The sequence below is a fragment of the Hyla sarda genome, chromosome 1 (assembly GCF_029499605.1).
Source record: "Hyla sarda isolate aHylSar1 chromosome 1, aHylSar1.hap1, whole genome shotgun sequence".
Taxonomy (NCBI): Eukaryota; Metazoa; Chordata; class Amphibia; order Anura; family Hylidae; genus Hyla; species Hyla sarda.
Genome location: NC_079189.1, coordinates 587,733,399 through 587,805,487, shown reverse-complemented (window position 1 = coordinate 587,805,487; position 72,089 = coordinate 587,733,399). Strand labels below are relative to the sequence as shown.

The 72,089-nt window shown below is 45.2% G+C and overlaps 2 protein-coding genes across 4 annotated transcripts; one reads left to right on the top strand and one right to left on the bottom strand.

Moving 5' to 3' along the window:
* The first annotated feature begins 12,365 nt into the window (after positions 1–12,365).
* On the top strand, positions 12,366–26,782 carry RIMOC1 (RAB7A interacting MON1-CCZ1 complex subunit 1). Its single transcript, XM_056552559.1, has 6 exons — positions 12,366–12,489; positions 13,109–13,215; positions 15,503–15,643; positions 19,245–19,373; positions 22,330–22,444; positions 26,046–26,782. Exons 1-6 carry the CDS (start codon positions 12,402–12,404, stop codon positions 26,303–26,305), a joined length of 840 nt encoding a protein of 279 aa, XP_056408534.1. The 5' UTR covers positions 12,366–12,401; the 3' UTR covers positions 26,306–26,782.
* Positions 26,783–30,894: 4,112 nt separating this feature from the next.
* GPBP1 (GC-rich promoter binding protein 1) lies at positions 30,895–71,593 on the bottom strand. 3 transcript variants are annotated; one of them, XM_056545863.1, is made up of 10 exons: positions 71,409–71,593; positions 62,581–62,700; positions 61,229–61,352; positions 58,370–58,593; positions 56,893–56,959; positions 54,846–55,021; positions 38,821–38,946; positions 34,442–34,626; positions 34,148–34,250; positions 30,895–31,137 (listed from the first exon to the last, which is right to left on the bottom strand). In XM_056545863.1, exons 2-10 carry the CDS (start codon positions 62,641–62,643, stop codon positions 30,982–30,984), a joined length of 1,224 nt encoding a protein of 407 aa, XP_056401838.1. In that variant the 5' UTR covers positions 62,644–62,700; positions 71,409–71,593; the 3' UTR covers positions 30,895–30,981. The 3 variants fall into 3 exon arrangements, with proteins under 3 accessions (XP_056401838.1, XP_056401819.1, XP_056401828.1); XM_056545844.1 differs by having other exon boundaries at positions 30,895–31,143; positions 71,409–71,592; XM_056545853.1 differs by lacking the exon at positions 71,409–71,593 and adding an exon at positions 71,021–71,215 and having other exon boundaries at positions 30,895–31,143.
* Positions 71,594–72,089: the final 496 nt, after the last annotated feature.

Genomic DNA, 72,089 nt, shown 5'->3' with positions numbered 1-72,089 from the left:
TGTATGAGAAATCAGATTCCGTTTTCTAACCTTGTAAGCAAACACTGCCATCTTGTGGTAGACAGGTGAAAGTTCTTCTAGGGCAAACATAAAGTTATAGTAATACATGGAATGTCACATAGGTATAGTGGCACTGATATCTGTATACTATAAGGGTATACTCACACTACGGATTATGAACGGAAACTCTGCTCGCAGAATTCCGCGAGCGGAGATTCCATTCTGGCGGCCGCCGCCGCAATACTTCAGCGGTAGCACCGCGCGGCACTGCGCCGTCACCATTGAGGGCTATGCAGTGTTCTCGGACTTCCGCGCAGAGAATGAACCTGTTCTTTCTTTGCGATGAACAATTTCAGTGGCAAAATTGTCCGCCGCCAAAATTCCGCAGTGTGATCAGATCTCGCGGAAACCCATTCACACTGATGTTTATGTTCACAGCACGTAATTCCGTGAGCGTAATTCCGCGGGAATTGTGTAGTGTGAACATACCCTAAGGCAACGTTTACTATACAGTGTGTCTCCAGCTGTTGCAAAACTAAAGCTCCCTGCCTGCGTGGCTTACGGGGACAATACAATTTGTTGTCAGTTGTTTTACATGGGACTGCAGAGAATCCTAAAGCAGTGTTTTTTTTCCCCAAAACAACGTGCCTCCAGCTGTTGCAAGACTACAACTCCCAGCATGCCTGGACAGCCAAAGGCTGTCCAGGCATGCTGGGAGTTGTAGTTTTGCAACAGCTGGAGACATACTGTTTTGAAAACACTGCTGTAAGGGCAGAAACACCCTTACCATATTAGTATAACAGTAGAGCTAAAAGAATACATGCTGTGAAGTTGTCGTTAAAGGTTTTGCATGATCCCTAAATGTATATGAGATATTAAAGATTTATAGAAAATGTATTTATGTGCATTTCACCTTATTTATTGCATTCAATAAGTGTAAAGGGTTAACATTTCTGCATTTTGTCCGTCCCCAGATGAATGATGCTTTGGTCACAGGATCCTCCTAACCAATGGTTACCATGATTAAGGGTCCAGCTTGACCCGAAACGCGTTAGTGTTTCTGTGTGCTCCATGTGATCGCCTAAATAAAGCTCCTGTTTGACTTTATCCTGCGCTGGACATTTCTTTTATTAGTAATGGTTACAGAAGAAGTCCCTAGTTTAATCTCTCTATCCCAGGACAAGGGGTGGAGACCCAAACCTTTTGGAAGCAGTTCATGTCTGGATTTTGCTAGAGCAACATTGTAGGATGATCTCTCTGCAATACAATAATCTCTTCATTCGGCCTCCAGGAACAGAAATACAGAGAAAAAGGTTTTAATATGGGAACAGCTTCCTTGACAAAAAAAATTTAAAATAGTAGTTGGGTCACAGGGAACACCAACTTAGTTATACCACCCTGTCATGTGACGTATCGGAGAACTACAACTCCCAAATGACCTGGACAGGAATTGACCCTGATGCCTTGATACTATAATACCAGAATAAAGGCAGTGATACAAGTATAGTAGGACAGTGACACCTGTATGGGGGCAGTGACACCTGTATGGGGGCAGTGACACCTGTATGGGGGCAGTGATACAAGTATAGTAGGGCAGTGACACCTGTATGGGGGCAGTGACACCTATATGGGGGCAGTAATACCTGTATGGGGGCAGTGATACAAGTATAGTAGGGCAGTGACACCTGTATGGGGGCAGTGACACCTATATGGGGGCAGTGACACCTGTATGGGGGCAGTGATACAAGTATAGTAGGGCAGTGACACCTGTATGGGGGCAGTGACACTTATATGGGGGCAGTGATACCTGTATGGGGGCAGTAATACCTGTATGGGGGCAGTGATACAAGTATAGTAGGGCAGTGACACCTGTATGGGGGCAGTGACACCTATATGGGGGCAGTGACACCTGTATGGGGGCAGTGATACAAGTATAGTAGGGCAGTGACACCTGTATGTGGGCAGTGACACCTGTATGGGGGCAGTGCTACGTGTATGGGGGCAGTGATACAAGTATAGTAGGGCAGTGACACCTGTATGGGGGCAGCGATACGTATATGGGGGCAGTGATACCTGTATGGGGGCAGTGATGCAAGTATAGTAGGGCAGTGACACCTGTATGGGGGCAGTGATACGTGTATGGGGGCAGTAATACCTGTATGGGGGCAGTGATACAAGTATAGTAGGGTAGTGACACCTGTATGGGGGCAGTGATAACTGTATGGGGGCAGTGATACAAGTATAGTAGGGCAGTGTCACCTGTATGGGGGCAGTAATACCTGTATGGGGGCAGTGATACAAGTATAGTAGGGTAGTGACACCTGTATGTGGGCAGTGTCACCTGTATGGGGGCAGTGATACAAGTATAGTAGGGCAGTGACACCTGTATGGGGGCAGCGATACATATATGGGGGCAGTGATACCTGTATGGGGGCAGTGATACAAGTATAGTAGGGCAGTGACACCTGTATGGGGGCAGCGATACGTATATGGGGGCAGTGATACCTGTATGGGGGCAGTGATGCAAGTATAGTAGGGCAGTGACACCTGTATGGGGGCAGTGATACGTGTATGGGGGCAGTAATACCTGTATGGGGGCAGTGATGCAAGTATAGTAGGGCAGTGACACCTGTATGGGGGCAGTGATACGTGTATGGGGGCAGTAATACCTGTATGGGGGCAGTGATGCAAGTATAGTAGGGCAGTGACACCTGTATGGGGGCAGTGTTACGTGTATCGGGGTAGTAATACCTGTATGGGGGCAGTGATGCAATATAGTAGGGTAGTGACACCTGTATGGGGGCAGTGATACGTGTATGGGGGCAGTAATACCTGTATGGGGGCAGTGATACAAGTATAGTAGGGTAGTGACACCTGTATGGGGGCAGTGATAACTGTATGGGGGCAGTGATACAAGTATAGTAGGGCAGTGACACCTGTATGGGGGCAGTGACACCTGTATGGGGGCAGTGACACCTATATGGGGGCAGTGACACCTGTATGGGGGCAGTGATACAAGTATAGTAGGGCAGTGACACCTGTATGGGGGCAGTGATACGTGTATGGGGGCAGTAATACCTGTATGGGGGCAGTGATACAAGTATAGTAAGGTAGTGACACCTGTATGGGGGCAGTGATAACTGTATGGGGGCAGTGATACAAGTATAGTAGGGCAGTGACACCTGTATGGGGGCAGTGATACCTGTATGGGGGCAGTAATACCTGTATGGGGGCAGTGATACAAGTATAGTAGGGCAGTGACACCTGTATGGGGGCAGTGATACCTGTATGGGGGCAGTGATAACTGTATGGGGGCAGTGATACAAGTATAGTAGGGCAGTGACACCTGTATGGGGGCAGTGTTACGTGTATCGGGGTAGTAATACCTGTATGGGAGCAGTGACACCAGTATAGGGAAATTGAGATGCCTATGGTCAGTGATACCATTATAGGAGAGGTAATACCATTATAGAGGCAGTGATACTATATACAGTGGGGATCAAAAGTTTGGGCCCCCCAGGTAAAAATTTGTATTAATGTGCATAAAGAAGCCAAGGAAAGATGGAAAAATCTCCAAAAGGCATCAAATTACAGATTAGACATTCTTATAATATGTCAACAAAAGTTAGATTTTGAATTCAGGTCACGTCAAGGCCACCTATTTAGAGTGGGTCCCTAACGTCCCTAGCATAAAATGGCGTAGCACTTGGCGGCGACCACCATCTGTTAGTTTTTGAAATTATGCTGAGAAGCAATTAGATCATATACAAGATTGTAGATGTGCGACCATGTCTGTCTTCTACCTGAATTCACAAACGTTAGATTTTATTTCCATCATTTACACTTTCAAAATAACAGAAAACAAAAAATGGTGTCTGCAGAATCTATAGCATGCACTGCCCCCTTTGCAAAGCTGAGACCTGCCAGTGTCATGGATTGTTCTCAATCATCATCCGGGAAGACCAGGTGATGTCAATCTCAAAGGTTTTAAATGTCCAGACTCATCTGACCTTGCCCCAACAATCAGCACCATGGGTTCTTCTAAGCAGTTGTCTGGAAATCTGAAACTGAAAATAGTTGACGCTCAAAAAGATGGAGAAGTCTATAAGAAGATAGCAAAACGTTTTCAGATGTCAATATCCTCTGATCTGGAAGACCAAGAAAAACATCAGACAGAACAGCTCGCAGGATTGTGAGAAAAACTATTCAAAACCCACATTTTACTGCACAATCCCTCTAGAAAGATCTGGCAGACATAAAGTTATAGTAATACATGGAATGTCACATAGGTATAGTGGCACTGATATCTGTATACTATAAGGGTATCACTACAGATTATGATCGGTATCTCTGCTCGCTGAGAATCCATTCTGGTCGCCGCAATACTCCGGCGGTTGGACCGCGCGGCACTGCGCCGTCACCATTGAGGGCTATGCAGTGTTCTCGGACTTCCGCGCAGAGAATTAACTTGTTCTTTCTTTGCGATGAACAATTTCAGCGGCGGAATTGTCCGCCGCCGAAATTCCGCAGTGTGATCGGATCTCGCGGAAACCCATTCACACTGATGTTTATGTTCAAAGTACGTAAATCGGTTCGCGGAATTACGCTCACTGAATTCCACGGAAATTGCGTAGTGTGAACATACCCTAAGGCAACGTTTACTAAACAGTGTGTCTCCAGCTGTTGCAAAACTAAAACTCCCTGCCTGCTTGGCTTACGGTGACAATACAATGTGTTGTCAGTTGTTTTACATAGGACTGCAGAGAATCCTAAAGAAGTGTTTTTTTTCCCCAAAACAACGTGCCTCCAGCTGTTGCAAGACTACAACTCCCAGCATGCCTTGCCCCAAAAATCAGCACCATGGGTTCTTCTAAGCAGTTGTCTAGAAATCTGAAACTGAAAATAGTTGACGCTCAAAAAGATGGAGAAGGCTATAAGAAGATAGCAAAACATTTTCAGATGTCAATATCCTCTGATCTGGAAGACCAAGAAAAACATCAGACAGAACAGCTCGCAGGATTGTGAGAAAAACAATTCAAAACCCACATTTGACTGCACAATCCCTCCAGAAAGATCTGGCAGACACTGGAGTTGTGGTACACTATTCCACTACAAAGAGATACTTGTACAAATATGGTCTTCATGGAAGAGTCATCAGAAGAAAACCTCTTTGCAAATGAACATATAGACAAGCCTGTTGCATTTTGGAAACAAGTTCTGTGGACCGATGAGGTTAAAATTGAACTTTTTGGCCACAATTAGCAAAGTTACGTTTGGAGAAGAAGGGGAACAGAATTTAATGAAAAGAACCTCTGTCCAACTGTTAAGCATGGGGGTGGATCAATCATGCTTTGGGGTTGTATTGCAGCCAGTGGCACAAGGAACATCTCACGAGTAGAAGGAAAAATGGATTCAATAAAATTTCAGCAAATTTTGGATGCTAACTTGATGCCATCTGTGAAAAAGCTGAAGTTAAAGAGAGGATGGCTTCTACAAATGCATAATGATCCTAAACACACCTCGAAATCCACGGGGGATTACATCAAGAGGCGTAAACTGAAGGTTTTGCCATGGACTTCACAATCTCCTGACCTCAACATAATTGAAAATCTATGGATAGACCTTAAAAGAGCAGTGCGTGACAGACAGCCCAGAAATCTCAAAGAACTGGAAGACTTTTGTAAGGAAGAATGGGCAAAGATACCTCAAACAAGAATTGAAAGACTCTTGGCTGGCTACAAAAAGCGTTACAAGCTGTGATACTTGCCAAAGGGGGCAGTACAAGATATTAACTCTGCAGGGTGCCCAAACTTTTGCAGACGCCATTTTTTTGTTTTCTGTTATTTTGAAAGTGTAAATGATGGAAATAAAATCTAACTTTTGTTGACATATTATAAGAATGTCTACATCTGTAATTTGATGCCTTTTGGAGATTTTTCCATCTTTCCTTGGCTTCTTTATGCACATTAATACAAATTTTTACCTGGGGTGCCCAAACTTTTGATCCCCACTGTATAGGAGAGGTAATACCTTTATAGGGGCAGTGATACCAGTATAGGAGAGGTAATACCATTATAGGGGCAGTGATACCAGTATAGGAGAGGTAATACCATTATAGGGGCAGTGATACCATATAGGAGTAGTGATACCATTGGACCAATGATACCAGTACAGAGGAAACGGGCATAGCTATAGAGGTATCAGTCGTACTGGGGCCAAAGGGGGCCCCAAAGCACATCAGCCCCATAAGAGACCAGTATTATAATTGGCACATGGGGTCCTATTGCAGATTTTGCAGCAGGGCCCAGAAGCTACAAGCTACGCCTCTGAGAGGAAGTGATACCAGTACAGGACTAATGATACCAGAATAGAGGCAGTTATACCAGTTTTATAGCAGTGATACCAGTATAGGAGAAAGTGATACCAGTACAGAGGAAGTAAAACCAGTGCAGGACCAATGATACCAGTATAGAGACAGTTATACCAGTTTTACAGCAGTGATACCAGTATAGGACAAATCATACCAGTACAGAGGAAGTCATACCAGTATAGGACCAAATGACACCAGTATAGGACAAAGGATACCAGTATAGAGGCAGTTATACCAGTTTAATAGCAGTCATACCAGTACAGAACTAATGATACCAGTATATGACTAATGATACCAGTTTAATAGCAGTGATACCAGTACAGGACCAGTGATACCAGTACAGAGGAAGTCATACCAGTATAGGACCAAATGACACCAGTATAGGACAAAATAATAGCAGTATAGAGGCAGTTATACGAGTTTAATAGCAGTCATACAAGTACAGGACTAATTGTGGTGTCCTGGTACTGTATTATATACGATACCTGTGTAAGAGGTCCCCATAGCCAGAGTCCCTAGGACGTCGGGGTCCCTCTTTTGTAGATCTCCCCTTATCACCCCTCAGTTAGTCAATAAGTATATAGCAGTTTTATTTAATATTTATAAAATAAGTATAAAAATGTATATATTTAGTTATCTACCTGTACGGAGTGTAGCAGGACCTGCGGGTCACGTGATTAGGTAGGAACTCTATGGTTTTGCTTTAGGACCTTTGGAGGTTCCCGTGACGTATGCACCCACAATGCACTGTAACGGTGAGTGACAGTTGTTACGGACCAATCCAAAACAGCCGGCCCATATAAGGGACCTGCGCCATCTTGATCGCTCTCTTGGATTGCTGACTCTGGAAGAGGTAGGACCTCCGCAGCTTACAAGACTAATTACTAGGCCAAAGTCTTGGGGCCTAGGCCTCTAACATAGCGGATAGACTAAGCCATTCCCCGCTACTCATCGCAGGATCACTGGACCTCGATATTCCCCTAAATCCAGCGGATCTCTGCTATACAATTCTTCACAAGCCAAATTGGGCTTATCTGATCCCAACCGACTGTCAATGGCTGCTCAAGCCTGATGTAAAGAGACTCTGTTAGGCTGGTTTCATACTACGATTTGAACTACGGTTCCCATATACGGCTGGGAGGAGGGGTGGGTGGGGCTTAATCGCGGCGCCCGCACTCAGCCGTATTCGGGAACCGTAGTTAATGTATGTCTATGAGCCGACCGGAGTGAACCGCAGCCTCCGGTCGGCTGTTTTTTCGTCCGTATGCGGTTTCCCGACCGCAGGCAAAAACGTGGTCGACCATAGACATACATTAACTACGGTTCCCCTATACGGCTGAGTGCGGGTGCCGCGATTAAGCCCCCCCACCCCTCCTCCCAGCCGTATACGGGAACCGTAGTTCAAATCGTAGTGTGAACCCAGCCTTATCTGGACTGTTACTGTTACTTCATGCACAGAAATTCTTCAGTAAAAGTTCCTGCAAGTTTTCAGTTAACAGCGGTTGTGGACAATCCTTTATTTCTGCATCACCTATTGCTCTTGGGAAGGGTGGCAAAAGGCCTATCAAGAAACACAGTATTTAACCCTCACCCTGGCGTCACGAGTGACAAGGGTTAACAGCGCCTTTAACTATTCTGAACAGCAACACCCTAAATACCCTACACTACCACAAGACAGCGTCCTCTCACCCGCCACCACAACCTATTTATATACTTCTACTTATATTGATAAGAACTTCCATACAGTCATAGACTAACTGAGGGATGACAAGGGGATAACTACAGAAGAGGGACCCCGACGTCCTAGGGACTCTGACTATGGGGACCTCTATAAAGGTAACGTATACAATACGGTACCGGGACACCACATAATGATACCAGTATAGAGGCAGTTATACCAGTACAGGACTAATGATACCAGTATAGAGGCAGTTATACCAGTACAGGACTAATGATACCAGTATAGAGGCATTTATACCAGTACAGGACTAATGATACCAGTATAGAGGCAGTTATACCAGTACAGGACTAATGATACCAGTATAGAGGCAGTTATACCAGTACAGGACTAATGATACCAGTATAGAGGCAGTTATACGAGTACAGGCCCAATGATACCAGTATAGAGGCAGTTATAACAGTACAGGACTAATGATACCAGTATAGGACAAATGATACCAGTACAGGACTAATGATACCAGTATAGAGGCAGTTATACCAGTACAGGACTAATGATACCAGTATAGGACAAATGATACCAGTACAGGACTAATGATACCAGTATAGAGGCAGTTATACCAGTACAGGACTAATGATACCAGTATAGAGGCAGTTACACCAGTACCCCATAACTGGTATAGACCAGTATATGGAGGGTAACATTTGTTTATTTAATTCCCTATAGATTCCCTTTTGGGAATCCAAAAATAACCCTTATTTCCCATATACTACTTAACTTGTTAAAATTCAATACTTTATTTGTTTCTACACACTATTTAAAAACAAATAGCACTGTTTCCTTTTTTTTTTTGGTTTATTTTGGTAAGCTGATTTGCTTGCGCAGAAGTCTCTGCTAATTGTGATATATTTATGTTAAAGCAACCCCGTGTGCCTGCAGGTAACACTCGCTAGATTGCTAGGAACAGCAGTGCTAGACTTGTTAAAAACTCCACTCTGCCCGCTACCTCTTGATAACGCTACGTCGTAGCGAAACATGTTGAGGGGGGCAGAGTGGAGTTTTTAACAAGTCTAGCACTGCTGTTCCTAGCAATCTAGCGAGTGTTACCTGCAGGCACACGGGGTTGCTTTAACATAAATATATCACAATTAGCAGAGACTTCTGCGCAAGCAAATCAGCTTACCAAAATAAACCAAAAAAAAAAAGGAAACAGTGCTATTTGTTTTTAAATAGTGTGTAGAAACAAATAAAGTATTGAATTTTAACAAGTTAAGTAGTATATGAGTTATACCAGTACAGGACTAATGATACCAGTATAGGAAAAATGATACCAGTACAGGACTAATGATACCAGTATAGGAAAAATGATACCAGTACAGGACTAATGATACCAGTATAGGAAAAATGATACCAGTACAGGACTAATGATACCAGTATAGGAAAAATGATACCAGTACAGGACTAATGATACCAGTATAGGAAAAATGATACCAGTACAGGACTAATGATACCAGTATAGAGGCATTTATACAAGTTTAATAGCAGGGATACCAGTACAGGACCAGTGATACCAGTACAGGACTAATGATACCAGTATAGAGGCATTTATACCAGTTTAATAGCAGGGATACTAGTACAGGACTAATGATACTAGTTTAGGACTAATGATACCAGTATAGAGGCATTTATACCAGTTTAATAGCAGGAATACCAGTACAGGACTAATGATACCAGTATAGAGGCATTTTTACCAGTTTAATAGCAGGGATACCAGTACAGGACCAGTGATACCAGTACAGGACTAATGATACCAGTATAGAGGCATTTATACCAGTTTAATAGCAGGGATACCAGTATAGGACCAGTGATACCAGTACAGGACTAATGATACCAGTATAGAGGCATTTATACCAGTTTAATAGCAGGGATACCAGTACAGGACTAATGATACCAGTATAGAGGCATTTATACAAGTTTAATAGCAGGGATACCAGTACAGGACCAGTGATACCAGTACAGGACTAATGATACCAGTATAGAGGCATTTATACCAGTTTAATAGCAGGGATACTAGTACAGGACTAATGATACCAGTATAGAGGCATTTTTACCAGTTTAATAGCAGGGATACCAGTACAGGACCAGTGATACCAGTACAGGACTAATGATACCAGTATAGAGGCATTTATACCAGTTTAATAGCAGGGATACCAGTACAGGACCAGTGATACCAGTACAGGACTAATGATACCAGTATAGAGGCATTTATACCAGTTTAATAGCAGGGATACTAGTACAGGACTAATGATACCAGTACAGGACTAATGATACCAGTATAGAGGCATTTATACCAGTTTAATAGCAGGGATACTAGTACAGGACTAATGATACTAGTATAGGACTAATGATACCAGTATAGAGGCATTTATACCAGTTTAATAGCAGGAATACCAGTACAGGACTAATGATACCAGTATAGAGGCATTTTTACCAGTTTAATAGCAGGGATACCAGTACAGGACCAGTGATACCAGTACAGGACTAATGATACCAGTATAGAGGCATTTATACCAGTTTAATAGCAGGGATACCAGTACAGGACCAGTGATACCAGTACAGGACCAGTGATACCAGTACAGGACCAGGGATACCAGTACAGGACCAGGGATACCAGTACAGGACCAGGGATACCAGTACAGGACCAGGGATACCAGTACAGGACCAGGGATACCAGTACAGGACCAGGGATACCAGAACAGGACCAGTGATACCAGTACAGGACCAGGGATACCAGTACAGGACCAGTGATAACAGTACAGGACCAGTGATATCAGTACAGGACCAGTGATACCAGTACAGGACCAGGGATACCAGTACAGGACCAGGGATACCAGTACAGGACCAGTGATAACAGTACAGGACCAGTGATATCAGTACAGGACCAGTGATACCAGTACAGGACCAGGGATACCAGTACAGGACCAGGGATACCAGTACAGGACCAGGGATACCAGTACAGGACCAGTGATACCAGTTCAGGACCAGGGATACCAGTACAGGACCAGTGATAACAGTACAGGACCAGGGATACCAGTACAGGACCAGGGATACCAGTACAGGACCAGTGATAACAGTACAGGACCAGGGATACCAGTACAGGACCAGGGATACCAGTACAGGACCAGGGATACCAGTACAGGACCAGGGATACCAGTACAGGACCAGTGATACCAGTACAGGACTAGGGATACCAGTATAGGACCAGTGATACCAGTACAGAGGAAGTCATACCAGTATAGGACAAATGATACCAGTATAGAGGCATTTATTCTAGTTTAATAGCAGGGATACCAGTACAGGACTAATGATACCAGTACAGGACCAGGGATACCAGTACAGGACCAGGGATACCAGTACAGGACCAGGGATACCAGTACAGGACCAGGGATACCAGTACAGGACCAGTGATACCAGTACAGGACCAGGGATACCAGTACAGGACCAGTGGTACCAGTACAGGACCAGTGGTACCAGTACAGGACCAGTGATACCAGTACAAGACCAGTGATACCAGTACAAGACCAGTGATACCAGTACAGCACCAGGGATACCAGTACAGGACCAGTGATACCAGTACAGGACCAGTGATACCAGTACAGCACCAGGGATACCAGTACAGGACCAGTGATACCAGTACAGGACCAGTGATACCAGTACAGCACCAGGGATACCAGTACAGGACCAGTGATACCAGTTCAGGACCAGGGATACCAGTACAGGACCAGGGATACCAGTACAGGACCAGGGATACCAGTACAGGACCAGGGATACCAGTACAGGACCAGGGATACCAGTACAGGACCAGGGATACCAGTAGAGGACCAGGGATACCAGTACAGGACCAGTGATACCAGTACAGCACCAGGGATACCAGTACAGGACCAGTGATACCAGTACAGGACCAGGGATACCAGTACAGGACCCGGGATACCAGTACAGGACCAGTGATAACAGTACAGGACCAGTGATACCAGTACAGGACCAGTGATACCAGTACAGCACCAGGGATACCAGTACAGCACCAGGGATACCAGTACAGGACCAGGGATACCAGTACAGGACCAGGGATACCAGTACAGGACCAGGGATACCAGTACAGGACCAGTGATACCAGTACAGGACCAGTGATACCAGTACAGGACCAGTGATACCAGTACAGGACCAGTGATACCAGTACAGGACCAGTGTATCAATGTTTCCTGTATCCTCTACTTTGCACTTTCACTACTGGTAACCCCGCCCCCTTTCAAGTCTTGCCATGTGACCGCGACCCATGTGACCGTCCCTTTAAACATGGCGTCCTCCTGCAGCCTGGAGTGGACTGTCAGAGCCGGGAGGCTGCGGCGGAGGTGGGAGAGGCTGCAGGAGGGAGGACAAGGCGGTGAGGGCCTGGATCCGGGACCGGGGACAGAGGCTAGAAGTCCTAGCATGCGTTATTGCGCCCCCTACGGGTGGTCGGGCTCCATTTAGATGGATCGGGTTAATGTGCAGAACTGTGTTTCAATATTACAGCATTGTGTTCTTCTAGTAGGGCTGGACAAGAGCCCGTGCCCACCCCACTGCTGTGGAACTACAAGTCCCAGCATGTGTTTGTGTAACTGCAGGAGGGTATATAGAAAAGGGTTGTATAGAGCCGCATTCCCCAACCTTTGGCTCTTCAGCTGTTGCAACACTACAAATCCCAGCATGCCCTGACAGCCTTTGGCTGTCAGGGCATGCTGGGAGCTGTAGTGTTGCAAAAGATGTAATGCCACAGGTTGGAAAAAGGGGTTTGACAGGACTACCCCCCCCCCCCCCCCCCCCCCCCGCCACATCCCCAAGACAGTAGGGTGCCCTGATGCCCCTATTTTCTGGAAAGAACTGACTGCCCAGATTTAGCTTTTTATTTAAATGGAAGACCCCCCCCCCTCCCCCTTTTTTTTTTTTTTTTTTTTTTCCGTCAAAAATGTAATAATGCGTTTATGTATATTGTCATTATGATTTTTATTTTTTTGTTTTAGATGCGGTGTTATTAAAGGCTTTAGCTGCGCTGCAGAGACTGGATGAGCGGTGTCAGGAGGGGGCTCGGGGATGTGACGATTCATTGTGTTTGGCGCTTTACAGCCAGGTATTGTCAGCTTACCGGGGAACTCTGACTTTATCCAACTTGTATTAATGTGAATGATGGGACTACCCTCATTCTTTGGTTAGTTTTGATGTTTTTTTTTTCCATGCAGAAAATCTGCAGCATTTATAGCAGCGGCAAAGTGGATGATAATGTTGATGTTATTATTAATAATATTGTTGTTATTATTATTACCCTTTAAGAAGGAAGCCCATTTTGGCCTTAAGGACCAAGCCATTTTTCTTTTTTTGCGCTTTTTTTCTTCCTCCCCTTCTAAAAATCATAACCCTTTCAATTTTGTGCCTACAGCCCTATTTGAGAGCTTTTGTTATTGCGTCACCAATTTTACTTTGTAATGACATCACTTATTTTATAACGCAATCTGTGGCGAAGCAAAAACAAAATTATCAGTGAGGTGAAATTTAAAAAAATAAAAAATTCGATTTTGGATTTTTGGGGGCTTCCGTTTCTACGCAGTGCACTTTTCGGTAAAAATGACACCTCATCTTTATTCTGTAGGTCCATACGGTTACAAGGTACCCAATTTATGTAGGTTTGATTTTCTTTTACTACTTTAAAAAAAATCCCAACTACATGCACCAAAATTTGTATGTTTAAAGGGGTTATCCAGGAAAAAACTTTTTTTATATATATATCAACTGGCTCCAGAAAGTTAAACAGATTTGTAAATTACTTCTATTAAAAAAATCTTAACTTCAGAAGCTCATAAGTACTGAAAGGATTAAGGTTGTTCTTTTCTGTCTAAGTGCTCTCTGATGACACGTGTCTTGGGAACCGCCCAGTTTAGAAGAGGTTTGCTATGGGAATTTGCTTCTAAACTGGGCGGTTCCCAAGACAGGTGTCATCAGAGAGCACTTAGACAGAAAAGAACAACCTTAACTTCAGAAGCTCATAAGTACTGAAAGGATTAAGATTTTTTAATAGAAGTAATTTACAAATCTGTTTAACTTTCTGGAGCCAGTTGATATATATAAAAAAGTTTTTTCCTGGAATACCCCTTTAAGGTTGTCCTCTTCTGACCCCTATAACTTCTGACCCCCTGATTTTTCCACATACGGGGCTATATGAGGGCTCTTTTTTTTTTATTTTTTTTTTGCGCCATGGTCTGTAGTTTTTATCGGTACCTTGTTTGTTTTGATGGGACTTTTTAATGACTTTTTAGTCGTTAAGGGGTTAATAATATTATGTTATTAGTGTTGTTGGTATTGGTATTGGTATTGGTATTTTATTTATTATTATTATTATTATTGCTACTTATAATAAAAAATACATTATGGATGATGATAATCATAACTATAAACTACAAATAATAAAGAATTACTAATAATTATTACCAATAATGTATTATATATAAAAATATATTTAAGTTTCTGTAGCATGTCATTTTTTGTGTTGAAAATGCTGTGGATTTATTGCAGATAGAGATGAGCGAACTTACAGTAAATTCGATTCGTCACGAACTTCTCGGCTTGGCAGTTGATGACTTTTCCTGCATAAATTAGTTCAGCTTTCCGGTGGGCTGGAAAAGGTGGATACATTCCTAGGAAAGAGTCTCCTAGGACTGTATCCACCTTTTCCAGCCCACCGGAGCACCTGAAAGCTGAACTAATTTATGCAGGAAATGTCATCAACTGCCGAGCCGAGAAGTTCGTGACGAATCGAATTTACTGTAAGTTCGCTCATCTCTAATTGCAGACTTTCCCCATTCTGTAGTGTGAATGTAGCCTAAGGCAGTGTGGTCCTAGCGCCGATGGATTTAGGTGGCGGCTGCTGCACTTGGAATAAAACTCCGGATAGATATTCTGTAGTGTGACTGTAGTCTTAGGGCAGTGTTTTCAAAACAGGGTGCCTCCAGCTGTTGCAAAACAACTCCCAGATGTTTTATTCCAATTGCAGCAGCCGCCACCTAAATCCATCGGCGCTAGGACCACACAGACCCAGATTTCCGCCAAAACAATGAACAAGGATATGAATTTTTTTTTTTCTGCGTGTCTGGAATTTCTGAAGCGGAATTTTCTGCCAAGAAATTAGGCAGTGTGACTGCGTTAATGAGAAACCCCATTTACATGAAAATTCCGTAGGGTGAATGTAGCCTTAGGATATTGTTGTGGCAGGTTCCATGCAGAAATATGTGACTTAAAGGGGTACTCCATTGCTAGACATAAGGATAAAATGTCTGATTGCGGGGGTCCGGCCACTCTATTCACGTCTATAGGGGGGAGGGGGCAGTATTTTATTTATTGTACTATATTTCTTCTCCCCGGTGCAGGCGGTATTAGACATCACATTCTATGAAGAAAATCAGCTGGTGGATGAAGACTTCCCAGGAGATGATTCCCTGCAGAAAGTGGGAGAACTCGTGGAAATGTTATCGGAACCCGAAAATCTGGTGGGAGAAAGTCCCCAGCGGGTAATCCTTCATTTCTAATAAACTGTATATAAATCGGGGGGGGGGGGGGGGGGCTACATCCTGGTGGGCATGCTGGGAGTTCTAGTTTCACACTTAGGCGCCTTTCACACTATAAAAATTCATCCGTAATGAACGACCGTCATAAAAATTTTTGAAAATCGGCCTTTAGAAAAATCCATTAAAAAGCCATTAATAACGGCCGTTATTTTGTGACTGGTATATGAATGGAAGAAATAGCGCACGCACTATTTCTCCTGTTACTATAGCCCGTCACAAAATAACGGCCGTTATTAATCACGGGCGATAATGGGTTAAAATGGCTATTAGAAAAATCCCATTCTAGTCTATGGGATTTTTCTAACGGCCGTATAAGATTTCGTAACGGACGATTTTCAATATTTTTATGACGGACGTTCATTAACGATGAATTTTTATAGTGTGAAAGGGGCCGAATTAGAGAGCCACATTTTGGCGACCACCATTGCACAGTATAGGGTCCTATTGTGAACATGTCACTGGGGCCTCAAGCAGAAGGGATTTGTTCTTTTTGGTTTTAAATTTTTTTAATGTTTCTGCCAATGCCATAGTGTGAGGGCTTATTTTTTTGTGTGTATGTGTGTTATTTAATTTTTTTTTTTTTTTATTCCACATTTTGGACCAAAATTAGCGATTTGTGCCCTTTTTTAAATTTTGTTTTATTTTTTAATTTCTCTATTTTTTAATTGTTTGTTTTTATATAAAGGCGTGTCAGGATAAATAACATTACAGTTTTATTGAACAAGTCTTTACGAACATGGTAATGCCTATTGGACATTTATTCGGGGGGGGGGGGGGGGGGGAGAGCATGTAATTATATGGGGTTTTATTGGAAAAGGGGCTTTTTTTTTTTTTCTTTTCTTTTTTTTTACTTTTGTTAATTTATTGAAAAATATTTTGTTTTCACATTTTTTTTTTTTCATTTTTACAGGTTACACTATGCTGTAAATCTGTACTGCAGCACAGTGTACACTGACATTCTGCCTATGGCCGGACCTCACAGGCTGCCGTACAATCGGCTGGCCTCCTGCTGCCATGGCAACTACGATCGCCGTTGATGAACAGGGGGAACACCCTCCCTCTGTCAATCCCATAGATGATGTGATCACGGACTGATTACGGCATCTATGGGGTTAATGCTGGCGAGACCAGCGCCATCCCGGTCTAGGCAGCTGCAGCGGGACCACGGCTGTGATTGGTCCCGCCGGCGATCTCCTGCAGAGCATCATGCTGAGCAGGAGATCTCTAGGACGTATGCATAAGTCCTGTGGCGGGAAAGGGTTAAAGATTGTGAAGGCTGCTTTCAAAAGAGCCCCCACATCTGTCCATAGGTTGTGTGTACGATCACATCTCCATTCTATTCACTTCAGTGGGGCCGAGCTGCAATACCAGATACAAGTCATAAGCAAATGTGATGCATTGTTTATCTGTGTTTTCCAACTAGGGTTCCTCCAGCTGTTGCAAAACTACAACTTCCAGCATGCCCGGACAGCCTTTGGCTGTCCGGGTATTCTGGGAGTTGTAGTTTTGCAACAGCTGGAGGAACCCTGGTTGGAAAACACTGGCTTATCCAATGGGAGATACCACCCCCCCCCCCTTTTTTATCCTATTAAAGGAGTATTCCAAGCCAAAAGTTTTTTTTATATATCAACTGGCTCCAGAAAGTTAAACAGATTTGTAAATTACTTCTATTAAAAAATCTTAATCCTTTCAGTACTTATGAGCTTCTGAAGTTAAGGTTGTTCTTTTCTGTCTAAGTGCTCTCTCAGGAACCGCCCAGTTTAGAAAAGGTTTGCTATGGGGATTTGTTTCTAAACTGGACAGTTCCCGAGACACGTGTCATCAGAGAGCACTTAGACAGAAAAGAACAACCTTAACTTCAGAAGCTCATAAGTACTGAAAGGATTAAGAATTTTTTAATAGAAGTAATTTACAAATCTGTTTAACTTTCTGGAGCCAGTTGATATATAGAAAAGTTTTCTTTTTCCTGGATAACCCCTTTAATGACGGATATATATGTCATGGTGCCATAAAGAGTATATGGAGAAGGCTTGGGACGCGAGCCAGCTCCATACCAAGCAGCCCCCCTTCCTTCCAGCAGCAAAGGGGTGCCACTAATAGCCGTCATGGAGCAATCTCCATTGCCAGCTATTAAAGGTGTTATCCCGCTAATAAAACGGGGATAAGTGTCTGATCACAGGGGGTCCTGCTGGGACCCCCATGTGATCTCCTGAACTGAGCCAATCTCTGAGCGTTTTGGCCCCCAACTTCCAAGACGTACTATTCTCTGCAGTGATTGGCTGAGCGGACTGTCACTGACGAGAATATTATGTCTTGGAAGGGAGGAAAGGAATTGGCGACAAGAGATTGGCCCTATTCAGGAGATCACAATGGAGTCCCTGCAGTCGGATTAGACACTTATCCTCTACCCTGTGGATAAGGGATACCTTTTTATTAGCAGGATAACCTCTTTAACTGTTTAAATGCTGCTGGCCAAATTAATAGCAGCATTTAAAGGGGTACTCCGGTGGAAACCTCTATTTTTTATTTTTTTTGCACCTGCAGGAGGAAAATCCCCAATCATGTACAGAGTGATATTAATAAAGGGGTACTCCGTTGCCAGACATCTTAACCCCTTTCCAAAGGATAGAGGATGTCTGATCGCAGGGCCTCTGTGGCTGGCAATACCCAGTATGAACTTACCAGGTTATATGCATAACTAGAAATAAATTCAATTAATATAAATAAATATAACCAAAGAATAAGTTGGCCAGCACTATTAATTCCAAACTATTGTAAAAACCTGGCTTACAGGTGCAGGCTGCTGGGCTAAATATACAGCAACAGGAGAATACAGCAGCACACTGCTAGCACAAAGCTATAGATAAAACATGAGTATATAGATAAAACATGAGTATATAGATAGAACATGAAAAGCTATACAGCTGTAGTGCTAAATGAAAATATGAAACTATGAAATTATGAGGTACTTAGCTTGCAAATTTGGCGCCAAATAGCGTGGACCGTCCCACCACGGTAAGGTGACCTCATTCTGGGACGGACCCTACACTGTGAATATGCCTCTGTGTGAACAGTACAGCAGGGGGAGTGGCTACCTCCATGTTGGCTCCTGCACCCCACCCACCTCTATTAGGTGTATATAAGGTGCCTTGGATGTTTCAGACCTTGCAATGCCTGCTGTACTGTTCACACAGAGGCATATACACAGTGTAGGGTCCGTCCCAAAATGAGGTCACCTTACCGTGGTGGGACGGTCCACGCTATTTGGCGCCAAATTTGCAAGCTAAGTACCTCATAATTTCATAGTTTCATATTTTCATTTATTGCACTACAGCTGTATAGCTTTTCATGTTCTATTTATATACTCATGTTTTATCTATATACTCATGTTTCATCTATATCTTTGTGCTAGCAGTGTGCTGCTGCATTCTCCTGTTGCTGTAGATATATATATTATATATAATTTTTTTAAATTAAATTATATACATTTATTTAATTTAATTTATGTATAATATACATTTTTTTCTTTTTTTCCCCCCCCTAGAATTTGGCTCTTGACATAGAAGTTCAGGAATGCCTGCAGTGGAGGCGAGGAGCTCTGCTGTACATGTACTGCCATACAGTGGGGGAGAGGGAGAAGTGGGAGCTGAGGGATCCAAGAATATTCCGCCAGGTACTTTTCACTGAAGATCTTCGCTCAGTCCCCCTGGAGGACCCCACACATCCATTCATTACACAAAAAGGCCACTGACTTTAACTGTGTAATGCCTCCTATATCCTGTGGTGGTGCTGTAGGGAAAGTACACATTTTGTTCCCCTGCTGATGATTCCCGGGAGGACAGAGCAGAGAACCTCCTTAGTTGAGGTATTTTTTTTCTGTTCAATAGTTTTTGTTAAAGGGGTACTCCACCCCAAGACATCTTATCCCCCATCCAAAGGATCATTAGACGGCTTACATAGATCAATGTAATGCTATTGCATAACACTGATCCATGAAGTCAACGATAAAAAAACTACATCTAATGAACTATGTTCCCTGGTTTTATTGGCTTCATAATCCATTTTCCTCTAGATTACCGCCAGTGTGTGAGCGTATGTATTCCGCTAGGTAATGGTTTCTTTACTACCAAGTTGCGTGTATGACTGGTGAAAACATCAGATTTCATATATAGTCCAGATGATCTGCAGCCCCACAAAGGTTCTGTTCACTAGTGTTGGGCGCGAATATTCACATTTCGAATTTTTATCGTGAATATCGCAAATTCGCGAATATTGCGAATATATTCGAAATTACAAATATTCACTTTTTTGCGCATATCAGTTCTTTTCACTTGTGGGCCAATTAGAATGATGCAAATTACGGATCGACCGATTATCGGTTTGGCCGATATTCACGATTTTGGGCGTTATCGGTATCGTCAATTACGTATCCGATAATGCCCCGCCCACCACCGCACCGCCCCGGCCAGAGACCACCACCGCCGCTACCCCATTGCCTCCCCCATCCCTGGTTTTATAATTACCTGTTCCCGGGGCCCGGGCTACTACTGCGGCATCCTTACGCTGTGCGCTGCGCAATGACGAGTCCTCAACGCGACGTCACCGTCAGTGCGCACAGTGACAGCTCAGGAGGACGCCGCCGGAGCCAGAAGTAGCGCGGACCCCGGGAACAGGTAATTATAAAACCGGGAATGGGGGAGGCAATGGGGCAGCGGCGATCTCTGGCCGGGGCGGGCTCAGGAGGACCCCAGGACAGGCAGGGGGGGAGAAGTGGGTGGCGGCAGCGGCGGTCTCTGGCACCGCAAAAGCCGTTGCAGTTTATTGATTTAAAGCGCCTGCTTTAAATCAATGATCTGCAGCGGTGTCACCGGGGGGGGGGGATAAATAGCCGATAACTTATACCGATATTCCGGTATAAGTTATCGGCTATCGGCCCTAACCTCCACAGAGTATCGGTATCGGCCCTAAAAGATCGATATCGGTCGATCCCTAATGCAAATACACTTGTCAGAGGTTATCAACAACATCCCTAGTAGAGATGAGCGAACTTACAGTAAATTCGATTCGTCACAAACTTCTCGGCTCGGCAGTTGATGGCTTATCCTGCGTAAATTAGTTCAGCCTTCAGGTGCTCCGGTGGGCTGGAAAAGGTGGATACAGTCCTAATAAAGAGTCTCCTAGGACTCTATCCACCTTTTCCAGCCCACCGGAGCACCTGAAAGCTGAACTAATTTATGCAGGAAAAGTCATCAACTGCCGAGCCGAGAAGTTCGTGACGAATCGAATTTACTGTAAGTTCGCTCATCTCTAATCCCTAGCAACCAATAGTAAAGTTGCCCACCCCCTCACTGTTTTCTTCCTCGAATATGCGAATATAACAAATAAGCGAAATTCGCGAATATAGGACGAATATGCGTCTCTATATTCGCAAAATATCGCAAATTCGAATATGGGCAATGTTGCTCATCACTACTGTTCACACCTGTATTTGGCTCTCTTACACTATATTTCAGTGTTTCCCAACCAGGGTGGCCTCTAGCTGTTGCCAAACTACAACTCCCAGCATGCCCGGACAGCCTTCGGCTGTCCGGGCATGCTGAGAGTTGTAGTTTGGCAACAGCTAATGACTTGACAGCCATATATAACTGAATTGTGTGTGAAGCCACATCCATGTGAACATGCAAACACCCTGGGGGGAGATTTATCAAAACCTGTGCTGAGGAAAAAAATCAACCAGTTGCCCATAGCAACCAATGAGATCACTGCTTTCATTTTTAAAAGGGCCTCTGAAAAATGAAAGAAGCGATCTGATTGGTTGCTATGGGCAACTGGTCAACTTTTCTTCTAGACAGGTTTTGATAAATCTCCCTGTCATGTACCCGTGTGTAGTGTTCTGGTGGTAGTAGTCGGCCATATTGTTTCCCCTCTCAGCTTAGCCTTGAGGCAGACGTAGCTGCTAGAGATGAGCGAATTTACAGTAAATTCGATTCGTCACGAACTTCTCGGCTCGGCAGTTGATGACTTATCCTGCATAAATTAGTTCAGCTTTCAGGTGGTACGGTGGGCTGGAAAAGGTGGATACAGTCCTAGGAAAGAACAAAGTTCACAGACACTTGTCCAGCTCACCAAAACCCCTTCAATGTGCACGGATCGGTGTCCAGCCAACACCCAATAGTAGAAAAGAAGCAGTAGATCCAGCACTCTTCTAAGCAGCTTTATTGTAACACAGCACTCGGATAAAATCAGCCAATACATCAAACGCGTTTCGAGCGCATGCGCTCGAAACGCGTTTATGTATTGGCTGATTTTATCCGAGTGCTGTGTTACAATAAAGCTGCTTAGAAGAGTGCTGGATCTACTGCTTCAGTCCTAGGAAAGAGTCTCCTAGGACTGTATCCACCTTTTCCAGCCCACGGGAGCACCTGAAAGCTGAATTAATTTATGCAGGAAAAGTCATCAACTGCCGAGCCGAGAAGTTCATGACGAATCGAATTTACTGTAAATTCGCTCATCTCTAGTAGCTGCCCTATAGTGATCTTAGTTTGGTTCAGTAAAGCAGTGTCAATAAATTGGCCATTTAAGGGACCACTTGGATTTTGCTGATACTGTACCTTTTTCTTATTACCCAGTGTCTCCAAGATGGCGTCTATTACCTGCAAAAAATGCTTCATAAGCGAAGTCCTGTCCGGCTCGATGACAAAGTTTCATTCCAAGACCTAAACACAGCCATTCTGTTGGAGAAAGGTAAAAGGGCATATCCAAAGGATAGGGGATAAGATGTTAGATCGGGGGGGGGGGGGTCCCGTCGCTGTGGACCCCCGCGATCTCCAGCCCACCAGTGACTGCGTCCAAAACACGGAAACTTTGCAGCTTCCGCATTCCAGTACATAGTTGTCACGCCTCCTCCTATAGACGTGAATGGAGGGGCGTGGCGGCTGGCATCGCCAGTCATCGGGCACGGAGCGGAGTTCGCTCCGTGCACCGAATGACAGGGGTGCTGCAGCGGAGATCGCGGGGGTCCCCAGCGGTGGAAACCCCCCCCATGATTTAACATGTAATCCCCTATTCTTGTGGATAAGATGTTTTAGCGGAGTACCCCTTTAAAGAAGAAGCCTAGTGATGCCAACCCTGAAGGCCCATATACAGTCATGGCCATAAATTTGGCACCCCTGGAATTTCAGAAAATGAAGTATTTCTCACAGAAAAGGATTTCAGTAACACATGTTTTGCTATACACATGTTTATTCCCTTTGTGTGTATTGGAACTAAACCAAAAAAGGAGGGAAAAAAAGCAAATTCGACATAAAATCACACCAAACTCCAAAAATGGTCTGGACAAAATTATTGGCACCCTTTCAAAATTGTGGAAAAATAAGATTGTTTCAAGCATGTGATGCTCCTTTAAACTCACCCGGGGCAAGTAACAGGTGTGGGCAATATAAAAATCACACCTGAAAGCAGATAAAAAGGAGAGAAGTTCACCTAGTATTTGCATTGTGTGTCTGTGTGTGCCACACTAAGCATGGACAACAGAAAGAGAACTGTCTAAGGACTTGAGAACCAAAATTGTGGAAACATTTCAACAATCTCAAGGTTACAAATCCATCTCCAGAGATCTTGATAATGTTGCACACTGTGGAAAAAGGCAAATCTAGAAGTTTACAACCTATGGCACTTTAGCTAATCTCCCTGGGCGTGGACAGAAGAGAAAAATTTATGAAATGTGTCAACGCTGGATGGTGGATAAGCAGCCCCAAACAAGTTCCAAAGATATTAAAGTTGTCCTGCAGCCTCAGGGAGCAGCAGTGTCAGCGCGAACTATGTCGACATTTAAATTAAATGCTATGGCAGGAGACCCAGGAGGACCCCACTGCTGACACAGACATTAAAAAGCAAGACTTCATTTTGCCAAAATGAACTTGAGTAAGCCAAAATCCTTCTGGGAAAACGTCTTGTGGACAGATGAGACCAAGATAGAGCTTTTTGGTAAATCACATCATTCTACTGTTTACCGAAAACGGAATGAGGCCTTCAAAGAAAAGAACACAGTACCTACAGTGAAATATGGTGGAGGTTCAATTATGTTTTGGGGTTGTTTTGCTGCCTCTGGCACTGGGTGCCTTGAATGTGTGCAATGCATCATGAAATCTGAGGATTACCAATGGATTTTGGGTCGCACTGTACAGCCCAGTGTCAGAAAGCTGGATTTGCATCCGAGATCTTGGGTCTTCCAGCAGGACAATGACCCCAAACATACATCAAAAAGCCCCCAGAAATGGATGACTACAAAGCGCTGGAGAATTATGAAGTAGCCAGCAATGAGTCCAGATCTAAATCCCATTGAACACCTGTGGAGAGATCTTAAAGGGGTACTCCGGCGCTAAGACATCTTATCCCCTATCCAAAGGATAGGGGATAAGATGCCTGATCGCAGGGGTCCTGTCGCTGGGGACCCCTGTGATCTTTCACGCCGCACCCCCTTAGAATCAGCCCCCAGAGCGTACTCGCTCCGGGTCTGATTACTGGCTATCGCAAGGACTGAGCCGTGACATCACACGGGGGCGGAGCTCCGTCCCCGTGATCGCCAGTAATGAGACCCGGAGCGAGCACGCTCCGGGGGCTGATTCTAACTGGGTGCGGCGTGGAAGATCACGGGGGTCCCTAGCTGCGGGACCCCCGCGATCAGGCATCTTATCCCCTATCCTTTTCGATAGGGGATAAGAAGTCTTAGCGCCGGAGTGCCCCTTTAAAGTTGCTGTTGGGAAAAGACCTCCCTTCTAATAAGAGAGACATGGGGCAGCTTGCAAAGGAAGAGTGGTCCAAAATTCCGTCTGAGAGGTGTAAGAAGCTTATTGATGGTTATAGGAAGCGACCGATTTCAGTTATTTTTCCAAAGGGTGTGCAACCAAATATAAGTTAAGGGTGCCAATAATTTTGTCCAGCCCATTTTTGGAGTTTGGTGTGACATTATGTCCAATTTGCCTTTTTCCCTCCCTTTTTTGGTTTAGTTCCAATACACACAAAGGAAATAAACGTGTTACTGCAATCCTTTTCTGTGAGAAATACTTAATTTTCTTGAAAAATTTCAGGGGTGCCAACATTTACGACCATGACTGTATATTAGACTTGTCAGCCAAACCCACTGAGCATCTGTGTATGTTAGCCTACCGAAACACCTCCCAAAAGATGATGTTAGAGGAAGGATCAGGCATGTTGGATTTCGGTTGCCTGATCCTTTTGCTTCCTGAGAGGAGTTTCTATTTACAACACATGAACATGTGGCCAAGCCTAGCATTCCTGTGAATCGCATGTTCACATGGTGGAATGTCTGCACAGAAAATTTCTGTGCGGAAATTCTACTGACAGGGAAGCGCCAGCAGAACATGCTGGTGCTAGAACCGATTGGAAAAGTCGCCATCTTGTAGATGGCAATGCATTTTCTTGTGGAATCTACAGAAAGAATCTGAATTTCCAAGACAGAAACATCTGGCACGGAAATTCTGCAGTGTGAACAGTGCAGCAGAGTCCCATTGCTGGCACGGTGCACACTGCCGAGTTTGAGGCTGACTTTCCACCCGGAAAATCCCCTTGAGAAATTCTGTGGCTCACTGATAGAGATGAGCGAACTTACAGTAAATTTGATTAGTCACGAACTTCTCGGCTCGGCAGTTGATGACTTATCCTGCGTAAATTAGTTCAGCTTTCAGGTGCTCCGGTGGGCTGGAAAAGGTAGATACAGTCCTAGGAAAGAGTCTTCTAGGACTGTATCCACCTTTTCCAGCCCACAGGAGCACCTGAAAGCTGAACTAATTTACGCAGGATAAGTCATCAACTGCCGAGCCGAGAAGTTCGTGACAAATCGAATTTACTGTAAGTTCGCTCATCTCTACTCACTGGCAGATCTCTACTCCGCACACCTTGCCGTCTCTGGGGATGGCAATGTCTGCACAGTCCTAGCCGGTTGGTGCTGCCCGCAGTTGAATTCTCCAGCTGGATTTTGTCTGGCAGGAGATGACGCTGTGTGAACCTGGCCGAAGAAGGAGAAGAGGAGGAGATAAAAAAAACTCATATTACAATTGCACCATTAAGGGGTTAAAGAGCTACTCGTAAATGTGCACTACTTGTTATGGTATAAACGGGAACTCATGAATTCTCATTAACTAGCATCTAGCACAGTGTTTCCCAACCAGGGGGCCTCCATGTGATGCAAAACTACAACTACCAGCATGCCTAAGGCTGTCTGTTGTAGATTTGCAACAGCTGGAGGCACCCTGGTTGTGAAACACACATCTAGCATCTGCAGCACTGGGTGTGACGCTGTCGCTCTCTTCCATGTGACGTGCAGGGATCTTCAGTGACATCCACGCGATCGCTCTGATGTACTGCGGGGAGATGTGTTACTGGGCGCTGAGATACTGCAGGGACGTGGAGCAGGTGTCGCCCCTCGGAACCGATTCTCAGACTACAAATAAAGTTCTTCACTTCAAAGAGATTGGGGAGAAGGTGCTGGGCACTTACATCAGTGTATGTGAGGGGCCCCTGTGTGGACAAGGGTGGAACACAGACAACGCAAAGAAGATTCTGCAGTACTTCAAGGAAGACTAAGTGATTATGTGGAGATCCGGTCATGATGTACAGGGTTAGGGCTGATATTGATGCCTGAGATTATTTTGTAGAATTTCCAAAGGATTTGACTTGAGGGTGGCGATACATTGTATTCTGAAGACCTATGTAGAGATGAGCGAACTTACCGTAAACTCGATTTGTCACGAACTTCTCGGCAGTTGACTTATCCTGCATAAATTAGTTCAGCTTTCCGGTGGGCTGGAAAAGGTGGATACATTCCTAGGAAAGAGTCTTCTAGGTCTGTATCCACCTTTTCCAGCCCACGGGAGCACCTGAAAACTGAACTAATTTATGCAGGAAAAGTCATCAACTGCCGAGCCGAGAAGTTTGTGACGAATCGAATTTACTGTAAGTTCGCTCATCTCTAGACCTATGCACCATTCCAATGTCTTTACAGATGCTCTCCATGCATTACGGTGCAAAGCTGATGTGTTTTGGATTAAAAAAATAATTGAAGGTGTTTGAGAATTCTATTTTATTTAGAGGTTTTATTCTGGATTTCAGTTGCCTCTGATTCATTCTGAGCAGCCACCAAGTGATCTCAGTGAGAAGCTTCTGCTCAGTTCACATGTTAAAGGGGTACTCTGGTGAAAAACTTTTTTTAATCAACTGGTGCCAGAAAGTTAAACAGATTTGCAAATTACTTTTATTTAAAAAAAAAATCTTAATTCTTCCTGTACTTATTAGCTGCTGAATACTACAGTGGAAATTATTTTCAGTTTGAAACAGTGCTCTCTGCTGACGTCTCTGTCCATTTTAGGAACTGTTCAGAGTAAAAGGAAATCCCCCATAGCAAACATATGCTGCTATGGACAGATGTCAGCAGAGAGCTGTGTTCCAAAAAGAAAATTTCTGCTGTAGTATTCAGCAGCTAATAAGTACAGGAAGGATTAAGATTTTTTTAATAGACGTGATTTACAAATCTGTAACTTTCTGGCACCAGTTAATTTAAAAAAAAAAAGGTGACAGATTTGTAAGTAACTTCTATTAAAAAAAAAAATCGTAATCCTTCCAGTACTTTTTAAGGGCTGTATACTGCTGAGGAAATGTTTTTCTTTTTGGATTTCTCTTATGTCACTACCACGGTGCTCTCTACTGTCCATTTTAGGAACTGTTTATGGCAGGAGAAAAACCCCATAGCAAACATATGCTGCTATGGACAGCAGAGAGCACTGTGGACATGACATAAGAGAAATAAAAAAAGACAGACATTTCCTCTAGTATACAGCCCCTAATAAGTACTGGAAGGAATAAGTTTTTTTTTTTTTTAATAGTAATAGAAGTAATTTACAAATCTGTTTAACGTTCTGGCACCAATTGATTAAAAAGTTTTCCACGGGAGTACCCCTTTTTAAAGGGGGTTATCCACCATTAGGTGATTTTAGTACTTACCTGCCATACAGTTATGGACATGCTTAGGAAGGATCCGTGCTTATATTGGGGCTAAATGGCTATGTTGTGAGTCAACCTTAATGCTGCTGCTTTTTTTGTGAAATGGTTATTTCCTGTTTGGAGTTCTCTCTAACTACAAGTCACAGGGTCCCTTGTTTGTAAGTGTGAGGTCATTTTTCTTCCTTCCCACACATCAGCCACCCCCACTCATTCAAGCACACCTGGGACAATTCCCTGCAGCAGTGTTTCCCAACCAGGGTGCCTCCAGATGTTGCACAACTACAACTCCCAGCATGCCTGGACAGCCTTTGGCTATCCAGGCATTCTGGGAGTTGTAGTTTTGCAACACCTGAAGGCACCCTGGTTGGGAAAGACTGCCCACCAGTCTTGGATAGAATGATTGCCAACCCCGCCACCCATTGAAGCAGGCAGGCTCCCTTTTCACACCTGAATAGTAATGTCTTGGGCCTCACTAAAACCTGAGACAGTCATTTTGGATGCTGCTAAAAATAAAGATCGAAGAATTGAGACCATCCTTCAAACACAGGTACATAAACTTATGAACTACACTAACTTTACAGCCCCTGTAGCATTGTCAAAAAAAATTGGAATACCCCTTTAAATTATCTCCTCCATTGTGCTTCATCACCCAACCCTCCTTTTCTGTAGCTTTTCTGTATTCCTCTGTACTTCTACCAATAGATCCTTCCATGACAAGAAGAGATAAACAGATTGGGGGAGATTTAGCAAAACCTGTGCACAGGAAGAGTGGTGCAGTTGCCCATAGCAACCAATCAGCGCGCTTCTTTCATTTTAAGAGGCCTGTGAAAAGTGATCTGATTGGTTGCTATGGGCAACTGGAGAACTTTTCCTCTGGACGGGTTTTGATAAATCTCCCCCATTGTGTGCAAAATTGAATTCCTTCTGATTCTCAGATAAATTTGAATCTAAATTTCCAGGGATTTTATCTGGAGAAATCACTATTGGCAGAGCACAAAATGCTAAAGTGTTTACAGGCGCAGGGACTCCTAGCACAGGCAGATGTTCCTGCACATTGTAACAAGGCATACAGCTGTACATTCATGGTGCCCGCCCAACACACAGTAGGGTGGGTATACAGTGGTAGTGTCTGCATAGAGCACCAAAAAAACGGATGAACAGGAGCAAGGGCTCCCTACTCCTACAACAGAATCTGAATTGAATCAAATGGCAGATTTCACTCATTCTAATCATGAGTATCTCGCATATCTGGCTCCTTTCCATGATACCTGATTATTTGCTCAAATAAATGAATACTATTCATTTTTGTCTGTGTGTTTCTATGAGGAGTCCAAATACAGTAGGACTGAGGACAGGCGGGGCTCTGCGCACCGAGGACAGGCGGGGCTCTGCGCACCGAGGACAGGCGGGGCTCTGCGCACCGAGGACAGGCGGGGCTCTGCGCACCGAGGACAGGCGGGGCTCTGCGCACCGAGGACAGGCGGGGCTCTGCGCACCGAGGACAGGCGGGGCTCTGCGCACCGAGGACAGGCGGGGCTCTGCGCACCGAGGACAGGCGGGGCTCTGCGCACCGAGGACAGGCGGGGCTCTGCGCACCGAGGACAGGCGGGGCTCTGCGCACCGAGGACAGGCGGGGCTCTGCGCACCGAGGACAGGCGGGGCTCTGCGCACCGAGGCTGTGACATGCTACGGGCTCACACATGAGGATGATTGACAAGCCTGGAGCCTACACAGATCCTTCCTTGTCCTGTCATCACTTCCTGTATTTGGACTCCTCACAGGCAATAGCTGCAGGGACAGCATTTTTTCACCCCAAAATACAATTTTTTTTTAACCAATGTATATTACAAATATACATATAATGGTATTATCTACATTATATAAAAACCTTTAAATGTATGGGGACTTCCCAGTATGTCTTTATTTAGTAAACAGCAGGGAGGTTCTTGAGAAAGGACAAGACATTCCAAAGAGTTGTGTGTGTTAGAGTTGAGTGAAGTTACAGTACTTAGATTCTGCACGAACCTCGCGACTCGGCGGTTGCGGACTTTAGCCTGCATAAGTTAGTTTAGCTTTCAGGGTCTCCGGTGGGCTGGAAAAGGTGGATACGGCTCATCCGGATATAATCCCGGTAGCCCTCCTACCCAAAGCAAAAAAATCATAAACTATAAATGTTGTTGCTTTGGCAGGATACGAGTTAAACCTCCTGGCAACCATTGTAGCTAGAGATGAGCGAACTTACAGTAAATTCGATTCGTCACGAACTTCTCGGCTCGGCAGTTGATGACTTTTCCTGCATAAATTAGTTCAGCTTTCCGGTGCTCCGGTGGGCTGGAAAAGGTGGATACAGTCCTAGGAGACTCTTTCCTAGGAATGAATCCACCTTTTCCAGCCCACCGGAGCACCTGAAGACTGAACTAATTTACGCAGGATAAGTCAGCAACCGCCGAGCTGAGAAGTTCGTGACTAATCGAATTTTCTGTAAGTTCGCTCATCTCTAATTGAAGCCTGCTCCTAATGTGAGGGGTCTACAGAATTGCTGGAAGTCCTATAGACTTACTTGGGATTTCAAGCAATTCCCTAGGCCGCACAGTGGGCTATGGAATTGCCGGGAGTTTTTAAACATGTATCCTGCCATTCCAACAACATAAAAAAGTTACCCTTTAATCTCCAGTCATCATATCCAGTCACTTTTTTTTTTTTTACAATTTTTTTTATATCAAAATAAGTTTATTTTGAACAGAGTTAGGTCCATGTCACTTCACAAATGCCAGGGCTGATCCAGAAACCTAACTAAAACCTTGATAGTGAAACACTGAAACAATTGCTTTAATTTGTGCACTTGCAAGAAAAAAAAAAAAAAAATAAGAAAAAAAAAAATGTTTGTTTCAAGGCCTCAAAGAAACCAAACATCTGAGACATGCTACATCATCCTATGAGACTGCAAGGAGAAAAAAGAAAAGAATTAAAGTGCTTTTTTTTCTTTTTTCTTTTTTTTTTTTTTAAACATCTTAACAAAAACCTTGGAAAAACAGGTTTGTAGTAACTAACAATTGTTTTCTTAGAAGAACAAACCTCTCTATGCAGCCATCCTGCCACCATTCAGAGCCGCCAAAGAATGAAACGGTGAACCAATCAAAGTCTTCAAATCTACAGTGTCCTTGCACATAGAAGTGAAGAAAATAGCAGAAACGCCTCCGGGAAGAGAAGTAGTCTTCATCTTCAGGACAACATTAACCCCTTAACAAGTGTCGGAGGGCGCCTCACAAGTAGTCATCATCATCCGATGTGTCGCTGCTGCTGGTCTCGGTATCGTCGTCCTCATATGTCGTTCTGAAAGTGCTGCGATTCCAAGGATCAAACCTAAACTCTAAAGAAAGGCCATTTTTCAGGAGCCCGTTCTTCCTAAGCCCGTTCTTCTGTAGCTGACAAGAGATGGAGAAATCAAATGAGTGACGGACCAGACGCATACTAAAAAGGAGCAAGGTAAAAGTGCCTTCAACCTCAGGCCATATACACACACATTTGCCTAAAGATCAGAATACTGCTCTTACACCCCCAGGTCATTCTCCATTCAAGGCCCCTCTGTCCTCCCCCCGGCCCCCCTCCTGTCCTCCCCTACTCCACCAGGCTGCTTTATTGTTCCCTTGTGACAGAGGAAGGAAACAGCAATTTGAACGGCACCGACCAGGAACAGGACATCAGCAGTGATCAAGGCAAGTACTTTTCTTAACAGACATGCAACGCATTTCGCTGCGCATGCGCAGCGAAATGCGTTGCATGTCTGTTAAGAAAAGTACTTCCCTTTATTACCGCTGATGTCCCGTAAAAACTCAAGAGAAAATATAGATAATTGGTTTTCTCAACCCAAAAATTGATATAGATATCCCTTGGTGAGAATAAATAGTATGTATCATGAGCGAAAGATCACCAATAAGGCTTAGATATCAAATCTTATTTTAATTGGTTATAAAAGTGTAAACTAATAGTGGGAAGGGGGGTGAGGGTACAAGTGAGTGCCTACACTCTGAGCCCTACCTATCTAGGGGGGCTCCTAAACTAAGGAACAGGAAACAGAGACAATAAATACAGATAAGTTAGCCTCTTCTACCAACGCGTTTCGCCTAATGTGGATACACAGGCTCATCAGGGGACAAGAGGACAACAAGTATATACAACGATAAGAAGATATTAGTACATTAAAGCGGTAGTGGGTTAACACTTAGATAATAAACGATTCACATACGACAGATGCATTAAGATAGATGGAAGTTGATAAAAGTCGGTCTCAGTGGTCAGGGACAGTCAAACTTGAATGTATGTCATGATAATGTCAGTGTCTAGATGTCAAAGTATAGATGAACAAAGACACTAGAAAAAAGGGATACATAACGGAGTATCAAAAATATACGATGTGTAACAATTAGGGATGCACCGATATATCGGCCGAAAATAGCTGTTTCGGGGGAAATGCCGAAACAACAAAAAATGTGCCGATAATGACCACCTCCCCTGCCCGCCCACAGCACAAGTTACAAACACTGCCAGTGGCAGAGGCACTCGTTGGGGGTGCAGGGGGGGCCGGGCGCAACATCTGGGGGGGCGCGCTCTCCGGGATAGGAATACTTTTTATGTGCCCGGGCCGGCTCCCGTGTATGGCTGCAGGCGGGGGCCGGCCAGAGCATATAAAATCTAATACTGTATACTAAAAACCAGGGGGCCTCCAGCTGTTGTGAAACTACAACTCCCAGCATGCCCGGACCGGCAAAGTCTGTCCGGGCATGCTGGGAGTTGTAGTTTCACAACAGCTGGAGGCCCCCTGGTTTTTAGTATACAGTATATTAGTTTTTATATGCTCTGGTCGGCCCCCGCCTGCAGCCACACACGGGAGCCGGCCCCCGCCTGCAGCCACACACGGGAGCCGGCCAGGGCACATAAAAAGAAGTATTCCTAATCCTATCCCGGACATCCCTGTGTCCCGAAAAATCTTTTTGGGACATAAGGATGTCCGCCGGTCACTCACCATTCCCCGGCGTTCTCCTGCGATCTTCCTTCGGTCCCTCGCTTCTCCGCCTCTATGGTCGTACGCACGGGACGTCACTGACGTCCCGTGCGTACAACCATAGAGACGCAGGAGGACCGCAGGATCGTCGCAGGAGGACGCGCGCTGGCCGGGGCCTGGTAAGTGACCGCGTCATCTTGTTCAGTGTTCCGGTCACCGCTCCCCCGGTCCCGGCACCGGCACCTACTGCTATGGTCCATAGGCCATAGCAGTAGATGTGACCCCGGGCCGGAGGAGCGGTGACCAGAACACTGTGGGGGCAGCAGTACAGACATACAGCCTCCAGCCATACACTGTATATGGCTGGAGGCTGTATGTCTGTGGGGTGGAGGGAAGCTGCCTAATATTGTGGGGGGGGGGAGCTGCCTAATATTGTTGGGGGGCAGCTGCCTAATATTGTGGGGGGGAGCTGCCTAATATTGTTGTGGGGAGCTGCCTAATATTGTTGTGGGGAGCTGCCTAATATTGTTGTGGGGAGCTGCCTAATATTGTGGGGGAAGCTGCCTACTATTGTGGGGGAACTGCTGACCTAATGTGGGGGAGCTGCCTACTATTGTGGGGGAGCTGCCTATTAATGTGGGGGAACTCCCGACCTAATGTGGGGGAGCTGGCAATCTAATGTGGGGGAATCTAATGAGCGGAGCGCTGCATTTTACCAGAAGACGGGGAGAAGTCATTTTCGGTTTCGGCCGGACATTTATTTATTTATTTCGGTTTCGTTTCGGTTCTGAAATTTCCATTTCGGTGCACCTCTAGTAACAATATCATGCACAGGTCAAAATGGTAGCAGAGAAATAATCTTCAGAATATTTCTAGGTTCACTCCATGGAATATTTCATGCACAGTTGTTGGGCGCCATGTGGTGGGCGCCATAATCGATAATAAATGGTGATAGACCAAAGAGCAACGTTAGGTCCTGATATGGAGACCTGTGCATATTGAATATCCCATATAAACCAGATTCAATTAGTTCCAGGTATAGTTGATGACTGTCCACAGCAAGTAGATAGAGTCAGCGTGTAAACAGATAAAGTCGGGCCCCAACAGCCCGAGGTGAGTCCCAGGTAACTTGTTGGGTAGAAGTATGATGTCTGCTACCGAGAGTGGTGAGCACCAGCACGCTGTTCCTGGTCGGTGCAGTTTGAATTCCTGTTTCCTTCCTCTGTTGTAAAGTTGAGTTCTCCGCTTACATGCAGGAAGGCTGCGGATCGGACTCTTTACTGTACACACGTGATCCATTGTTGTGTATTTGGCTACACAACCCCCTATTAGTAAGCGGTTTTAATCACTTCCCTTACCACTGGAACACCTTGTGTTCGCATTTTAGACCTGAGGTCACACGGGTTAGATGTGCCCTCTGCAGTTACCTGTTCACTGATGGCTTGGAACTCCTTCATCTCATCCTCAGTGAGTGGTGCATAGATCTCATCGTTCTCGCTGTCCTCCTGCCAGCCCATCTCCTTCAATAACCTACAAGTCAGAATTCCGTTATTTGTGATCTTTTATCTTCACGTACAAATAAAGCTTATGTACTCTATGCACATGGGCACCCCAAATCACGACAAACCCCCAAGAACATCATCCGAAGGCTCTCCGAACCAGTCCAACCTGTATGGGGGGCAGATCAGCTTTATTATGGATAACCAGTCAGTAATGAATACCTGTGTTCTGCTTCCAGTGAGCTTGAAAGAACATCCTCCTGAGGAAAGGTAGAAGACCGCGTGATCTGTCCGGAAGAGAAGGAATTTCCTGTTCCTTGGGGGATTTTGCCCTGATCAAAGTTTAAGTTGATATCCCGCTCAGGACAGGTGTTTCTCCTGTTCTGCAGACTGGAGCCATCCATATCCTGCACATAAGACAATACGATACAGTGGAGGAAAAAGGAGATGGAATCCCCAAAATCTACACCAAAACCCCCAGAGGAAATACACTGACCGCGGTCAAGATACCGAAATACTACAAGTGGACGGTCAGGGTTCACTTATTTATGTATTAGAAGATATTCAAAAGTGACAACATTTTTGTCAGAAATTTTTTGCTCCGTTCCTATATCTCGTAATGGGGTTTGTAAAAATCCATTCACCTGCTGCAGAAATGTATGGAATGCATATACAATTACAGAAACTTCTGTAACAAATCTGTTGCATACGAGTATAGCCTTAAAGCATACCTGTCAGATCCCACAAAAATAAATAAATATGTTACTAAGTACCTATTCCTGACCATGTACATTTAATTTTTATGCCCCTGTCACCTATATTTATTATAAAAATACCTCTTTTCATTAGCTCAGTGTTAGAAATCCTCTCTTCCCGTGTGGTGGCAGGTGATTGGTGTGTGGTGGTGGTGGCAGGTGATTGGTGTGTGGTGGTGGTGGTGGGGGCAGGCGATTGGTGTGTGGTGGTGGTGGTGGGGGCAGGCGATTGGTGTGTGGTGGTGGTGGTGGGGGCAGGCGATTGGTGTGTGGTGGTGGGGGCAGGCGATTGGTGTGTGGTGGTGGGGGCAGGCGATTGGTGTGTGGTGGTGGTGGGAGCAGGCGATTGGTGTGTGGTGGTGGTGGGAGCAGGCGATTGGTGTGTGGTGGTGGTGAATGGGGCAGGCGATTGGTGTGTGGTGGTGGTGAATGGGGCAGGCGATTGGTGTGTGGTGGTGGTGAATGGGGCAGGCGATTGGTGTGTGGTGGTGGTGAATGGGGCAGGCGATTGGTGTGTGGTGGTGAATGGGGCAGGCGATTGGTGTGTGGTGGTGAATGGGGCAGGCGATTGGTGTGTGGTGGTGAATGGGGCAGGCGATTGGTGTGTGGTGGTGAATGGGGCAGGCGATTGGTGTGTGGTGGTGAATGGGGCAGGCGATTGGTGTGTGGTGGTGAATGGGGCAGGCGATTGGTGTGTGTGGTGAATGGGGCAGGCGATTGGTGTGTGGTGGTGAATGGGGCAGGCGATTGGTGTGTGGTGGTGAATGGGGCAGGCGATTGGTGTGTGGTGGTGAATGGGGCAGGTGATTGGTGTGTGGTGAAGGGGGCAGGTGATTGGTGTGTGGTGAAGGGGGCATGTCCCAACCTTGTGGTGGTGGGAGGCAGTGTATCCCTCCTTGTGGTGGTGGGAGGCGATTGGTATGTGGTGGGATGGGGCGTGTCCCAACCTTGTAGTGGTGGGAGGTAGTTGGTGTGTGGTGGAAGGGGTGCGTCCCTCCTTGTGGTGCTAGGAGGTGATTGGTGTGTGGTGGGAGGGGACATGTCTCTCCTTGTGGTGGTGGGAGGTGATTGGTGTGTGGTCGGAGGGGGTGTGTCCCTTCCTTGTGGTGGGAGGTGATTGGAGTGTCTGCTCATGCAGCCTTATCCATGAGTCATCTCTTGTCCATGACTCATGGACAAGCCAGATGCTGCTGCAGGACTGGTTAGTGTACCAGTAGGTATAAGGATCCCTAGTGGTGGGATTTTCAGGAGTTTTCTTTATGAAATATTTAAAAAAAAATGTACACAATATTACAAAATGTCTAATTTTCATCAGTAAAAACATACAATCTGACAGTGACATCTAACAGTGCCCATTTAAGTTAAGTCTACATATGCCAGATTTCCTGCAGGTGAGACCCACAGACAGTTGGCTTAGTGGTAGATTCTGCAATGATAAGGTCTAAGGACTTTCTGCCACGTATTGCTGCCAAAAAGTGGAGTAAGGCTGGGTTCCCACTACGTTTTCTCCCATACGGGAGCACATACGGTAGGGGGGGAGCTAAAACCTTGCGCTCCCGTATGCCTTCGTATGCGCTCCCGTATGCAATTCATTTCAATGAGCCGACCGCAGGGAAACGTTCGGTCGGCTCATTTTTGCGCCATATGCGCTTTTACAACCGGACCTAAAACCGTGGTTGACCATGGTTTTAGGTGCTGGGAAAAAGCGCATACGGCGCAAAAATGAGCAGACCGGACGTTTCACTGCGGTCGATTCATTGAAATGAATTACATACGGGAGTGCAAGGTTTTAGCTCCCCCCCCTACCGTATGCGCTCCTGTCTGGGAGAAAACGTAGTGGGAACCCAGCCTAAGAAGAAGTACTGAAAACATTAGGCCATGATCACATCATAATTCAGCCTTTCATTCCACTCATATGTCAGCAAAGTTGGCTGCACGGCGAGGCTTGAGCCTCACTAACTTTAAATGGGTACTCCGGTGGAAAACTTTGTTTTGTCTTTTTAAATCAAATGATACCAGAAAGTTAAACAGATTTGTAAATTACTTCTATATAAAAATCTTAATCCTTCCAGTACTTATCAGCTGCTGTATACTACAGAGGAAGTTGTGTAGTTCTCTTCAGTCTGACCACAGTGCTCTCTGCTGACACCTCTGTCCAATTTAGGAGCTGTCCAGAGCAGGAGCAAATCCCCATAGCAAACCTATCCTGCTCTGGACAGTTCCTGACATGGACAGAGGTGTCAGCAGAGAGCACTGTGGTCAGACAGAAAGGAAATTTAAAAAGAAAAGAACTTCCTGTGGAACATACAGCAGCTGATAAGTACTGGATTAAGATTTTTAAATAAAAGTAATTCACAAATCTGTTTAACTTTCTGGCACCAGTTGATTTAAAAACATTTTTTTTTCATGTTCAGCTAATAGTCAGCTAGTAAGTACTTTTACTGAGCATATCCATGTTTGGGCACAGACACAAAGCATGCTCGAGACCAAACATATATACACTGGGGGAAAAAATACTCCATTCACGACTACGTTCAGGCAATTAAACGGCCACTGTCAGATTCATGCTGTACATCTTGGCAAAACATTAACCTTTCTAATATACTTCATAAGAAAATGTATTTCCTTTTTATAGAAATTATGGCTTATAAAATCATTGCTTTGTCCAAGCTGAAGCACAGGCATGGACAAAGTCCAGTAAGTGAGAGTGGGATAGCACTCCTCTGTGCTCTCTCCCGTCCTATCAGAGAGAGCACTGAGGAGTGCTATCAGACAGGGGAGAGCACAGAGGAGTGCCATCAGACAGGAGAGAGCACAGAGGAGTGCCATCAGACAGGAGAGAGCACAGAAGAGTGCCATCAGACAAGAGAGCACAGAGGAGTGCCATCAGACAAGAGAGAGCACAGAGGAGTCCTATCAGACAGGAGAGAGCACAGAGGTGTCCTATCAGACAGGAGAGAGCACAGAGGAGTCCTATCAGACAGGAGAGAGCACAGAGGAGTGCCATCAGACAGGAGAGAGCACAGAAGAGTGCCATCAGACGAGAGCACAGAGGAGTGCCATCAGACAAGAGAGAGCACAGAGGAGTGCCATCAGACAAGAGAGAGCACAGAGGAGTGCCATCAGACAAGAGAGAGCACAGAGGAGTGCTATCAGACAAGAGAGAGCACAGAGGAGTGCTATCAGACAAGAGAGAGCACAGAGGAGTGCTATCAGACAAGAGAGAGCACAGAGGAGTGCTATCAGACAGGAGAGAGCACAGAGGAGTCCTATCAGACAGGAGAGAGCACAGAGGAGTCCTATCAGACAGGAGAGAGCACAGAGGAGTCCTATCAGACAGGAGAGAGCACAGAGGAGTCCTATCAGACAGGAGAGAGCACAGAGGAGTGCTATCAGACAGGAGAGAGCACAGAGGTGTCCTATCAGACAGGAGAGAGCACAGAGGAGTCCTATCAGACAGGAGAGAGCACAGAGGAGTGCTATCAGACAGGAGAGAGCACAGAGGAGTGCTAGCCCACCCTAACTTACTGGACTTTGTCCATGCCTGTGCTTAAGCTTGGACAAAGCCATGATTTTATAAGCCATGAGTTCCATAAAATAAAATAGGGAGATATACTTCATGAGAAAATTCTATTAGAAAGGTTAATGTTTTGCCAAGCTGTAAAACAAACGTTTTGTATCTGACAGTGCTCATTTAAGGTCAATGAGGCCTGAGCCTCACGTGTTGGCAGCCAATTGTCGATGTATACGTGAAACAGAAGACGAATTGTGATGTGAAGTGGGTTTTCCCAACCTTCTATTGATAACGAGGTCCCTGTAAATTGTATATAAAGGATAAGTAAGTACCTCATCGCCTCCGGTCTGACACACATCCAGAGCATCCGGATGTGCGCACTGATTTGGTCTGAAGCTTTCATTAGAAGAATCCAGATTTTCCAGATCGTGTTCTTCCCACTGCAGACAACTCTGTTCCTATATGACAAATTGTTAGAACCCAGAATAACAATTAAAAATTTAAATTTTGACTTATTGCACAGACATGTTAACAGTTTAGATTTGTAAGGGTTGTAGAAGTCTATTTCCCTGCCACTAGTTTATGTTGCCTTCAGATAGGGCAGTAAGAACTTTGTGACAGATTATTTAAACAAAATTTAAAAAAAAAAAAAAAAAAAAAAAAGCAGTCTGGAAAATTAGTCTTTTTTATTTTCCATATATTGTGCAGAATAAGCTATAATAGTGAAACATGTTTATGCTTTGTTTGAGTTTTATCTGATGTGGGTTCTCAGCCGTACTGATTGCAGTTACATCACTGAAAAGTATTTCCTAAGGCTGCCCTATAGAGATAGCAGCAGCAGTATATAGCTAGAGCTAGGAGGGGTCTGGGAGCTGCCAGGATAGATTTTATCGATGTTTTTGTAATCTTGTACTTCACAGAAATACAGTTGACACAGGGCAGATCCCTTTCTTTTACACACATAAAGGGGTAACACCAGTCTGGTGGGAAACAATAATTTTTTTTAATAAACTGGTGCCAAAAAGTTAAACCTATTTGTAAATTACTTCTATCTAAAAATCTCAATCCTTCCAGTACTTATCAGCTGCTGTATGCTAGTTTTTCTATGGGGATTTGTTTGTAATCTGGAAAGTTCCTGATACGGACAGAGGTGGCAGCAGAGAGCAATGTGGTCAGACTGGAAAGAACTACACAACTTCCTGTGGAGCATACAGCAGCTGATAAGTACTGGAAGGATTAAGATTTTTAAATAGAAGTCATTTACAGATCTATATAACTTTCTAACACCAGTTGATTAGAAAGAAAAAAAAAAAGTTTTTTCACCAGAGTACCCCTTTAACACAGATTGAGTTACAGTAATGGAACACATGGATGCAGCTGTGTGGAATAACATGGACACATTCTTGGCACTGAAAGACTAGTGATGATGAGTGTGCATGATACAAGCAAACAAACTGGAGTGCTTCTTTAACCCCTTAAGGACCACGGGCGTACAGGTACGCCCTGATGTCCTGGTACTTAAGGACCAAGGGCGTACCTGTACACCCGTGGGAATTCCAGTCCCCGATGCTCGCCGGGCAGGGACTGGACCGGGATGCCTGCTGAAATCATACAGAAGGCACCCTGTGCAAACCCCTGGGGGGGGGTCCTGAGACCCACACCCATTATCCCCCCCCCCCCCCCCCCCACACCCATTACCGTAAAATCTCTCTCTCTCGAAAGATCCATTGGGGGACACAGACCATGGGGTGTATGCTGCTGTCTCTAGGTGGTGTGACACTATGGCAACAAAAAAAGTCGGCTCCTCCCAGCAGGATATACCCGCCTCCAGGCCCTGAGCTAATCAGTTTTAGTACCAGAGCAATAGGAGAAGACCGACAAGTCAAGGAAAAAACACAAACTGTCCGAGAACCAGAGGAAAAAACAACTGAACACACCCTCGGACAGAGAACCAAAGAGAAACCCAAAAAAGGGTGGGAGTTGTGTCCCCCAATGGATCCTTCGAGAAAGATTTTACGGTAAGCATAAAAAAAATCTCCTTTTCTCCATCGGCTCCATTGGGGGACACAGACCATGGGACGTACCAAAGCCGTCCCTTGGGTGGGTAAGGAATCAGATAGGTGGATGGTTGGACCACCGCCGTCTGCAACATCTTACAGCCCAGAGTAGCATCAACCGATGCGAAGGCATGAATCTGGTAGTACCTTGAGAAAGTGTACAAAGACGACCACGCGGACGCCTTACAGAACTGCAAGGCCGAAGCCACGTATCGGAGGGCCCAGGATGCCCCGAAAAACGGGTGGAATGAGCCAAACCCCTGAAGGGTGGGATCTTCCGCTTGGAGCAGTAAGCTCCCAAAAAAGAGCAGACCGGATCCACCGAAAAATGGTGGTCGTAGAAGCAGGTTGTCCTATACAACGACCTTCCGGAAAAACAAAAAAGGGGTCACATTGCCGAAAAGAAAGTGTGACTGAGTAGAGAAGTCCGAACAGCCCTCACCACAACCAGGTTGTGGAACAAACGCTTCCAGAGATGAGAAGGGGCCAGACAAAAGGACGGTAGGACAATGTTCTCATTGAGATGAAAAAGTCAAAAACCATCTCAGATAAGAAGGACGGACCTGGACGGAAAACAACTTGTCCTGGTATACAACCAGGAAGGAAGAACGGCAGGAGAAAGCTACCAGCTCTGACACCCTCCTAACAGAGCTAAGAGCAATAAAGGAACGCCACCTTCCGGGGAAGGAGGCGAAGAAAAATGTTCCTGAGAGGGTCAAAAGGGGTGCCTTGTAGTGCACCTAAGACCAAGTGTAAGTCCCAAGGGAAAGAAGGGGGACTGATAAGGAGGGGCAGCTTGTGACACTTCCTGAACCAGGTTTGGACATGATAATTGAATGTCAGAGGACGTCGAATGGAAAAGACCGAACCTTGACCCTTAAGGAAGCTGAAAGCCAACCCTTGGGCCAGCCCCGACTGGAAGGGAAAGGGGTCGGGAAGGAAAACCGCGACCGGAGAAAAAGGCTGAGTTTCACACCAACGAAAACAAGATCGCCAGGTATGGTGGCAAGTCTTGCAGAGGAAGGCTTGTGAGCCCTCAGCATGGTGCAAACCACTTGGGAAGAGAAACCGTGGGTCCTCAGAACCACTGTCTCAACCGCCACACCGGCAAAAGCAGAGACGGTAAATAGGGTGGCACAGGAGACCTGAGCTAGGAGGTCTGGAATAGGGAAGGCGCATCGTTAAGACGTATAGGAGTCTGACCATGACGACGAACAACGGCTGGGCCACGAGAATGGCGGGAACGCCCTACAATGAGTTTCCTCAGAACCCCCGAAAAGAGGAAGGGGAGGAAAAACAGACAAGGTAGGACAACGCCCGACCACTAAACAGATAAGGTAGGGCAAAGCCCGACCAAGAGAGAGGAACGCTTCGGTTGTGGCGGGACAAGCAGAGGTCCACGCCAGGAATGCCTCAGGGGTTGCAGATCACTGCAAACACCCCCGGATGTGGGGACCACTCGTCTTGGACGACTGAGGACCAACCAAGAAGACCACGTCCCAGGGACGGCCGGATAGAGGATAGCTGAGATGGCCGGAAACCTGAGTTCCACCCAGAAGGGAAATTCCCAAGAATCAAGCAAAGAAAGAATTGCCCTAGACCTCAACATGTTGAAGGGGGAAAAGGGCTTCTCGGGGGACCAAGACCACAGACTGGCTGTTCCCTGAAAACACCTCCCCAGCCCGACAGACAGGCAGGGAGAGGCAGGAAGGAGCGCCCCTGAAAAATCAGGGGGAAAACGAAGCCACCATAGAAGGGACTGACAAGACTGTCGAGAGCCAATGGAGACCTGTCCCACCGGAAGAGAATCAGCAGGTGAAAAAAAGTCGGTGATGAAAGAGGACAAATTGCACGGCCTCCACCAATCGACCCAGGACATCCATGCAAAAGCGAATGGAAAACTGGAGCAGGGTGCCAAAGTCACCGGACTCTAGATGAGAGTTGGACGATTGTTCGACGGAGTCGAAAGCAGGCTGAGGCCGCGTCGAACTGGAGCCCCAGGAGAGCTGTTGGACTTGTCCCGATAGACCATCCAACCGAAGTGAGACAAGGTCTGGAGGTTGAGACCAAGACTCTCCAGGATCTGGGCCCTGGCTGGAGCTCTGATCATGAGGTCGTCCAAGTTAGGGATCATGGAAACAACTGATGTCCGTATTAAAGGGCCATCACAGGCGCCAGGACTTGGAAAGGGTCCGCGGAGAAGTGGCCAGACCGAAATGGAGAGCCACAAAAGAAATGACCGTCTGGAACTGCAGAGGCGACCAACCACCCAAAAAAGGTCGGTGGGTGGGGCGACCCTTCAGGCCAAGGAAGGCTTATGGGTGGGATGGGTCCAGAAGGGGGGAGAACTCTACCCGTGAAGGCGCCAAGCTGAACCCTTTGTTGGAACCAAAGGTCTGCAGGACCGGAAGGAGGAGGACTTCCGATGGAAAGTGGTTCTGCAAGCCTTATCCAGAGGTATAAGGAACTCTTACCGCCCGTCGCCTCCCTTCTTGAAGGCTGTGTCGGCATTCAGGCTATAAACCACATGGAGCGAAGGAGGCCTCCAGGTAGCCTGTGGCAAAGGCAGCACAGCGGCTGCGCATGGGAGCAGAACACAGAAAATCTCCGGCAGAGGAGCATCGAGCTGGTTCAGATAGATCCTCCGGAGGAATGCTGAATACTACCTGGCGGAGTTGGGAGACCATACTGAAAGGGCATCTGACACCCAGGCAGACGCAAAAGCAGGAAGAAAGGAGGAACCTGCCGTCTAAAAGGCAAGTTTTGCCAAAGTCCCCACCTTTTTGTCCACTGGATCCTGAAAGGCAGCTGCATCAGTCAACGGCAGGACAGTCGCCTTAGAGAGGCGGGAGACCAGTAGATCCACAGTTGGAAAGGAGGTCCACCGAGCAATGAGGTCCTTGGCGAGGGAATACCGTGCTTGAACCTTCTTCGTTTCCTGAAACTTCTTGTCAAGACGCCTCCAGGCGGATTCCAGCAGGACGTCAAATTCAGCGAGAGAGCTGAAAGTCTTGAGTGCCGGTCGGGTACGAAGAAAGGAGACTTCTGGAGCCACGTCCGAAGTTCCTGGGTCCTTTAACTGGAAGGTGTCTCTTATGGCCGAAACCAATGAGTACACCACATCAGGACATATCCGTGCGGTCCTCTGAGTCGGAGGCCGAAGCAGAAACCTCATCCACAAGTTCTCTAGGTGAATGGCAACGAGGTGAGGCAGCCCTGGAAGAGGTCGGGCACAATAAAGGGTAACTTCTGGAGCCACGCCCAAAATTTCTGGGTCCTCTAGATGGAAGGTGTCTCTTATGGCCGAAACCAGTGAGTGCACCATGTCCGACATATCCATGCGGTCCTCTGAATCAGAGGCCGAATCGGAAACTTCAACCACAAGTTCTCCAGGTAATTGGGAACGTGTGAGGTGACCCTGGAAGAGAGGAGAAACTGGACTGGTACGCAGGTCTGGAGAACCAGAGCGGCGACCATAGGAGCGTCCTCTAGGGGAGCTACGCTTGCTACCAGCTGGAGTAACAGGGCGATGCCTGTGAGGGAGCGCCCGTGCCTGCCAGGAGACTCGGGGGATGAGTCAGATGAAACACCCTTATGACGCTGCAAGAGCGTCAGTATAGGGGGGAGAGCGGGACCCTCTGGAGGGCCGGAGTAGGGAGGATCCCTCCAAAGGCAGTCCCCACAGAACTGGAGCCCTTCACAGGGGGGTCTGGGGGAGCAGTGGTGTAGGTAAAACAAACGGGTTCAGCAGAACCATACATTTTAGCGTTACAGCCCCTAAAGCTGTAATAAGTAACCTCCCGAGCTGTTTAGAGGGAGGAACCTGTCTGGACTCGGACATAAGTCTCACCCAGCAAGGGCATCACTGATTGGCCCTGAAAATCCCTCTGTGCGCACACTGCACCGATAATTTGCGCGCTCTGAGGAATCCCTGCCGGCCAGGGGTGGGCAGAGCTAAGTTCGTACAGGGCCCGCGGTCAAACTACATGCGACCGATAATGGCGCCCGCTCCCGGCCCCAAACGCATATGTGAGTGACAGGGGAAGGGAGCGGACGAACACACACCCGGCAGCCTCCGCTGCCAAACAGGGAACTTATGACAGCGATATGCAGCCGAAGCTGCACATTCAAAACAGTGAAAGTCGCAGCCGCGGCTCGCAGGTAGGCGGGGCTTAAGACTGTGCAGAACCTGCGGCTGAGAACATGTGGCCGGGAGATAATGGCGCCCGCTCTCAGCCCTAAGCCCATATGCAGTCACATGTGCGAGCGCAATGGGAAGAGAGCGGGTGAAAACACCGTCAGCAGCTTTTACACGCTGCCGACGGGAAGGAGAGACAGGCGCGAGATGCGGCTGAGACTGAAGCCGGCACTCGCAAGTGAAAGTCAGCAGCCGCGGCTGCTGAGGGAGGAAGCTGGCCATGGTGCCTGAATACAGTTCTCACACTACTGCATATGTCCCCCAACCTGATACTAAGAGAGGGTTGCTAGTCCCTCTTCAATAAGCCCCCAGACCATCATGAAGGGGTTGCCCAGGGAAAATAAAGAGTGGGCAAAAACTAGGGGTCTCCAGAGGTTGCAAGTCCACACCTAAAAGGGGGAAATACTCACCTCAGTCTGAAGAACTTACCTCATGAAGTCTTCTCTATGAAGTCTTCAGCCAGCTTTAGTTACCTGCATCACGCCGGGCTACCATGTGCAAGCGAGGCGAGCAGGGAGATAGGGGGACCCAGACCCATGAGGTACAACCCCAGGCACTGACCGTTGGCGAGAGAGGGTGAACAGCGCATATACGTGTCCCCCTCAATCGCAATGGGGAAACAGTGAGCCGGAGTTCCTGAGTCCCCACCTGAAAACAGGAAAGAAAACGGAATAAAAAACTAACATCCCTAAATCTAAGAAAATAATAAAACATAAGACCTCGTCTGGAGAGAACTCCAGACCATGTCCACTTCCTTAGACACTAAGCTAAAACTGATTAGCTCAGGGCCTGGAGGCGGGTATATCCTGCTGGGAGTAGCCAACTTTTTTTGTTGCCATAGTGTCACACCTCCTAGAGACAGCAGCATACACCCCATGGTCTATGTCCCCCAATGGAGCCGATAGAGAAATTCCGATTTTGAAAATTTTGTGAAAAATTTGAAAATTTCTGCTGAACTTTGAAGCCCGCTGATGTCTTCCAAAAGTAAAAAATTTCAACTTTATGATGCAAACAAAGTAGACATATTGTATATGTCAATCAATAGATCATTTATTTAGGATGTCCATTTTCCTTACAAGCAGAGAGCTTCAAAGTTAGAAAAATGCAAAATTTTCAATGTTTTTCATGGACCTCAGATCCCTGAGGAAGGGGAATTTTCTCCCTGCAACGCGTCGGATTATATGTATTATTAAATAAATTATTCTTTTGAACGAAGTTCAGTGCCTTGCACTAATTATAAAGAAAACTTTCGGACAGATCTGAAAAAAGGAGCGAATGAATACCGGTGTGTCAAGTACCTGGATGGTGTGGTGAAAGACAAACTCGTTCGCAGGCTGGCCGGATTGAGGGGGGTTTATGGACGAAAAAAACCCTCTCGCCGAAGTAAGTAGGGTTGCTCCCTTAACGCAGGAAATTGGCTGCATATTAATATCGATCCTGTCTGCTCTCCTATTTTTGTTTTTTTGTTTATCCATTATATTATTCGGAGTGACGAGTCACTTGCCGAGGAGGATTGATGCGGAGAAAGGACTGATATGAGAGATCACTGGTTGCATCTATTGGTCTTCTAAAGTGTGTGAGTGGTTAGAGTAACCACTCACCAAGTGTAAGTGTGAATTTTATTCATTCAAAAGTGTTGCCAACTGAAGGCTCTATACACCGCTCCCAAAAAAAGTTTTTTCTTGTACTACTCTCTACAATGTTTTTCATGAAATTTTTGCATTTTTCACCAAGAAATGATGCAAGTATCGACGGAAATTTACCACTATGTTAAAGTAGAATAGGTCACGAAAAAAGTAAGTAAAAGCATCCCGGAGAAATTAATGCTTAAAGTGACAGTGGTCAGATGTGCAAAAATTGCTCTGGTTCTTTAGGTGAAAATGGGCTTGGTCCTTAACCTCTTAAGGACGTAGGGGGTACCTGTACACCCTACACCCGGTCCCGGTGTTAAAAACGGGGGTCACCTCGATAGTTGTGCCGCGCGCTGTTAACCCTTCAGACGCGGCGATCAAAGTTGACCGCCGCGTCTGAAAACGAAAGTAAATGCTTCCCGGCAGCTCAGTCGGGCTGATCGGGACATCGCGATAAAATCGTGATGTCCCAATCAGCTGGGACACAGGCGGAGGTCTCCTTACCTCTCTCCGCGGCGTCCGATCGTCGAGCAATCAAGCCCCTATCTGACTGATCCCTGCAAAGCTATGGCTTTGCAGGGATCAGCATAGGATATCAGTGTGTGCAGTGTTATAGGTCCCTATTGGAGCTATAACACTGCAAAAAAAAAAAAAAGTGAAAAAGTGAAATAATAAAAAAAAGTGAAAAAGGTCATTTAACCCCTTCCCTAATAAAAGTTTGAATCACCCCCTTTTCCCATAAAAAAAAAAAAAAAACTGTAAATAAAAATAAACATATGTGGTATCATCGCGTGTGAAAATGTCCGAAATATAAAAATATATAATTAATTAAATTGCACGGTCAATGGCGTGCGCGCAAAAAAATTCCAAAGTCAAAAATAGTGCATTTTTGGTCACTTTTTATATCAAGAAAAAATAGCAATCAAAAAGTCCTATCAATACAAAAATGGTACCGATAAAAACTTCAGAACACAGCGCAAAAAATGAGTCCTCATACCGCCCCATACGCGGAAAAATAAAAAAAGTTATAGGGATTAGAAGGAGAATTTTTAAACATATAAATTTTCCTGCATGTAGTTATGATTTTTTTCCCGAAGTACGACAATATCCAACCTATATAAGTAGGGGATCATTTTAACCGAATGGACCTACAGAATAGTGATAAGGTGTCATTTTTACCGAAAAATTTACTGCATAGAAACGGAAGCCCCCAAAAGTTACAAAATTACATTTTTTCTTCAAATTTTGTCGCACAATTAATTTTTTTCTGTTTCGCCGTGAATTTTTGGGTAAAATTACTAATGTCACTGCAAAGTAAAATTGGTGGCGCAAAAAATAAGCCATGATATGGATTTTTATGTGCAAAATTGAAAGCATTATGATTTTTAGAAGGTGATTAGGAAAAGATGAAAATGCAAAAACGGGAAAAACGCTGAGTCCTTAAAGGGGTACTCCGCCCCTAGACATCTTATCCCCTATCCAAAGGATAGGGGATAAGATGTCAGTACGCCGCGGTCCCGCTGCTGAGGACCCCCGGGATCCCTGCTGCGGCACCCCGCCATCATTATAGCACAGAGAGAGTTCGCTCTGTGCGTAATGACGGCGATACGGGGGACGGAGCAGCGTGACGTCATGGCGCCGCCCCTCATGACATCACGGCCCGTCCCCTTAATGCAAGTCTATGGGAGGGGGCGTGACGACCGCCACGCCCCCTCCCATAGACTTGTATTGAAAGGGGCGGGCCGTGATGTCACGAGGGGCGGAGCCGTGACATAACAATGCTCCGGCCTCTGTACTGCCCATCATTACGCGCAGAGCGATTTCGCTCTGTGCTGTAATGAGAGCGTGGTGCCGCAGCGGGGATCCCAGGGCTCCCCAGCAGCGGGACCGCGGCGTACTGACATCTTATCCCCTATCCTTTGTATAGGGGATAAGATGTCTAGGGGCGGAATACCCCTTTAAGGGGTACTCTGGTGGAAAACCTTTTTTAAATTACAAAAACAGATTTGTAAATTACTTCTATTAAAAAATTTTTACCATTCCAGTACATATTAGCAGCTGTATTCTATTTGGAGGAAATTCCTTTCCTTTTTTAATTTCTTTATTGTCTTGTCCACAGTGCTCTCTGCTGACACCTGCGGCCCGTATCAGGAACTGTCCAGAGCAGGAGAAAATCCCCATAGAAAACCTATGCTGCTCTGGACAGTTCCTGACACAGACAGAGATGTCAGCAGAGAGCACTGTGGACAAAAAAGAAACAAAAAGAATAGGATTTTCTCTGTAGCTGCTAAAAAGTACTGGAAGGATTAGGATTTTTGAATAGAAGTAATTTACAAATCAAATAGAGAAAAAAATGGAACGGCTCTTGTTCACACCGCAACCAATATAGACCTGGGCTGTCCAATAATTACACCTATATCCCTCGGTGTACCAAAATATTACAGAAATGATATAAAGATAATTGGGGCTCAAGGTCAAGGATATATGGACACAAGTTAATAAAAATAGTTTATTCATACAAATAGTAAATATATTTCATTGTTTTAATATGCGGATAGTGGTGACAGTGGTTCACAGGGCCCTTGTGAAATCACGACACCCACTAGTTAAAAATGTATATAAAAAGATAAAATATTGTATTGAGACAATTAAATTAGATGAATATATATAATACATGTGCTAGTAAGAATACAAAAAATTCGATCTGATAGTAGAGAGATTATATATATATATATATATATATATATATAAAAAAAAGAAGAAACCATCCATAAGGTGTTGGTAACCTATAGCAACTGTTGAATTTGGTGGACAAATAGAGTACCATATATACTCGAGTATAAGCCTAGTTTTTCAGCACGATTTTTCGTGCTGAAAACGTCCCCCTCGGCTTATACTCGAGTGAACTCTCCGCCTGTCAATCCCTTCTCAGTGGTCTTCAACCTGCGGACCTCCAGATGTTGCAAAACTACAGCTCCCAGTATGCCCGGACAGCCATCGGCATGCTGGGAGTTGTAGTTTTGAAACATCTGGAGGTCCGCAGGTTGTAGACCACTGCGGCCTTTGTCATCATCCAGACCCCCCTTTAGTTTTCTACTCGCCTCCCCTCGGTTGGAAGGAAGGGTGATTTGGTCTGTGAGGTCCCTGCGCATGAACGTCCCTGTGCGTCGTCGTCAAGGCAACATCACTAGTCCGGGGCCGGCCCGGAGCGGAGAAGAGGGCATCCCGGTGTAGATGGACAGCCTGGAACGACTAACCCTCTCCACCGGATGGTCCCTGCAGCATAGATGGCCTGGACCAGCTCACCCTTCCTTCCCACTGAGGGGAGGTGAGTAGAAAACTAAAGGGGGGTCTGGATGATGATGAAGGCCGCAGTGGTCTTCAACCTGCATACCTCCAAAGGTTTCAAAACTACAACTCCCAGCATGCCCGGACAGCCATCGGCTGTCCGGGCATGCTGGGAGTTGTAGTTTTGCAACATCTGGAGGTCCGCAGATGTTGAAGACCACTGATGAAGGGATTAACAGGCGGTGATAATGTATTTCCCACCCTAGGCTTATAGTCGAGTCAATAACTTTTCCTGGGTTTTTTGGGTGAAATTAGGGGTCTCGGCTTATATTCGGGTCGGCTTATACTCTAGTATATACGGTAAATCAGTCCATATGTTAATATGCGCCTTGTAGTGCTTTTATAGCACCAATCTGTAAGTAATAGTCAATATACAGCTCTCAGTGCTGCTCAACAGTTCACAGTGATGCAATTGTTACTTTGTATCTAAGCTCAATGATGATTGGCGGCATAAGTAGCACTTGTAACAGTTTGCAGTAGTAAGTAGCAGGAGATATAATTTTATGCTCACGGCTCCATGTGTTACAGGCTGAAGATGCTGTCATCAGATGGAGATGCTGCGATCTCTTCAGCGTTTCCTTTGGTGCCTGGGTACTGTGGCCACTTGATGTGGTGGGCACAGGCTGTCTCTCTTTGCGGGAGAGGGCACCATCGGAGACTCTGCCGTCTCCTAGGATGGCGGTGCTGTATAGCGGTGGGCTCAAAATGATGTCTCTCCAGAGCTTCCACTGAAGGTATCAATCGCGTCCTCGTTAGAGATGAGCGAACTTACAGTAAATTCGATTCGTCACGAACTTCTCGGCTCGGCAGTTGATGACTTTTCCTGCATAAATTAGTTCAGCTTTCCGGTGCTCCGATGGGCTGGAAAAGGTGGATACAATCTTGGGGACTCTCTCCTAGGACTGTATCCACCTTTTCCAGCCCACCGGAGCACCTGAAGGCTGAACTAATTTACGCAGGAAAAGTCATCAACTGCCGAGCCGAGAAGTTTGTGACGAATCAAATTTACTGTAAGTTTGCTCATCTCTAGTCCTCGTGGTTCAAGGGCGCACGTATGAAGCAGGCAATTAGCTGGATGGTATATCCACTGCGTATAGGGTTCTCAGAGTTCATATAAAAGGTGGTCTCAATAGTGTATATATAGGGGGTTGGACGCGTTTCAAGACTCAGTCTTTTCCTCAGCAGCAATAATTGTAACATTGTTTACAATTATTATTGCTGCTGAGGAAAAGACTGAGAAACGGCATTCAACATCCACCGGCACCCGAGGTCAGCTGACGTCAGACGCCGAGGAAGAGCCCGCCGGTGAGCGCGGCCGCAGATAGTGCGAACATCACGCCACCTCGGCTGGAGCGCATCTGAATCCATCTAACCCAGGCTGACGGCGGTGCGGTGAGTGGCATGAACGTGCCGAACAGCTAATTTCAATTACAGGCTCGCTCTTAAAGGGGTACTCCGGTGAAAACCTTTTTTCTTTTAAATCAACTGGTGGCAGAAAGATAAACATATTTGTAAATTACTTAGATTAAAAAATCTTAATCCTTCCTGTACTTATTAGCTGCTGAATACTACAGAGGAAATTCTTTTCTTTTTGGAATGCTCTCTGATGACATCACGAGCACAGTTCTCTCTGCTGACGTTATTATAATAATAACGCTTTATTTATTGTTGTCCTTAGTGGGATTTGAACCCAAGTCCCCAGCAATGCAAGGCAGCAGTGCTAACCACGGAGCCACCATGTTGCCCTTAGCATACATCTGCTATGCATGGTTGCTAAAATGGACAGAAATGTCAGCGGAGAGCACTGTGCTCGTGATGTCATCAGTGTTCCAAAAAGAAAGGAATTTCCTCTGTAGCATTCAGCAGCTAATAAGTACTGGAAGGATTACGATTTTTTAATAGAAGTAATTTACAAATATGTTTAACTTTCTGCCACCGGTTTATTTAAAAGAAAAAAGGTTTTCACCGGAGTACCCCTTTAACAATCATCTAAACCGGCAAACAGTGCTGCGTGCCTATATTGGACCATATGGATTTGCTATAAACTAGTATATACCTATCAGCACGGTGTACTCACTTTGAAAGGATTATTATAGGATATATTTTCTTTGCAGGACATTTCTGTTTCAGCACATTCTCTTGGTGCACAGGATTTATTATCATCATTTATGGGACACCTATTCTTTACAACTTTCATATAAGTTATCATTCAACAAGATTTTTATTGTACAAATTTTCCTTTGCCGGGTGATTTGCTTATGAATACAGGTTGATATATCTGATGCAAATGATATATCTGATGCAGATATACAGGTTGATATATCTGATGCAATAATACTTATGGTTTATCACTTTGAGTCGCTGTATGATAAACATATTGATATCTTTGTACTATATATGTAAATTTAGATAGCTACAATTTACAAGTGCTATCTATTCACAACAGCTGGAGTGGACTATTGAGACATTTTTAGACATTTTCATTTATTGTAATTTTATACTATAGCGTTACCGTAGGGCCCTGCGGGAAACGCTATATATATATATATATATATATATATATATCTATATATATATATATATATATATCTATATCTTTTACATCTATTAAAGCTTTGATTATTCATCTTAGTTTTTTTCAGTGTTTCTGATACCAGACATCTATCATTGAATCTATTTTAGATATTGAACTGAGGGCTAATACTTCTTTTTCTATTTTTATTATTAACTTGCGTCCATATATCCTTGACCTTGAGCCCCAATTATCTTTATATAATTTCCCTAATTTACAAATCTGTTTAACTTTCTGGCACTAGTTCAAAAAAATAAATAAATAAATAAATAAATAAAAAAAAAAAAAAAAAAAAAAGGTTTCCTCCGGAATACCCCTTAAGGACCACAGTTTTTTTTTTCCATTTTTTGCACTTTCGGGTTTTTCCTCCTCACCTTTTAAAAATCATAACCCTTTCAATTTTGCACCTAAAAATCCATATGATGGCTTATTTTTTGCACCACCAATTCTACTTTGCAGTGACATCAGTCATTTTTCCGCTTATGGGGCAGTATGAGGGCTAATTTTTTGCGCCGTGATCTGAAGTTTTTAGCGGTACCATTTTTGTATTGATCGGACTTTTTGATCGCTATTTATTAATTTTTTTCATGATATAAAAAGTGACCAAAAATACGTTATTTTGGACTTTGGAATTTTTTTCCGCATACTCCATTGACCGTGCGGTTTAATTAATGATATATTTTTAATAGTTCGGACATTTATGCACGCGGCGATACCACATATGTTTATATTTAGTTTTATTTTATTTTTTAACCCCTTAAGGACCGGGGGTTTTTCCGTTTTTGCATTTTCGTTTTTTGCTCCTTGCCTTTAAAAAAATCATAACTTTTTGCACCTAAAAATCCATATGATGGCTTACTTTTTGCGCCACCAATTTTACTTTGTAATGGCGTCAGTCATTTTGCCCAAAAATCTACGGTGAAATGGAAAAAAAATCATTGTGCGACAAAATTGAAAAAAAAAACGCCGTTTTGTAACTTTTGGGGGCTTCCGTTTCTACGTAGTACATTTTTCAGTAAAAATGACACCTCATCTTTATTCTGTAGGTCCATACGATTAAAATGATACCCTACTTATATAGGTTTGATTTTGTCGAACTACATGCAGGAAAATTAATACGTTTAAAATTGTCATCTTCTAACCCCTATAACTTTTTTATTTTTCCGTGTATGGGGCAGTATGAGGGCTCATTTTTTGCGCCGTGATCTGAAGTTTTTAACGGTACCATTTTTGCATTGATAGGACTTATTGATTTCTTTTTAAATGATATAAAAAGTGACCAAAAATGCACTATTATGGACTTTGGAATTACATATACCATATATGTTTATTTTTATTTTTATTTACACTGTTTTTTTTTTTGTGTTTTTTTTGGAAAAGGGGGGTGATTCAAACTTTTAATAGGGGAGGAGTTAAATTATCTTTATTCACTTTTTTTTTCCACTTTTTTTTGCAGTGTTATAGCTCCCATAGGGACCTATAACACTGCACACACTGATCTTCATTGATCACTGGTTTCTCATAGGAAACCAGTGATCGACAATTCTGCCGCATGACTGCTCATGCCTGGATCTCAGGCACTGAGCAGTCATTCGGCGATCGGACAGCGAGGAGGCAGGTAGGGGAACTCCCGCTGTCCTGTCAGCTGTTCGGGATGCCGCGATTAGCCGCGGCTATCCCGAACAACCCAACTTTCACTTTCACTTTTAGCCGCGCGGCTCAGCTCTGAGCACGCGGCTAAAGGGTTAATAGTGCGCGGCGCCGCGTTCGGCGCTGCGCGCTATTAGAGGCGTGTCCCGGCTTCACTATGACGCCGGGCCCGCCGTGATATGACGCGGGGTTACTGTATAACCCCGCGTTATATCAGGAGAGCAGGACCAAGGACGTACCGGTACGTCCTTGGTCCTTAAGGGGTTAATGGGAAAAGGCTTTTTGTGATGTGGACTTTTATTAGGGAAAGGGTTAAATCAAATTTATTAACCTTTTTTTTTTTCTTACACTTTTTTTTGGCAGTGTTATAGCTCCCATAGGGGGCAATAACAGTGCACACACTGATCTTTTACACTGATCACTGCAAAGCCATAGCTTTGCATTGATCAGTATTATCGGCGGTCAATTGCTTAAGCCTGCATCTCAGGCTTGGAGCAATCAATCGCCGTACGGACACGCCGGAGGAAGGCAAGAAGACCTCTGCTAGCGTCCTAGCTGATCAGGACACCGCATTTTCACTGCGGTGGTCCCGATCAGCCCCACTGAGCAGCCGGGAAGCTTTTACTTTCGTTTTAGACGCGGCGTTCAACTTTGAATGCCGCGTCTAAAGGGTAAATAGCATGCCGCGCGCTATTAGCACCGGGTCCCGGCTTCAGTTAAATGCCGGGACCGACCCGATATGCCAAGGGGTCACCGCGTTACCCAGTGTTATATCGCGGGAGCCGGCCAAGGACGTAAATATATTACGTCCTTGGTCGTTAAGGGGTTAAGCATTACATGTGAGGTAATCTCTTTTGCAATCATCTCCCTTCCAGAAATGGCTACGGTAATAGACATTCACCTGAGCGGGACTTGCTTCTTTGGGTCCAAGGCTCTTGGGAGCATCAGTTCCACTCCTCACGACAGGTGAGCGAGAACTTGTTGCAATTGGATATCCAGACAGTGAGAAGTCATCTTTCATCCCTTTCCTAATGACCAGCATTCGTGAAGGTCTGGACTTACTATTCAAAGGATATTCTGTACAAGAAGAATAGAACAGGTAAAGATCTCAACCATTTAAAGGGGTACTCCGCTGCCCGAGCATTCGAAACATTTTGTTCCGAACGCTTGGAGCGGGCAGCAGGGTTTGTGACGTCACGGTCACACCCCCTCAATGCAAGTCTATGGGAGGGGGCGTGGTGTCTGCCACGCCCCCTCCCATAGACTTGCATTGAAGGGGCGTGACATGTGGGGGCGTGGCCATGACATCACAACCCCTGCCGTCCGCACCCAGCATTTGAAATGATCGCCATGTGCTGCCCAGGGATCAGACCCCCGTGATCAGACATCTTATCCCCTATCCTTTGTATAGGGGATAAGATGCCTAGGGGTGGAATACCCCTTTAGGGTGCGTTCACATGGCCGTCTGTCCCCATTTTTTTTATTTTATCCCCGTTTCGGTTCCGTTCTTGCAGGCTGTAAACGGATTACAAATGGTTTTTAAAAAAAATCCCCTTCATGTCAATGGTTTTTTTTTTTTTTTTTTAATCCTTTCACATCCGTTGGCACCCGTCTGCACTCCTTTTCCTTTTTTTGACCGCAGAAAAAACGGCACTCTTCCGTAAAAAAAAATTTAAAAAAAATTAAAAAAAAATTAAAAAAAAAACGATCCAGTAAATTTAGCATTGAAGTCTATGAAAAACCGATGAGACTTCAATGTCCGTTTGCATCCGTTTTTACTTCTGAGTAGGGATGTCCCGATACCATTTTTTTAAGACCGAGTACGAGTACCGATACTTAAATTCTAGTACTCGCCGATACCAAGTACGAGTACTTTTATTTTAAAGGGAATCTGACACCAGGGTGACCCGGTTTCTGGCGCTGCTTATTGTTCTGATATGTGGGTCCTTGTTGTGTACAATGGAGGCGGCTGCTGTAGTATGAGCCAAGATTTCTCTCTTCTCCATTGGACAGAACAGGGAATTTGGATTGGTGGCGAGAATGATGATCACCTGACCTATCTACCTATAAATTGAAGTTAGTGCAGGTGACTCTTCTGTAAGACTGCCTTTAATAGTAGGTAGTATCCTCTTGCAGACACTAGCAGCCCCCCTGTAGACATTAGTAGCAGCCCCCCTTGTAGACCACAGCCCCCCACCCTTGTAGACAGCAGGCCCCCATGTAGACAATAGTAGCAGCCCCCTTGTGTACCGCAGCCCCCACCCTGTAGACAGCAAGCCCCCTTTAGACTATAGTAGCAGCCCCCCTTGTAAACAGCAGGCCCCCTTTAGACAGCAGGACCCCCCCCCCCCCTTTAGACCGCAGCCCCCCCTGCAGACGTTACTAGCATTCCCCTTTAGACAGCAGGGCCCTGTAGACAGCAGCCCCCACCCTTGTAGACAGCTCACCTGCAGCTGTCCTCTGATGGGTGCTGCCGCTCCGCTGCCTCGTCAGCATCATGGCGTTCTATGGAGGAGCACGTGACATACACGTCACTCCGCTTCCTCCGTAGCGTTACGCTGGGCACAGTGAAGGAGGCGGAGTGACGTGTGGGCATAGAACGCCATGATGCGGACGGGAGAGCAGAAGAACAAGGCAGCGGAGCGGCAGCAGGTATCAGATTTGATATCGGGGACATTGTAACAAGTCCCAGATACCATGTAAATGGCCAGTATCGGCCCCGATACTAGTATCGGTACATCCCTACTTCTGGGCATGCTCAGAACAAAACATTTCTGGGTTTATTAAAGTCAGTTTTTATATTTGACGGCAGAAGAACGGGTCTAGACGGCCGTGTGAACGCAGCCTTAAAGAGGTTGTCATTGGTCATTGCCAGAGGGAGCTCAGTCCCCTTCAAAAAACTCTAATCTTATTTCAATCATCTAGACTTATTTTTTAACCATACTCACCCCATACTCCTGCAGCTACAGACTTATTTTGGTTAAACTCTTTTTCACACTCTGGGTTTAGAGAAGGCTGCAAAATAGAAAATACATCAAGACATCAATCCATTTATTTTTTTCTTGGAGATTAAGACAGCTCAACAGAAAGACATAAGAAAATATCAGAGAAAAGGTGCAGAGACTATTTCTTCTCCAAGGTTCTGTTCACTTAAAGGGGTTATCCAGGAATAGAAAAACAGAGCTAATTTCTTTCAAAAACGCTCCCTGTTTGTCTCCAGGTTGGGTGTGGTTCTGCAGCTCAGTTTTTATTGAAGTGAAGGAGGCAAGTTGTAACACCTCACACAACCTGGGAACAGGCATGGAGCTGTTTTTGAAACAAATTAGCTCTGTTTTTCTATTTCTGGATAACCCCTTTAACAGCCACACAAAGGAATCTGCAACTGTACACTATACAACTGCATGCCTCGGCCATTGACACTTTGTCAGGAAAATCTAGGGACTGCTTCTTTTAGTGGGCAGTCAGATTCAAAGACTTTTTATATGTTATTACTGAATAAAATTAACCCCTTAAAGACTCAGCTTTTTCATTTTTTGCACTTTTGATTTTTTCCTCCTCACCTACTAAAAGTCATAACGCTTTAAATGTTCCACCTACAGACCTATATGGGGGATTGTTTTTTTGCAGCCGGACCACCAAATTAACTTATCCCCTATCCACAGGATAGGGGATAAGTAGCTGATCACGGGGGGCCGTGATCAGCTACTTATCCCCTATCCTGTGGATAGGGGATAAATTAACTTTCGCTGGAGTTCTCCTTTTAAGGGAATCTGTGAGCTCTATATAACGCTCACAGCTGCAGACATGGGCAGATAGTTAGGTATATAAAACAGATTATTCCTGGCTATTTGACAATTGTTTTTATCAAATCATGATTTCTCTTTAAGCCCAAGAACCATAGATGCTGTGCTGAGCTGCAGCATGCACTCCTCCTCCCACCACCACCCCTTCCTGCCCGTCATGATTGATGTACAAGGCTTAGTGGGGGGGGGGGGAAACATGATTTTATAACTTTGCAAAACAGCCATCATCTAAGAGACCGATATCACTTGCTTTACCTCCCTATTAGCTATTTGCCCATGTCTGCAGCTTTGAACGTGACATAGAACTGGCTGAATCCCCTTAGGCAGACTTCCCCATTTGAAGAAAGTGCTCAGGTATTTCTGGCAGTCCCCTAGACATTGCATGGAGTTTGTGCCTCCCCACCGCTTCATGTGGCGGGGAAAGTCCGAGCCCCGTCCCAGAGATCGTGGTGTGTCCCAACAGGCAGACCTCTCACAATCTGACCCTCATCCTGTGGATATGAAATAAGCTTTAGGGGCTTTAAATTCCAACAACAGCGTGTGTGAGTTCAGCCTAAGGTTTCATGAAGCCACAGAGATTTAAAGGAATGGACCCAACATGGCACATTGTATGTATACATACAAAGTCTTCGGCTTCAAAACGCTTGCGTCTTTCGTGGTCATCTTTTCGAGTTGCTTCGTTCTCTGAAAAACTCCCCTCATGAAGCCCTTGGCTTTTTCCACTTTGAAACGTGCTGCTACGAGAGCAGGAGCCTGTGCCATTCAGTGTACCGCTGTGATTTATGTTCTCCGATAGAGCCCTGCCTTGTGAGCGCCAGCCATTCTTTTCTTTTTTCACAATATTCCCTATATCCATAAACCAAGAAGGAGAACAGGGATCAATATGGTAAAAAAGATAAAACAAAGATGTTTCCTATATTCTCTAATTACACTTCCTGATCCAAGACTAGAACATTAAACATAAAAAAAAAAAAAAAATATATATATATATATATATATATATATATATATATATATATATATATATATATATATATATATAAATAAAAAGGTCAAATAAATACACAATGGGGATATAATTGAAGGAAAACAGTCACCCGTACACTCACACTAAACCCAACAACACCGGGTTATAGTGTTGGTGAACAGGAGACCGATGAGGACTCTGACTAATATAAATACCTGACTGCTTAAAGGGGTATTCCAGCCAAAGATATCTGATCGCCTATCAGGATTTTAAAAAGAGCCCTGTGGTCATTTGTACAAGAAAATAAATAAAGAAAATAAAGTATGAGTACTTGGGGGGGGGGGGGGGGGGGGTCGTGCTGATCAAAAATATTTATAGGGTTTGTCGATAAGCCTTTGAGTTCTTGGGGGTTTTCATTTCTATCTGGCATATTCCTGTCTCAGTCATACAGGCGTGCATAGTTATGATGTGCTGGAGATATGGGTGGGCAAAGCGGGACCTGGTGCGTAAATAACTTACATCCGTGCAGTATAGGGCTGCAACTATTAATCGATAATGGAATTCGTTGTCAACGAATCTAGTCAAGATCCGATTCGTTGTTAAGGACCCGCACGATTGGCGTACAGGGCTCCTTGCTGGGTGAGAGTGTCGCTTGGCCCCTACAACTGTTCCCCGGCATTACAAGACAGCACAAATATAACCCGCAGGCAAAGTAAGGAAAAGGACCTTCTCCTAGATCGCATTATGATGGTGCCTTCAGCTGTCCGGGCATGCTGGGAGTTGTAATTTTGAAAAAGGCACCCTGGTTGGGAAACACCGTGCCAAGTAATAGTAGGGGCACAGGGGAAACATAAACCTTGCTTACTTTTTTTTTTTAAGGTAAAGCCCCAAAAAACTTTTGGTAATTTTGATGTTTTCCCCAATTTGACAGTCTATCGCGGGATCATGCTGACATTAGAAGGAAGTGATGGGAGCACATTCTTCACAGGTGTAAGTTCTTCACACCCATGGGCCGATAAGCCCACCCATTCCTCCAGCGCATAATAAGGCTAAGGGGATAAGATGTCTGCCGCTTGGGACACCCGCGATCTCCGGGCTGGCAGCAGCAGCATCCGGAAGATGGAAGCTTTAAGCTTCCGTGTTTGTGACGTCACGCCCCCTCTATTCATGTCTATGGGAGGAGGCGTGACTGCTAGTACAAAGCCGCCACGCCTCCTCACGTAGACATAAATGGAAGGGGGCGTGGCGGCTGTAGTCGCCAGTCATCCGGCACAGAGCAGAGTTCTCTCTGTGCACCGGATGACTGGGGTGTTGCAGTGGAGATCGCAGGAGTCCCCAGCAATCCTTTGGATGGGGGATAAGATGTTTTCCGGCAGAGAACCCCTTTAAAAGGGGTATTCCTATCTTATAAAGTGCTGTCATTTTAATAGCCATCAAACACCAATCCAAAGATTGAAGGGGCCACCTTCCCACCCAGCTGGTACAGGGAATGGCCGCCAGCCCCATTTAGTTGATTGGAGCTGTGCTGCATTTCCCTATAGTGCAGTGCAAGAAAAAACTGTGAAGGTGCCACATCACTGAATCCGTGCTACTGCCCCTTCATTCTCATCTCCTCATAAAGTGATGGTCTGCACACTCCATGTCATATGGTCACGGTGAGCTCACAGTAGTGATACGTAGATAAAGCACTGTAAGCAGGTGCAGTGGCAACTTATTAAAGGGGTACTCCGATGGAAAACATTTTATTTTTTTATTTTATCAACTGGTGCCAGAAAGTGAAACAGATTTGTAAATTACTTCTATTTAAAAATCTTAATCCTTCCAGTACTTTTCAGCTGCTATATACTACTGAGGAAGTTCTTTTCTTTCTGTTTGACCACAGTGCTCTCTGCTGATACCTCTGTCCATTTTAGGAACTGTCCAGAGTAGGAGGAAATTCCCATAGCAAACATATGCTGCTCTGGACAGTTCCTAAAGTACACAGGAGGTGTCGGCAAAGAGCACTGTGGTCAGGCAGAAAGGAAATTCAAAAATAACTTCATGTGGAGCATACAGCAGCTGATAAGTACTGGAAGGATTAAGATTTTTAAAAATAGAAGTCATTTACAAATCTGTTTAACTTTCTGGCACCAGTTGATTTGAAAAAAAATAAATAAATGTTTTCCAGTGGAGTACCCCTTTAATTAGCACTGGCGTGTACATATCATCTAGAAGCTGGCTTGTCAGAAAAGACAAGAAGCAGCCCAGTCCCCTGAGATCAGGCGACTCTTCTCGAGCCGCACAGCAAGCAGGGAAAGGCCCGAGACAACAGTAGTCTTGAATGGCCTAAACTACAGAACATTAGGGGGTCAACAAAAATGCATAAAAAGGGGACACTCCACCTCTGAAAGGTAATACAAGTTTATTTCAAAGTTATATGACTTTGCATCAGGTGCTCATAAGTAAATAAAAAAAATGGAATACCCCTTTAAATAGATCACCTTTTTTTGTAATAAATAAATAAATAAAACCTACCACCACTGGAGCGACCAAATGCGGAATCAAATGTATCTGAAGAATTGTGACGTCTCCGTATGTCGTTGAATCGACCATCCAGTCGCATAAAACCATCAGATTGTTTCTCAGTATTTAAAGTGGTCTGCAATGAAAAACTATGATCAGCACGGAAGTACCCTCCTTCACAAGTACGACGGTGTACAGCCCCGCTGCAGCACAGAGTGTTTCACAAATGTCTACAGTGGGAGCGCATTTCAGAACTGTACAATTAAAGGGGTATTCCGGCCTTAGACACCCCATCCAAAGGATAGAGGATAAGATGTCTGATCGCAGGGGTGCGATCGCACCCCTGCGATCAGACATCTTATCCTCTATCCTTTGGACAGGGTGTCTAAGGCCGGAATACCCCTTTAGCTATGGGGTCCAAGTGCAGCGGTTTAGCGAATATGAAGAGAACCAGGAAGACGCGAATAATTTAAACGCCCCCAACCCTGTATACAAGACACACTGATCGCACCCACCCGGAACAAATCTATGGTTATTTCTGGTCTATGACTGCCCTGTCACATGATCTCAATGGAGGTCACATGACAGGATGTCTCTGCAACGAAGAGATTGTCTGTTGCTGTGTTGCCACGGCAACCCCAGAGTGAGCGAAATATCTACCTGACTGCAGCGGTCAGGAAATGGATAGACTCTAAACTAGAGAGCATTGGGGGAGATTTATCAAAACCTATGTAGAGGAAGAGCGGTGCAGTTGCCCATAGCAACCAGATCGCTTCTTTCATTTTTCCCAGGCCTCTAAAATGTAATTTATTGGTTGCTATGGGCAACTGCACCACTCTTCCTCTACACAGGTCTTGATAAATCTCCCCCATTCTATTATAAGGGTGGGTTCACATTACGTTTTGACGATACAGTCACCGGATCCGTCTTGGGGGAGTGAAAAAAAAAAAATCGGGCGCTCCCATACCCCAGGCAGACCCGGCCCGTATATATTCATTTAAACGAGCCGATTAGAGTCACATAGTGACTACGGTCGGCACATTTTTGCCACGTATCCGGTTTTGTGACCGGACCTGAAACCGCAGCATACCACGATTCCCCGGGAGCGCCCGATTTCCACTCCCCCCAGCCGGATCCGGTGACCGTATTGCCAAAACGTAGCGTGAACCCAACACGTGCAGAACAGCAGATACAGTTTTGGGGCCCAGACGGCATCTGACTGGGCAGATTTATGGCACCAATGGAAATACGTTTGGACACCACTGCATGAAGTACACATAGGAAACACTACAAGCAAACTTCACAGGATTCTACATAGTCTTCCACAACCCCCCCAGAGTCCCATGGAAGAGCCCAAGTTTTACCTTTGTGGATGATGGTGGTGTAGGGAAGCTAAGCCAGGCTGGAGCAAAGTCATGCTGCGCCATTTAGGTCAAGTCACTCGGATGATGGGAAACGAGGTTCTAACACCTCATTGCAAGCCCCTGAGAAGACATAAGAACACATGACAATGGGAAATCGCAAGAAATAACATAACACTAATACCCCCATAGCATTTAAACAAACATTTCGCCTTAAAGGGGTACTCCACTGGGAAAAAAAAAAAAAGGTTTTTAAATAAACTGGTGGCAGAAAGTTAAAACAGATTTGTAAATTACTTCTATTAAAAAATCTTAATCCTTCCAGTACTTATCAGCTGCTGTATGCTCCACATGAAGTGCTTTTCTTTTTGAATTTCTTTTCTGTCTAACCACAGTGCTCTCTGCTGACACCTCTGTCCATGTCAGGAACTGTCCAGAGTAGGAGGGGTTTGCTATGGGGATTTGCTCCTACTCTGGACAGTTCCTGACATGGGCATCAGGTGTCAGCAGAGAGCACTGTGGTCAGACAGAAAAGAACAACTCAACTTCCTCTGGAGCATACAGCAACAGATAAGTACTGGAAGAATTAGGTTTTTTAAATAGAAGTAATTTACAAGTCTGTGCATGAGAAGACAAAGAAAAGTCGGCACTCACCGGGTTTCCAATTCAGCAGATTTTATTGCACGTTGCTCACAGCCGTAGTACAATTCTAGGGGAGACGACGGATGGTACAAGGGGGGTACCACAGAGAGGCCTCTCTGTGGTACCCCCCTTGTACCATCCGTCGTCTCCCCTAGAATTGTACTACGCCTGTGAGCAACGTGCAATAAAATCTGCTGAATTGGAAACCCGGTGAGTGCCGACTTTTCTTTGTCTTCTCATGCACTGATGGTATATTCTACGTGAGTCCGAGCACCACCGTATCCCCATTCCGCTACAGCGACTTAGTGTCCACGCGCTTTCAGGTTCAGAAATTAGCAGTGCCGAACTACTCATCTATAATTTACAAGTCTGTTTAACGTTCTGGCACCAGTTGATTTAAAAAAAAAAAAATTCCCGGTTTAGTACCCCTTTAAAAGATGATCTTCACTCTTCACACACTCTTTTGCAAGTGCTCTGAAGACATGAGGACCCCACCTCTAATAGCTCAGAATTCACTACCAGCACATGAAAATGGCATGTATGGGGGCTCATTGTTTGCACCGTAATCTGAAGTTTTTGTTTTGATTGGAATTTTTGATCGCTTTTTATTCATGGTATAAGAAGTGACCAAAAATTTGCTATTTTGGACTTTGGAATTATTTTTTATGTGTACGCCATTGACCGTGTGGTTTGATTAATTATATATTTTTATAGTTCGGACATTTACGCAGGCGGCGATACCACATTTTTATTTACATAGTTTAGTTTTTTTTATGGGAAAAGGGGGTGATTCAGACTTAGGCTGGGTTCACACTACGTTTTGTACTTCCGGTTCCCGTATACGGCTGGGAGGAGGGGAGGCGGGGCTTAATCGCGGCGCCCGCACTCAGCCGTATAGGGGAACCATATTTAATGCATGTCTATGAGCCGACCGGAGTGAACCGCAGCCTCCGGTCGGCTGCGTTTTCGTCTGTATGCGGTTTCCCAACCGTAGGCAAAAACGCGTTTTTGCCGGCGGTCGGGAAGCCGCATACGGCCGAAAACGCAGCCGACTGGAGGCTGCGGTTCACTCCGGTCGGCTCATAGACATGCATTAAATATGGTTCCCCTATACGGCTGAGTGGGGGCGCCACGATTAAGCCCCGCCCCCCTCCTCCCACCCGTATACGGAAACCGTAAGTACAAAACGTAGTGAGAACCCAGCCTTATTAGGGAAGGGGTTAAATCACATTTATTAACACTTTATTTTAATATATATATATTTTATTTTTTTGGCAATGTTATAGCCCCCCCAGGGGACTTTAACATTGCACACACTGATTTCCTACACTGATCACTGCTATGCAATAACTTGGCATTGATCAGTGTTATCGGCGCTCGACTGCTCCTGTCTGGATCTTAGGCACGGAGCAGTCATTCGGCGATCGGACAGCGAGGAGGCAGGTAGGGATCCTCCTCGTGTCCATACAGCTGATCGGGACACCGCGGGTTCACTGCGTTCGTTCCGATCAGCCCGACTGAGCTGCCGGGAAGGTTTCACTTTCACTTAAGGGTTAATACCAGGCATCACCGCGATCGGTGATGTCCGGTATTAGCGGCGGGTCCCGGACGTTGATGGCCCCTAATATCGCGGGAGCCAACGCAGGACGTAAACATACTTACGGGTTAAAATGTGGCGCACACTATTAGTGCCACATATTCGAATATTTAGCACCTGATTTAGCGCCCTGTTAGCCATTTTTTTTTTAAGTGAAGTGGTTAGGGCATGGTTAGGCTTTTTGTGCTATTAGCACCCTATTTTCAAAGGTTTAGCACCACTTTCTGGCTCTCAAAAAGAGTCGCAGCTAATATCAAGTATAGATGGTGCAGGGGTGTGGGAATTTAATTAAAAAAACTACTTGTCCACGGGACTAAAACGAAGCAAAATCTACTTGTCCCTCATGACGATCCACTTGTCCGGGCCAATTTTCACTTTTACACTCTTTTCCCTCCTTGCCCTATAATAGCCATAACTATCTACTATAATGATACCTTTACATTTTTCAATAACATATTCTCCGAAACCAAAAAATATATATAATTTTTTTTATACACATACACAGATTTGTATAGTTTCCGTCATGTTTTGCTAATTGAAAAAAAAAAATCCGAACTTTTTCCAATTTTTTTAATTGCCATTTTTTTTGACCCCTGTAGCTTTTATATTAATATATATATATATATATATATATATATATATATATATATATATATATATATATATATATATATATATATATATATATATATATTACATACCAGGTTGTATGAGGGCTCATTTTTTGCGCCATAATCTGTTTTTTTTTTTTTTTTGTATCGATACCATTTTTGGCATTGATCTGACTTTTTAATCGATTTTATACTTTTTTTTCTGGGATATTATAAAAATTGCAATTCTGTGGTTTGGTATTTTTTTTCACATTTACATATTATACATAATGTTATATTTTGTTAGTACAATTATGCACGCAGCTATACTAAATATGTTTATTATTATGTTTATATGTTTTTATATAGGAAAAGGTGGTGATTTGAACTTCTAACATGGAAGGGGTTAGTGTGTCTTTTAACTTTTATTTTTATTTTTTTTTTTATTTTTTTTAACACTTTATTAGACTTTTAGAAGGAATCATTAGATTCATCATACAGATCAATAGAGTTCTATTGAATTCCATTGATCTGTGTGCTCTGTGATCCATTGATAGAGCCTAGTCCAGCCAGGCTCTATCAATGACAGAGCCACGGGGCAGCAGTGAACAGAGGTAAGCCCTCTGGCTACCTCTATAGTGGATCCGCCCCACTAGCCCACCAGGAAGCATTCACATGTCCCTTTAGACGCCGTTGTCAGCTTTGACAGCGGCGATCTAAAGGGTTAATAGCCAGCCGCAAGGGGGGGCGTGGCGTTACGTGCAGCTCTGCATACAATGTGGTCGCTGCAGCGAGATCGCGGGAGGTCCCCCCCCGAGATCAGACATCTTTAGGGGATAGGGGATAAAATGTTAGATCCCAGAATACTCCTAACACCACAGGATGTGGAATTCCTATCGCCTGGAACATGCAGTTCCGGGCACCAAGCAGGTCAAGGCGGCTTCGGACTCTTACCCGCTCCATACTCTGCAGCCCCCGGCTGTTCTCAGTAGCCGGGGGCCGCCGCTAGTAGACAGCACATCTACCAATAGCAAAACAAACCTAATTTCTTCCTAAAACAGCATCACTCGTCTCCTCAGGTTGTGTGTGGTATTGCAACTTGGCTTCATTCACTTCAATGGCACTGAGCTGTAATACCAAACACAACCTGAGGACAGGTATGGTGCCGTTTCTAAAAAAAACATAAGCTCTGCTATACTTATGTAAAACCCGTTTCACTCAGATAAATCAGTTAAAATTGTGTGAACCAAGAAATTAACTACAGTTTTGTAACAAATCTGCCGCATGCGAATTCAGGGTAAATATACAAAAACAAAAATGTCAAGTGACTATGATTCAACTTATAAGGCAGTGTTTCCCCACCAGGGTGCCTCAAGCTGGCCTTTGGCTGTCCGGGTATGCTGGAGTTGTAGTTTTGCAGCAGCTGGAGGCACCCTGGTTTGGAAACACTCTTCTAAGAAATGGGTAAAGTTGTGAGGTGACTACAATTTTTCCAAAATTTTCAGTAGCTGTGTAGCCTTAACCTACTTAAAAATAAATAATAAATAAATAAATAAAAAAAAGGTGAAGAGAAGCGGAAATATTTATTAATGCAATAATATACATTTTCTGGGGCCACTGCAGTAAAAAGATAAAAAAAAAGGATCCAAAAAGGTCTAAAGAAGAATAAAGCATTGGAAAGAATTGACTGCACCATCATATAGGATGCCAGAGGATTGCGCTCTCCAACCCCTGTGGTTGTTCAGCTGTTGCGAATCTGGACGCCCTGAGACAAAGGCTGTGAGGGGATGCTAGGAGTTATAGTCTTGCAAGAGCTGAAGAGTTGCAATCCATTACCCTACAAGTCTGGGGCTGACATGATGGGATTTGTAGTTTTGCAACAGATTGTAAACAATTCGGCTATATTTACACAGCAGAATTAAATTAAAGCCCAATAGACTTCATTGGGATTCCGCACTGTCTCCCTTTCACAATTCAGAATTTCAGCGTGCGGATTCTGCACGAAAACGAAATCCGCACAAGCTAGAAACCACCCAAATGAATGCAGACACGGAAATTCTGCCGTGTGAATATACCCTTTTACTCTAAACAGCATTGGCTGTCAGGACACATTGGGAGTTGTAGTTTCACAAAAACTGGAAAATCAGAAGTTGGAAACCATTAGGGCTCTTTCACATTGCCATATAGCCCCATTATATGCAGCTCCATTGGCCAGTCTGTCAGAACGGGGGACATTTAGGGGATGGAATAGCGCCTGCACTATTTTTTTTCTCTGGTAAACTACCGCACCCCGATGGACCCCATTCAAGTCAATGGGATCCATTGGGACCCTGTAGTGTCAGTTGTGTTCCAACCCAAATGGACCCAGAACAGGAAAGAGCACAACTGCAGCGTGAACCTAGCGAAAGAGCACAACTGCAGCGTGAACCTAGCGAAAGAGCACAACTGCAGCGTGAACCTAGGGAAAGAGCACAACTGCAGCGTGAACCTAGGGAAAGAGCACAACTGCAACGTGAACCTAGGGAAAGAGCACAACTGCAACGTGAACCTAGGGAAAGAGCACAACTGCAACGTGAACCTAGGGAAAGAGCACAACTGCAACGTGAACCTAGGGAAAGAGCACAACTGCAACGTGAACCTAGGGAAAGAGCACCACTGCAACGTGAGCCTAGCGAAAGAGCACCACTGCAACGTGAACCTAGCGAAAGAGCACAACTGCAACGTGAACCTAGCGAAAGAGCACAACTGCAACGTGAACCTAGCGAAAGAGCACCACTGCAACGTGAACCTAGCGAAAGAGCACCACTGCAACGTGAACCTAGCGAAAGAGCACCACTGCAACGTGAACCTAGCGAAAGAGCACCACTGCAACGTGAACCTAGCGAAAGAGCACCACTGCAACGTGAACCTAGCGAAAGAGCACCACTGCAACGTGAACCTAGCGAAAGAGCACCACTGCAACGTGAACCTAGCGAAAGAGCACCACTGCAACGTGAACCTAGCGAAAGAGCACCACTGCAACGTGAACCTAGCGAAAGAGCACCACTGCAACGTGAACCTAGCGAAAGAGCACCACTGCAACGTGAACCTAGCGAAAGAGCACCACTGCAACGTGAACCTAGCGAAAGAGCACCACTGCAACGTGAACCTAGCGAAAGAGCACCACTGCAACGTGAACCTAGCGAAAGAGCACCACTGCAACGTGAACCTAGCGAAAGAGCACCACTGCAACGTGAACCTAGCAAAAGAGCACAACTGCAACGTGAACCTAGCAAAAGAGCACCACTGCAACGTGAACCTAGCGAAAGAGCACAACTGCAACGTGAACCTAGCAAAAGAGCACAACTGCAACGTGAACCTAGCGAAAGAGCACAACTGCAACGTGAACCTAGCAAAAGAGCACAACTGCAACGTGAACCTAGCGAAAGAGCACCACTGCAACGTGAACCTAGCGAAGGAGCACCACTGCAACGTGAACCTAGCGAAAGAGCACCACTGCAACGTGAACCTAGCGAAAGAGCACAACTGCAACGTGAACCTAGCGAAAGAGCACAACTGCAACGTGAACCTAGCGAAAGAGCACAACTGCAACGTGAACCTAGCCTTACCCCAATTTCCTGCGGCTGTCAGATGCTGGGGGTTGTAGTTTTGTAACCTGCTGGACAGTCGTAGGTTGTAAACATTACTGTAAGGCTATGTTCACAGGGCTTAAAATGTGTGAATTGTCCGCCTAGAAAACATTCCACACATTTGCATTTTTGGCGGCACTAGGACCACTTAGAGACGAGTCCTCATTACAGACAGCGATGCATTTCCGAGCAAAATCCGCAGAAACATTGAACAGATTCAAGGTTTCAGCAGACACTGGAATCAGTGAATCAATGGGAAACCGCTGCAGAGGAATTTCCAAGCAGAAAATTCCTATGCAATTCCGCCATGGGAACATAGCTTAAATGTCTAAGGCTGTCAATATATGCTGGGAGTTGTAGTTGTGCAACAGTTGGACACCCAGAGATTTAAAACCATTATTCTACATGCCTGTGGATGTCAGAGCTGGAAGTTGTCTTTTTGTAACTGTAAACAATTACAGTCCAGATATATATATTTATTTTATTTTTTTTACATCATGTGACAGCTGATGTGGCTCTAGACTTTGGCAAAAACATATGCCCGCCCCCCCCCCTCTCATGATTAAGATATTCCCCCATTAGTTAAGTAGGAAATCCACTATTTGGTTTGAAAGTAGGCAGATAGATAGGGAATCTCCCCTATTAAATAAAAGCCCCCAGAAGATAGGTAGGCAGTACCCCCCTTAAAAGGAAAAAGCCCCAAGTAGGTAGGGAATCCCCCCCCCCCCCTATTGGGTAGAAGCCCCAAGTAGGTAGGTAATCCCCCTATTGGGTAGAAGCCCCAAGTAGGTAGGGAATACCCCCCCCCCCTATTGGGTAGAAGCCCCAAGTAGGTAGGTAGGGAATCCCCCCCCCCTATTGGGTAGAAGCCCCAAGTAGGTAGGTAGGGAATCCCCCCCCCCCCCCCCTATTGGGTAGAAGCCCCAAGTAGTTAGGGAATCCCCCCCCCCCCCTATTGGGTAGAAGCCCCAAGTAGTTAGGGAATCCCCCCCCCCTATTGGGTAGAAGCCCCAAGTAGGTAGGGAATCCCCCCCCCCCTATTGGGTAGAAGCCCCAAGTAGGTAGGGAATCCCCCCGCCCTTTTGGGTAGAAGCCCCAAGTAGGTAGGGAATCCCCCCCATTGGGTAGAAGCCCCAAGTAGGTAGGGAATCCCCCTATTGGGTAGAGGCCCCAAGTAGGTAGGGAATCCCCCTATTGGGTAGAAGCCCCAAGTAGGTAGTTATGGAATCCCCCCTATTAAGGTAGAAACCATAATTAAGTAAGTAGGGAATCCCCCAGTGAGTAAATAGGTAATCCTACCATTAGACTAAAACCGCCAGTAGGTAGGTAGCCAACCTATTCTTTGCTAGATGCCCCTGTTAAGTAGGTTTCCCTAATAAGTCCCCTCCCAAAAAAAATAAAGAAAATGAAAATCGGCCATTACCCTACATGCCTGCAGCTATCAGCACTTGTTAGTTGTAGTTTTACAACAGGTTGCAACCAATCCCTTTAATGCAGCTATAAGGGGATGCTGAGAGTTGTAGCTTTTTCAAACTGCTTCACCAAAGTTGTAGTTGTGCAACAGCCAGATAAACTACAGGAAAGTAAACACTGTCAGGTCTCATTCAGTCCCGCCAGAACATTGTATCTTAATGTAAAATCACTAAAAACTCATTTTTAGCTTATTTCTAGTTCTATCAGTTTCCTGAAAAAGCTGGGTGACAACCAATATGCTGCCCCCAGGAAAGCAGGGTGACAACCAAAATGGCCACCCCCTGTGAAAGCTGGGGTTCTGGTCACATGACCTTCCCAGGAGAGTTATATGGATACTTTTTTTTTTCTCGATAACTTTGTTGTAACTGCAGTACAATGATATGGCAGAACACATTAATACCCTAGTCTGCAGCAAGATATTATACAAATGTGTTATGTGCAGGAGGATGAGCAGAGCCAGAGCACTGTGCAGTGAAGGTGAGTGAGTGTACAGGGAAGTGAGCTGTACTCACACATTGCTCCAGCCAGGACAGCATGGGACCCGGCCAGAACTGGACCAATCACAAGGTGATTTCAGCTCCGGCAGCCTGCAGTCCTATGCAAAGGGGTGACACTCGTCATCAAGGGAGACAGCAAATGTTTCAGCCACCCGAGAAAGCACAAGACACATGTAAAACAATCTTAACAGGCGTTCGCTCAGGACGCCTATACACGGGGGCTTCACCAGTCAAGTAATACACTGTACTTCCACACACTTCCGCCTACGAAGGACCCTCGTCTGAGCCGTCCAAGCCACGCCTGACTGTTTGTCTTACTACTAGATTACAATAGGACGGGTGGCCCGGAACGTCTAGTAAAAGTATACGCGCCACCCCCCTTCGTTTCTTCCGTCTTGTTCACCTGCTTTTCGCGGCGCCCCGGCGGCCACCCGATCACGAGCTGCGAGCGGAGCCGTACAGCTTAGAGCCATCGGGCGGCGCCATCTGGGGGCGAAGAGGTTAAAATGCGTGCCGAGGCCGTCAATGGGGGCTCCCGTGCCTCCCCACCGAGTGACGTCATCTAATTCCTCCAACGGTACGTCATGACGCTAGTGACGCATGGCGTCACGTGAGCGCGGAGGGGTATTTAGGCTGACGAGCGGGCGTCTTGTTTTGTGTCTGTGATGAAGAGCCGAGTAGTCGCTGTTGTCGGGGGGATGAGGGGGTTGTGTCCAGTAGAGCAATCCTGAAAATATATATACATATATATATAGATAGATAGATAGATAGATAGATAGATAGATAGATAGATAGATAGATAGATAGATATAGACACACACACACACACACACACACGTCTCTGAGGGTATACACCTGTTTTTTTTATAACGGAGATTTATCAAAACTCGGGTAGAGAAAGTGGTGTAGTTGCCCATGGCAACATATCAGCTTGCTTATATATATATATATATATATATATATACACACACACACACACAGTGGTCCCTCAAGTTACAATATTAAAGGGGTTATCCAGGAAAAAACTTTTTTTTTATATATCAACTGGCTCCAGAAAGTTAAACAGATTTGTAAATGAAAAAAT

Bases quoted from the DNA above. Each gene is read 5' to 3' on its own strand.
- RIMOC1 (XM_056552559.1), top strand. From the start codon at position 12,402: ATGGCGTCCTCCTGCAGCCTGGAGTGGACTGTCAGAGCCGGGAGGCTG. The intron at 12,490-13,108 runs GTGAGGGCCTGG...TTTTTGTTTTAG, and splicing joins GCAGGAGGGAGGACAAGGCG to ATGCGGTGTTATTAAAGGCT. The intron at 13,216-15,502 runs GTATTGTCAGCT...TCCCCGGTGCAG, and splicing joins GTTTGGCGCTTTACAGCCAG to GCGGTATTAGACATCACATT.
- GPBP1 (XM_056545844.1), bottom strand. From the start codon at position 62,643: ATGGCGCAGCATGACTTTGCTCCAGCCTGGCTTAGCTTCCCTACACCA. The intron at 55,022-56,892 runs GTGAGTATGGTT...CTTCTTGTACAG, and splicing joins TGTAGCTGCAGGAGTATGGG to AATATCCTTTGAATAGTAAG. The intron at 34,251-34,441 runs GTATTCATTACT...TCTGACTTGTAG, and splicing joins TCACTGGAAGCAGAACACAG to GTTATTGAAGGAGATGGGCT.